The sequence below is a fragment of the Mobula birostris genome, unplaced genomic scaffold, assembly GCF_030028105.1.
Source record: "Mobula birostris isolate sMobBir1 unplaced genomic scaffold, sMobBir1.hap1 scaffold_2665, whole genome shotgun sequence".
In the NCBI taxonomy this organism is placed as follows: domain Eukaryota; kingdom Metazoa; phylum Chordata; class Chondrichthyes; order Myliobatiformes; family Myliobatidae; genus Mobula; species Mobula birostris.
Window position 1 is genome coordinate 1 of NW_027275716.1, and position 52,244 is coordinate 52,244.

Below are 52,244 nucleotides of genomic sequence, written 5' to 3' on the forward strand. Positions count from 1 at the left end.
TCCCGGCCCTAACTCTGTACCCCGAAACCAAATCCCGATACCCCCATTTGGACAGAGAGCCAGCGCAGTCGCGGGTAAATATTCACTTGGATCGCTCGATCCCCCAACTTTCCCCAACCCTCCATCCCTCCTCCCCTCTGCCCTTACCGTCTCCCTAACCCCTCCTCCCTCCCCCCCACCCCTTCCCCATTCCCCCCCTCCTCACCCCCTCCCCCTCACCCCACCCCTCTCCCTCATTCCCCTCCACCCCTCACTCCCCTCCCCCTCTCCACCCCACCCCTCCCCCCCACCCCACCCCTCACTCCCCTCCACCCCACCCCTCCCCATCACCCCACTCCCTCCCCCCCTCCGCCCTATTCCCCTCACCCCTCCTCCCTCCTCTCTATCCCCCCACCCCTTCCTCCCTATCCCCCTCACCCCCCCCTTCACCCCATCCCCCTCACCCCCCTTCGCCCCACCCTCCTCACCACCCCAACCCTCCCTTCTCACCTGTCACCTGCCAGCTGGTACTCCTTCCCCTTGACCCTTCTTATTCTGGCTTCTGCCTGAAACGTTGACTGTTTATTCATTTCCATAGATGCTGCCCAACCTGATGACTTCCTCTGGCATTTTGTGTGTTTTTGCTTTTGATTGCTTGATTAGAAAGAATGTCAGCCTGGTAGGATGTTTGCCCTGGCAGTTAAAAGTCGAAGACCAGGACATAGTTTGAGAATAGGTGGGTCTCTTAGGACTCAGATGAGAATGCCTGAGAGGGTGGTGATTCATTGGAATTCTCTACCTTCGATGTTCAAGCAGTAAAATTTGTTCAAACTAGATGGAGATTAAGGCAATCATTTGGTAGCAAAGTTGAAGAAGAAGATCGACATAAACACAAGAGACTTTCCAGATGCTGGAAAATCCAGAGAAACACACACAAAAATATTGGAGGTGATCGGTAGGTCAGGCAGCATCTGTGGAGGGGAATAAAATGCTCAATGCAAACTGAAGGACAGGTGGAACAGGGTCGAAGGATGAAATGGCCGGCCCCTGCACCTCGCTCTCATATTCCTGTGCAATGCTGCCTCGGTTTTGTACAGGGAGTATTGGCCAGGATTGTGGGTTTGTATCTCACTTCAGCTCTTTCTGTCTTGCGTTCTCCAGGTGCAGCCTGTTGCCCGGTGTTGATCCCAGGCCAGAATGCCATCGCTTGGCGCTCACCAGCTGTCCTTTGAGGAGCAGAAGCAGAGGGCAGCGGACATCGTGCGCCTCCTGTCCATGTACATCAACATCCTGGACTCGTATGTGATAGTGAGTCAACTTCAGAAGCTCTTTCAGATCCCTCATGAGTCTGCTAACAACTCCATGAATGTGCCCTTCAGGCCACCGTATCTATAGTAGATTAAACTAAATCTGTCTGCTGCACATGATCAGGTTTAATATCGCAGAGAGATGTCGTGAAATTTGCTGTTTTGCAGCAGCAGTACAGTGAGACTTTTGTTCCTCTCCACACCTTGTGGCGCAGTGGGAAGCAACCATGCTGCTTCTGTAGCATTTGTTGTTTTGTTTACAAGGCCATGTTGCTAGCTCAACACTCAATCCAGCACAGATGGAAGGTGTGCAAGGAGCCAGTTGGATTTGAACCCAGGACCATTCGCCTCAAAGGTCCAGAGTAGATGCCACAACACCACTGGCTGGCTAGTATGCTCCATATGTGATTAAAAAAAACAATAAATTATAGTAAGAAAATGTACAGAACTTGGTAAAAGTCTTAGGCACATATATACTGTATATAGTAGCTAAGGTGCCTAAGAATTTTTATCTAGTACTGTAGTAATTTTATGTATTGCACTGTACTGCTGCTGCAAAGTAAACACATTTCATGACATGTTTTAGTGATGATAAACCCGGTTCTGATATGGGTCTATTTTGTGGACTGAAAATAGGAAGGGGACATGGAGAGGGGAGGGAGCAGGAAGCACCAGAGAGACATTCTGTAGTGATCATTAAACCAATTGTATGGAATCAAATGACCTTGCCTGGTGTCTCAGAGCCGGGTGTGTCTCCACCCAGTCCCCACCCCTGGCACTCTTTCTCTGCCCCCTGTCCCACATACCTCCTGTGGCGCTCCACCCCTCACCATCCCCAACACGCTTTGCTCCCGTCAGATTTACAAACTATCTCTCCACTCCATGTTGATAAATACAGTACTGGGCAAAAGTCTTAGGCACCCTAGCTATATATATATGTGCCACAGACTTTTGCACAGTACTGTATATATAAAAAATTACATTAGTGCAGAAAGAAAAGAAAAAAAAAGTGAGGTAGTGTACATGGGTTAATGGTCCATTCAGAAATCTGGTGACAGAGGGGAAGAAGCTGTTCCTAAAACATTGAGTGAGGGTCTTCTGGCTCCTGAAGGTAGTAATGAGAAGAGGGTGATTGGGGGTCCTTAATGATCGATACATGTCCTCCTTTCCCGGTGCAACAGCCCTGAAACACCACTATTGTATCTGTGAGCACCACCGAGGTCTCGTCACTAGGACAGTAGGCTGTTCACTGTATTGTTTGCCTGCATTACTGTGCATTACTACATTTTGATTTCTACTTTAACAACTAACTAGTGGTAATATTTTGTTTTATGTGCCGTGTGTGATATACATAACAGTGTGCATTGTGTAGCACTGTTCCATCTAAGCTGTGCGGGTGCGGGTGAGCGGCCGCACATTAACTGAAATGCTCCCGCACACGTAACCTTTGTTGGCATGCAGCAAGAATTTCCTTTATATATAAAGTTTTATTGAAGTGCTGTGCAGTTTTCAATCTGTGTAAAAAGGAGCAATGGTAGGTCTGCAGAGCTGTAAAAAAAAACTTAGAGGGAGCATTGATTGTGTGAGCACCATGGTTTCATTTGGTTGTACGTACGCACAGTCCGATGACAATAACCTTGAGCTTGAACTCTATGAGGAGATTTATCCTCATAGGGCACATTCTCGATTAGAGAACGTGTCTTATGAGGATACAGTAGTTCAAGCAAGCAAGCGCTTTCCTCTTTGGAGCAAAGGAGCATGCAAGGTGACTTGATAGAGCTGTAGAAGATGATGAGGCATAGACAGAGTGGACAGCCAGAGACTTTTCCCCTGGGCGGAAATGGATAATGTGATGGGCAGTAACACTTAGGTGACAGGGGGGATGTCAGAGGTAGGTCTTTAGACAGCGTAAAGTGGTGGAACTGCTGCGGATGGTGTTAGACGCAGATACATCAGGGATATTTAGGAGACCCTTAGATAGGCACGTGGATGATAGAAAATGGAGGGCTATGTGGGAGGGAAGGGTTAGATTGATCTTAATTTAGGTTAAAAGGTCAGCACGACATCGTGGGATGAAGGGGTTTGTACCGTACTGTACAGAGGAAAAATGTAAGTCAAACCTTTCCAACCTGTCCTTGTAGCTCACGTCCTCTAATCCAGGCAGCAACCTCAACCCTCTCCAAAGCCTCCACATCTTTCCTACAATGGGGGCGACCAGAAGTGACTGCAGTACTCCAGATGCAGCCTGGCCAAATTTTTATAAAGCAGTAACGTAACTTTCTGACTCCTGAACTCAGTGCCCTGACTGATAAAGAGGCATACGGCATGTTTGTCTTTATGACTTTTATGGCCACTTTCGTGGACCCCAAGATCCCTCTGTACATCAGCACTGTGAGGGATCCTGCCATTAACTGTGCACTTTCAATTAGCCAAGATCTTCCTGAAAGTTGAACAGGCCAAGCAGTTGAGTGGCTTTCCCCTGCTGTTGTGTTGCCCAGGTACAACCTGTTCAGTTCAGTGGGCAGCGTAGGACCAGAGGTCACAGCCTCAGAATAGAAGGACATCCCTTTAGAATAGAGATGAGGAGGAATTTCGTTAGTCAGAGGGTGGTGAATCTGGAATTTGTTGCTGCAGAGGCCAAGTTATTGGGTACATTTAAAGTGGACGCTGATAGCTTTTCTTTATTAGAAAAGGTATCAAAGGTTACTAGGAGAAGGCAGGAGATTGGGGTTGAGAGGGATGATAAATCAGACATCATCACTCCACTTTCAGGGAGTTTTGGACTGGCATCCCAGATCCCTCTGCATCAGCAGTCCTGAGGCTCCTGCCATTTACTCTTTATGTCCCGGCACCCACAGGAAGGTCCTTCAACATGCAGGAGAAGGCCACTCAGTCACTTGCACAGGAGATTCTGCAGACGCTGGAAATCCAGAGCAACGCTCAGCAGGTCAGGCAGTTTCTATTGGGGGGGGGGCGGGTGGAAGGAGTAAACAGTGAAAGTTTTGGGCTGAGACCCTTCATCACTCAATCATTTATCCCTCTTCAATTACACAATATGATTGTGGCATATTGAGAGAACATAGCTAATGCAGGGCCATTAGTGTGATGGTGGCTGAGGGCGGTGAATACTGTATATGGAATGAGTTGCCAGAGGAAGTAACTGAGGCAGGTACAACAGTGTTGTTTACAAAACTCTTGGGTAGGTACGTGAAGAGACGGAGCCTTGAGGGATCTGGGCTGACCACAGGAAATTGGGCCAAAGGACCTTTATCCGTGCTATTTTGCTTGATGATTTTATGACCCTTAATAACATTGATGGGCACACTTTGACAAATACAGATTAATATATTCCTCTCCTTTTTTTATACAGTCGTCTTTTCAACCCTCTTCCTTCAACCTTGCCTCGTAGGAATTCTTCAGTGAAAACTTGTGGGAGAAAGTGCCCCGCTCCTGGCGGCCGACACTCTCCGCTTTGACTGCCCCACAGTTGGCATCGCTGCTGCTGGAGAACAGATCTTCTGCTGGGTGAGAAACGGTTTATAAATGCATTTATGTAGCCCCTACTCTCAAGTTTTAAAGAAAAACACGGGGTTGTGATCAAACGAAGAATAGCTTGACTTGTGTCAAGTCAAATCAGCAAAGGTTGTGCTGGGCAGCCCACAAGTCTCACGATTTTCGACACCACCTTCTTGAGCTGAAGGTATATTCTGTAGCCTGCAGACCACTATAAGGTTAGTTAAAAGATTAAAGACGAGCTTCATTGTCATATGTACATCAAAACATACAGTGTTGTTTGCATCAACCAACAGTCAGGGGATGTATAGGAGGCAGCCCTCCACGCTTCCAGCACCAACATTGCATGCCCACAACTTATTATCCCGCACAGCTTTGGAATGTGGGAGGAAGCCCATGCGGCCGCAAGGAGTACGTACAAACTCCTTAGAGACAGTGGGGGGAATTGAACCCGGATCCTTGGTACCGTCACCATCTACATTATTGTGCCTGCCCTGTTTTTGCTGTGGTGGTTTTACGTTAATTATTCTGTTGCCGTGGGTCACTCTCACCTCCATGTGATCAGCTTGCTGGTTATCGTCAGTAGATACCAACTATTTACCCAGTCCAAGAGGCAGGGTCTGAGAGTTTACCCTGATGCAGTGAACTCTGAACTCCAATAATCCCGTCGGAACTCTGCCACCTCCACTTACACCAGCAGATGGCAGTGATTCACCTGGACCAGGGTTGTCGAGCTCAGGGTTTACAGCATTATAAACATTACATCTTAAAGCAATGGCTTGAGGTTCAGCATGCTGATCACTTCTTTGGGGAGGTTGAAGTAACAGGAACCTCATGTATTCTTACTGCTTCTCCCCCTTTATATCCATTGACCTCACCCTCTCTGCCCCCCCCTTTCTCCACTAGCCAGGAGTCAGTTTGGCCTCTCTCCCTGCTGGCATTCAGGGCGGCCGCCCATGGCCTGGCCCTGCCACGCCAGCCCCGGGGTGTCTCCCCACCGCGTGAAGCCATCCCTGGGAGCAGCAGGGAGCCTGAGGAGTTCCAGGCCAACAAAAGCCAGAGCTCACGGCTGGGACACCTCTTCCGCAAGCACGTCCGGCCCAAGAAACAGCACGAGATCCGCAGGCTGGCTGGGGTGAGAGTGGCAGTGGCAGGGGTGGGGTGGAGGGAGTAGGTGGGAGGGGGCAGAGGATGGAATGGGGTGGGCGGGACAGGAGGCAGAGGAATGAAAAAAGGGCTCTGGGAGAGAGTGCGGATGGGATGTTTGGGGGGGAGCCTGGGGTCGTGGTGGATGGAAGCAAGAGGGTGGGGCGGATGGGAAAGGAGAAAAGCGTGAGTGTGTGTGGATGGGTGTCGGGGGGTAGGATTAGGGCAGGAGAATGTAGTGCAGAAAGAAAAATAGGGGCAGGAGCTGTGGCGGATGTATAATCTATCATCAGCCTTGACATTGCCTTCCAGCACTCTCTGTGTAAATAAACTTACCTTCACCCCCCCCACCTTAAATGCACACCCTCTGGTTTAGACATTTCAACCCTGGGGAAACAGATACTATCTGCTCTATCTATGCCTCTCATAATCTTATATTCCCCTATCAGATCTCCCTTCAGCCTCTGCCACTCCAGAGAAAACCCGGATATTGATAAAGTTTTTTTTATTTAGAGGTAGAGAGTGGTCGCAGGCCCTTCCAGCCCAATGAGTCCATGCCGCCCAATTACACCAGTGTGACCACTTAACCTTCTAACTTTTCAGAATGTGAAAGGAACTGAGGAGAATGTATCATCCAACCTCATGCTCTCAAAGCCAGACAGCATCCTGGTGAGAGGGAGCAGGGTGGGACAAACCCAGCCAGTGTCAGTCTGCAGAGGTCGGGGCCCCCTCCCACACTGGGAGGGTAGCTGATGGTGCCTCATCGTGCTGACCTATGAATCCTCCGTCCTACCGCAGCTCTCCAGCCCTGACCCCAGTAAACCCCTCCATTGGTTGGGGTCGACCGTGAATGTTGCGTCCTAGCAATCTACGCGAGCCAAGGCAGGACGATATGCAGAGCAAGCTGTCGGCCATTGCAGCAGGCCCCCCCTCTGCATGCAGCTGATGAACCCGAAGGAACAGCAGAGACCAATACAGTTTGGCACCAGCTTCATCGCAGGAGTGGCCAGTCAGTGTTAAACCCAATGTAGGACTGCCTTAGGGACTCCAAGTCTGGATTCCGGATCCGGGTGGCGGGGGGGGGGGGGAGTGTAGTGGGGATAAGCTCCAATTTTCTGTTAAATGCTCCCAATGGCGTGCATCTCAAATAGCTTCTCACAACCAAGTCCTGCTCCTGGCCTTCACGTGTGGCTTAGCTACCACACCAGGCAGAACCGTTCCTAATGTCAGGAGAAGGAACAAAGGCAGGTAACAGGTGCCTTAAAACCAGCCGCTCTGGGCAAATGGAACTCGTCAGCTAATCTAGGAGGAGAACTATACCCACTCACAGGGAAGGTTTTGGGAGTAAGCCGCAAGCAGTCAGGTCACAGCTTGTGTACACTGGAGGTTACTGCTGACAGCCAACATCTAATGGCTCTTTCTTCTGTCCAACAGCTGGTGAAGAAGTTGTGCAATGCTACAGGCTGTGAGCACGTGGTAGATATGGGATCAGGCCAGGTACAGTCGAATACACCGTCACTTCTAGGACAGCTGTGAGCTCGTGTTCTTGGGGACGAGGTGTAGCATGTCGATATTTGCCGTGTCATTGAATTTAGTAGAAAACCAAACTCTGCAGAAGATGCGGAGAGTCTGTAGTTGGATATGTACCCTGGCCACTTTACCTAATAAAGTGGCAACTGGTTGTATGTTCATGAGCTTCTGCTACTATGGCCCATCCACTTCCAGTTTCAACGTGTTGTGTGTTCAGAGATGCTCTTCTGCACACCAAGGTTGTAACGCTTGGTTATTTGAGCTATTGTTGCCATCCTGTCAACATGAACTAGTCTGGCCACTTTCCTCTGAACTCTCTCATTAACAGGGTGTTTTCCCTGCCGCAATGCTTTTTGTTTATCACACCATTCTCCGTAAACTCTAGAGACTTGTGTATGAAAATCCCAGGAGATCAGCAGCCTCTCAGATACTGAAACTAGTCCATCTTCGGTGGAGCAGGCTGAATAGGCCCAATGGCTAACCCGATTCAAGTTGTTATATTTAAACAGCTACTCTGCCCAACTAGTCCAGTGTAACTATAGTCCGAATCAGGTTTATTATCAGTGACTTAGATGACATGAAGTGTGTCGTTCAGTGGGAGCAGTACCGTGTACAAACAATGTTTCAGGATCAGCTTCTTCCCCTCTGCCATCAGTTTTCTGAATACATAATGAACCAAGGTATGCTAACTCACTTCTTAATTCATCTATATTTTTCCTATTGTAATTGTAATTTATAATTTTGATTACCATGCTACCACAAAACATCAGATGTCATGACATACGCCAGTGATATTAAACCTGATTCTGATTCCCTCACCCGTTAGTCTGCCCCCTGCTCTGAGCTCCCTCCCCGCCACACCCGATTCTGACCAATAAAATCACCATGAGCTACAAAAATTAAAAATAAAGTACAATAAGTAATAATGAAGCCACATTCATGGACCCTTCAGAAATCTGATGGCCAAGGGAAAGAAGCTGTTCCTGAAATGGTGAGTGTGGGTTTTCAGGCAGCTGTACACCCTCCTTGCTGGTAGTAATGAGAAGAGGGCTGCTTCGGATTTTGTGGCTCCTTAATGATGGATGCCACCTTGTTGATAACCTCGATGGTGGGGAGGGTTGTTCCTGTGCTGAGTCTACAACCCTCTACAGCCTTTCACGATCCTCCATACCGGGGGGGAGGGGATGGATTTCACTCACCCCAAGGAGGTGCCACACCCCCTCAGATCCCATTCGCCCACCCTTTTTGTGCCTCGTTTTCTGTGGAGATGCCAGGAGGAAGGACAGTTGTGTGACAGCGGCTGGCAGCTCCTCCAAACTTGGCTCCTCCAGGCGGGGGAAGGGGAACCTGGGCTGCCCCCGCACTGTGAGTCAGCCGCTGTCCTCTGCTCTCCCATCCTCCCCTCCCACAGGGTCACTTGTCGCGATACCTCGCCTTCCACCACGGCCTACAGCTGACTGGGCTGGAGGCATCCGAGGAGCTGGTCACGGCCGCCAGGCGCTTCGACAGGGAGCTGCTCCTCGGCCTAGAGAAGGAGACACGCCGGGAGACTGAGGTCTGTCCCTGGGGAGGTGGGGCAGGGGGTGGTGCGGGCTCATTCCGTGCTGTGATCCTGCTGGTGCTGTTTTGATCTCATGGCACCTGGGTGGTGGATGCACAAGTTGAGCGGGGGGGGGGGGGAGTGGGGTGTTGCTGTAGAGGCAAGAAAGGCAGGGTGGGGGTGGAGAGGGAGGTGGAAACTGACGAGGTAGAGGGGAGAGGAAGGTGGGGAAGGGAGATGTGGAGGGGGCAAGGAAAGAGAGGAAGAGGTGGAGGGAGAGGTAAGGGGCGATTTCGGGGAAAGGGCAGAACAGGGATAGCAGGAGGCAGTGGGAAGGTAATGCTGGGTTAAGTGCACAGACCAATCACCCAGCGCGCGCGCGCACACACACACACACTCACTCACCAGTCTCTCTCTCTCTCCCCCACCCCCCGCCATTGTCCACAGGGCGTCAGGGAGCTGTCACTGCATAGCCTGGACCCTCCTCGGCACCTGGTGCACCAGGTACTCTCTGAGGAGGAGGGGAAGCTGCTGGAGGAGCTGGGGCAGGGGCAGGGGAGTCCACCCCTGGTGCTGGCGGCTCTCCACGCCTGTGGGGACCTGGGACCAGCCGCCCTGCGCCTCTTCGCCCAGTGCCCCGGCGCACGGGGACTGGCTCTGGTCTCCTGCTGCTACATGAAGGCCAGCGAGGAGGGCGGCTACCCCATGAGCGCCTGGGTCCGCTCCCTGCCTGCCCACCAACTGCCCTACAAACTGCGGGAGACGGCCTGCCACGCGGTGGAGGACTTTGCACAGCGCCTGCGGGGACAGAGTCCGGCGCTACGCTCGCACTGCTACCGGGCTGCACTCGAGGTCATCATCCGGCACCTACACCCTCACCTGCGGCGTCCACCGCTACACGCAGGCGGCAAGGCTCACCTCCTCCCCTTCCCAGAGTGAGTACTCCACCTCGGAGGGTGGGTGTTACCAAGGGACGGTCTGTTCCAAAGGCAATGGAAAACCTTCAGCCCAGTTAGATTGTTCAGGACCGGAGTCTGGTATTTCCGGGGGTATATATCTGGGCTGGGGGTAGGTGGATGATGAATTATGGAAAACAGGCCAGAGCGCTAGACCTCGTCCGGTGAAGGTCAGAAATGGTGGAGGTTTGACGTTCACACTGAGCCCTCTCCCACCCCTCACCCCGGTAACACCCTATTCCTGTGTCCATAGTTACGCCCGGGAAGGGCTACGGAAGCTGGGCCTGCACTCGGGAATGTCATGGGACGTGGCCCAGGTCGAGGCCCTGTTGGAACAGGGGAACAAGGTGCTGGCCTACTTCTGTCTCACCCTGAGCCTGGCTCCCGTCATCGAAACTCTCATCCTCCTCGACAGAGTCATCTACCTCCAGGAGCAAGGTAATGTCCAGGCTGGGGTATCAGTGCTCAGGAAGGGGAGAGGAGAAATGGGTTCAATAGAACACTAAATGAGAACAGGCCCTTCAGCCCGCATTACTGTGCTGAGATAATTAACTTAATGATGCCTAATTAAAGGAATTCCTTCTGCCTGCATATCATTCATATCCCTCTGTTCTCCCCATATACGCTTGTTGTATCTGCTCCTAGCACCTCCCCAGGCAGCACGTTCCAGGTAACCATAATCCTGTGTAAATCCCTTGAACCTCCGCCCCCTGTATTAAACATTTGCACCTGGGGAGAAAGGTACCTGCTGACTACTCTCTCTCTCTCTCAATTTTATAAACTTTGCTCAATTCTCCCCTCAACCTCTGACACTCCAGAGACACCCCAGCTCAGAATTGGACTGAGAAGTGGCAGATGGAGTGCAACCTGGAAAAGTGTGAAGTGATTCACTTTGGAAGGTCGATCTTGAAGGCAGAGTACTATAAGACTTAGGAGCAGAATTCGGCCACTCAGTCCAAAAAGCCTGCTCCATCATTCCAGGGTTAATGGCAGGATTCTTGGCAATGTGGAGAAACAGGGCGCTCTTGGGGCCCAAATGCATAGATCCCTCAAAGTTGAAATGCAAGTTGGTAGGGTGGTTAAGAAGGTATATGGATTGTTGGCTTTCGTTAGTCAGGGGACTGTGTTGAAGAGCCATGAGGTGATGTTACAGCTCTGTACTCTCATATTGTGTTCAGTTCTGGTCTCATTATAGGAAGGATGAGGAAGCATTGGAACGGTTGCTGAGGAGATTTACCAAGATGTTGCCTGGATCAGAGGGCATGTGTTATGAAGAGAGGTTGAGCAGGCTAGGGGTTTTCTCTTTGGAGGACAAGAGACCACTTGATAGAGCTGCATGGATTATGAGAGACATAGAGAACAGCCAGAGACTTTTCCCCCCACAGAGTGGCAATGTGCAGTACCAGCGGACACCATTTTAAGACGATAAGATGAAAGGTTACTGGGGGGGTGGGGGATGTCAGAGGTAGATTATCTTTACACAGTGAGCGTTGGGTGTGTGGATCGTGCTGCCAAGGGTGGTGGTAGAGGCAGATACAATAGGGACTTTTTGAGATTTATGTTCGCACAAGGAAGTAACAGAAATGGAGGGTAACAGGCTGTCATATTGCATGCCATCTTGGTCAATGTCACCCATCCACTACGTGGGCACAGGAGTGCATTCAGCCAGAGACTCATTCCACCGAGATGCAGCACAGAGCGTCATAGGAAGTCATTCCTGCCTGTGGCCATCAAACTTTACAACTCCTCCCTTGGAGGGTCAGACACCTTGAGCCAATAGGCTGGTCCTGGACTTATTTCATAATTTACTGGCATAATTTACATATTACTACTTAACTATTTATGGTTCTATTACTATTTATTATTTATGGTGCAACTGTAACGAAAACCAGTTTCCCCCAGGATCAATAAAGTATGACTATGACTATGTGTGTTTAGGAGGGAAGGTTTAGATTCATCGTGGAGTAGGTATATATAGGTCAGCACAGCACTGTGGGCTGAAAGGCCTACACTGAATTGTACTGTTCTACTTTTGACAAAAACAGGTTTGTCCACCTCAATAGCACACGCCTTGTAATCCAGGCAGCATCCCAGTAAACCTCTTTCCATCTGTCTCCGAAGCTTCAACATTCTCTTTATAATGAGGCGACCAGAACTGAATGCAATAGTCCAGATGCCGCCTGGCCAGAGCTCAATAAAGCTGCAACATAACTTTCTAACGTTTGAACTCAATGTCTCAACTAATAAAGGCATACATACCATATGTTTTATTAACCACCCTATCAACCAATGTAGCCACTTTCAGAGCGTTGTAGACTTGGACCTCTGAACATCAACATCTGTCCGGGATGCTGGCATTAACTGCGTACTGTCCTGTACAATTGATCGCCAGAAGTGCAACACCTCACACTTGTCTGAATTAAACTGGTTTAGGAAAAGATTGGAGAGTGAAAGAGCAGGAGAGAAGCAGTCAATTGGTGGGGGGGAGGGGTAATTGGGGAATTGATAAAACAATGGGGTAGGAAATCATAAATACGAGATTCAGCAGATGCTGGCAACACACACAAAATGCTGGAGGAACTCAGCAGGCCAGGCAGCTTCTATGGAAAGGATCTCGGCGTTTCAGGCCAAGATCCTTCATCGGGAAGGGGGTAGAATCCAGAATAAGAAGGTGGGGGAAGGGGAAGTAGTTCAAGCCAGCAGGTGACAGGTGAGGAAGAATGTGGATGGGTGGCGGAAGGGAAGATGAAGTGAGAAGCTAGGAGGGAATAGGTGGAAAAAGTAAAGGACTGAGGAAGAAGGAATCTGACAGGAGAGGGGAGTGGACCATGGGAGAAAGGGAAGGAGGAGGGGACCCAGAGGGAGGTGATTGGGTAAGGGCGGGAGAAGGTTGGCAGGTCAGGGAACGAGGAGGAGGGAACAGTACAATGGGGAGACAGGGGACTGCTCTGTTAAAGATCCTTTGATCAGTTAAACATCCATTCTCTCTGCAGGCTTTCATTGCCAGCTACTGCCCTTGTTTGAGCCGAGGTTCTCCCCCCGCAACTTCGTGCTGCTGGCTGCCAAGCTCAGTGGTCAGCTCAGTCAGCTTCTCTGCCCGGCAGATGGGGCTAGCTGCCCCAAGTGAACTTCCGTACACAAACGACATTGGATGCTGACGTCGGTCAGCTCAGTCACACTCTCTGCCCGACAGAAGGGTCTGCCTGCACCAAGAGAGGTTCCACACACTTCTGACATTCAATGCTGCCTGCCCACAGGATGACAAGGCAGAGGAGAGGGCAGCCAGCAGAGCCACCTCCAACTCCCAGCCGATGTGCTTTGTGAACCCCAGCTCAGAATGTAGACAGGACAGTGCAGTGTGACTGTGCCTACTACGAGGCACCTATCACAGCTTAAACCTCACTCATGCTCTACCAAAGCCCGCACATCCTGCAATAGCACCGTCAGCTGCAGACACACCTCGAGTCAGCGTGGCCCTCCAGCGTCGCAGCAGGAGATGATCCTACACAAAACAACATGCCTAAATGACTTTTGGTCAGATTCGGGACATTGGTGGTGAGGGGAAGAGTTCCACCACAGGAAAAGATCATGGACGGGACGGGGTCCCACCATATGAGGGGGTCACTGATGAGGGGAGTGCCCCAGCACGGGGGTGGGGGGGGGGGTCAGTGACAGGGGCATGTCCCACCACAGGAGGAAGATTCCTTGTGCCTCCTCAGGTGCAGGAACACAGTGCAGCGTGCGGTCTTGCTCTGGCCGAGTTGAGGCAGGGCAGACCGTCTCCATCAGCAAGTGGTCACCTCCCTCCTGCCATATATGTCAACGGTGACCCACTGTGAAGTCTGTCAGCTGTGGGGGAAGTGGTGACAGTGAGGGCTCACTCTCTCCCTTCATTGCAGTGATCTTGGGATGTTCCCACCTTCCATCTTCAGCCACGGGACGTGCCCATAGAGACCATGGCCCTCCGTCTCCCCACCCAGGCTCTCCTGTGTCCCTCAGCTGATATCCTTGCTGAAGATCACCAGACAACAAGGTTGGCACAAATACTCCCGCACTCACTCAATGGAAAGGAATGGTTTAATTTAATAAAAGTCTGCAACTTCCATTCAAGCCAGTGATCAGTACCAGAAGGACTTGCGGTGCCGGGCAGTCTCAACGACGCCCATCTTCTCCATGATGTCTTCCTCGAAGGTTTTCAGGGCAGGAGTGTAGGAGGTGGACAATGCATCCTCAACGCTGGTGTCCTTCGGCCCATCTAAACACAGCAACAGAGAAGCCAGTGTCAGGGATCCCACATGACACGCTGACAATACTTTCCTTCTGGCCACCTGAGCCAGCCCCATCTGGCCATATTTGGCCCATATCCCTCTCAATCCTTCCTAATTACATACTTATCCAAATGAGAGGTAGATGGAATCCCTTCCTCGGGCCCCTACACCCCTTCCCATCTCTGTGATGCTTTGCAGCCTTTACGTCCCTCCCAGTCTCTGTGACCCCCTCCATGTCTGCTTCCTGTCCCCTCCCCACGAGGAATCAAGAAGGTTCCCTGGTCTGGGTGGTTTATTCTGTAAGGGTGGCGAGAGACGGACTCACCCTTCCACTGCTCGGGCACGATCCCATCCTTCCTCTGGAATACGGGTTTGGGAATGATGCGTCCGGACCGTGTGGAGACTCGAACCTTCTCCCCCTCCTCTGTGAACTTCCATTCAATGGCAGTTGGTTTCCTGTGGGAGGAAGGGTGGTGGAATCGTTAGGCCGAGGGACCGGTGCTCTCCGAGAGACAGTCACAGCACTGGGGGTGTGGCGTTGAGGGGAAACCTACCGGTCACTGGGGTCGACAAGAGCCACATCAGTCACCAGCAGCGGTGCCTCGCTGGCGATATATGTCCCCCTGTACTCGCCCGTCCGTCCAATGTAACGGTAGTGCTGTGGGGCAAGACAGGGGAAAGAGTGAAAGCTTAATGCAATGGGTCACATCTACCCATAGCCTTCCATCTCAGTGTCACACCCTGCTAAACCCTCGCCCGTATTCTGTCACCCTGTCCCCTACGTCTCACCCTCGTCCTCGTGCTTACCCCTGAAACCTCCTCATTCTCCGCCTACCCTCCACCCACCCCTTCTACTCCTACATCACCACCTCCAGTAGCACATCCAGGTATCCACCACTCAGTATACAAAAAAAGATACTGTCTGTCCACACTTCTCAAAGTCTTATGAATCTGTCAGGTCTCCCCGCAGCCTCCTCCGCTCCAGGGAAAGCACTAAACTTGGGTTGCTTTCCCGGCAAATATGACAAATAAACTCTTTTTGGACTTCCATCCAGGTACAGCTGTGAAGATGGTGGAATTTGTCATTGAAACGTCAGTTACAATCGATAACTGTACCCGGCTGGAAGCCAGAGAAGAGTTTATTTAACCCAAGTTTGTCCCACATCATCAGTACTCCCAGCCTACCTGTCATCTCCCTCTCCTGACCACCGCCTCTCCCTGCCCCACCAGTTGAGTGACCTCCACCCCCCCCACCAAACCCCAAGTGACCGCCTCTCCCTGCCCCACCTCCAAGTGACCTCTGTCCCGAAGCCCAGAGTGAGCAACGCCTCTCAAACTTACCGTGTTCAGCCCCTCCAGAATCACCCAGTTGCGAGCTCGGATGACCTGGCTCACCTTTCCCTGCTTGCCAGCATCTTTCCCTTTGAGGATTTCCACCTGTCCAAAGAATGGAAAGGAAAAGGTCAGGATCTACTGGGACCCACCTGGCATCTGTCCCATCACAGCTGTGCACCTTTAACAGCAACACTCTGGATTGAGACCATCTCCACCCAACATCCCAAACCTCCCTCCATGCTCACAGCCAAACCAGACCCAAACCACCACCACCTCATTCCACGACCGTGGCCTCTGGTGTCATGCTCACCAGCCAGGGGGAACACAACCTGTCTGTCAGCACAGTTTTTTGCCAAAAGTAGAATGACATAAGATACTGAGCAAGCAAGGTCTTTTCTCTTGGGAGTGAAGGAGGATGAGAAGTGATTTGACAGAGGTGTAGATCGAGTGACTAGCCAGAGACATTTTCCCTGGGCTAATATGAGGGGCCAGCATTTAATGTGATTGAAGGAAAGTACAGGGATGGTGGTAGAGACAGATACATTAGGGACATTTAAGAGACTCTTAAATAGGTATATGTATGATAGGAAATTGGAGGGCCATGTGAGAAGGAAGGGTTAGAACTTACAGTAGGGAAAAAGGTTGGTACAACATTTTGGGCTGAAGGTCTGTACTGTTCTACATTAACACAGACACAGTCGATCCATTCCCTCATACTACAGCAAAGTCACCCTCCCAGAATCTGTCCGGTGACTTATGCGCTACTCCCTCTCAGACAAGCACATGCAACATTTTCCTTGGAATCTAAACAGTCCATCGCAGGTGGCATCCAGCTGAATTCATCGTGCAGTTTGTCACCACAACTCGCACGTCTCCAGCTAAGCCCCACCCTCGTTCAACTTCTCTGCCCTTTGCCGAGTTCCACAATGTTCCCAACTCTCAGGCCCCGTCACTCACAATAGCTCTATAAGCCACACCTTTGATGTTAGTAAGACCATAAGAAGCAGAATTAGGCCATTTGTCCATCAACTCTATCATGGCTGATTTAATACTCCTCTCAACCCCATTTTCCTACCTTCTCCCTGTAACCTTTGACTCCCTTACTAATCAAGAACCTAGCAACCTCAGCTTTAGATATATCCAAAGACTTGGCCTCCACAGCCATCTTCTGCACTCTCTCCAAACTCACCGTGTCTCCCCGGAATACAGTCCACTCCTGGATGGGCTCCACAAACACCTTCCTGCGCTGTCTGCCAGGAGGGTTCATCCTTTGTGCTGCCGTCGTCCAGGGGCGGTTGGTACCATACCGGTAGCCCCTCGGTACCTTGGCCGCAGCGGCTAGCAAGGCTGCAAGACGCATCGCCTGTGGGTGGGGAGACACGTGGGACCAGGTCAATAAATTCGCAACCTACCAATTCACCCACAACCCAGGAGGAAGCAGAGGTTACACAGCGTTTCAACCCAAAACATAGACAATCCCTCTGTCTAACCCCACAGATGTTGCTCGACCCACTGTGTTTCCTAAGCAGATTGATTTACAGTGTTCAGTTCTGGTCATCTCGTTACAGGAAGGACGTGGAGACTTTAGAGAGGATGCAGAGGAGATTTACTAGGATGCTGTCTGATCATCGTCATTATCTGCCATGTTGTATGATGTGGGTATCATGGTCTATGATCATGCTTGTCCTTGGCAATTTTTTCTACAGAAGTGGTTTTCCATTGCCTTCTTCTGGGCAGTATCTTCATAATATGCTGACTCCAGCTATTATCAATAAATCCTCTTCAGAAATTATCTGCTTGGCATAAGTGGTCACATAACCAGGGCTTGTGATGTACACCAGGTGCTCATACCGCCATCCAGCACCTGCTCCCATGGCTTCACAGGACCCTGACTGGGGGGCTAAGCAGATGCTGCACCTCCCCCAAGGGTGACCGGCAGGCTACCTTACACCTCCTTTGTCTCCACCCTGTCACTCATGGATTAGACAGCACATCTTATAGATTGTGTGGGCTTTTCTGTTTGGAGTGAAGGAGGATGAGATGATTTGATAGATGTGTACGAGATATTAAGAGGCATAGATCGATGGATAGCCAGAGACTTTTCCCCTGGGTGGAAATGGCCAGTGCAAAAGGCATAATTTTAATGTGATTGTACAGGGGCGGGGTGGGGAGAATGTCACAAGTAGGTTTTTTTTCCACCATGAGTGGTGGGTGTGTGGAACACCCCGCCAGAGGTGATGGTAGAGACAGATATATTAGGGACATTTAAAAAACCTCTTAAATGGGCATATAGATGTTAGAAAAATGAAGGGCTATGTGGGAGGGAAGGGTTAAATTGATCTCAGGGTAGTTCAGAAGGTCAGCACAACCTCGTGGGCCGATGGGCCTGTACTATGTTGTAATGCATGTTATCTGCTACAGATAAACACCTTTGGCAATAGCAAACCATTTCTGTGGAACAACTTCCAAAGAATAATTATGGTATCCTGGTCACCATGATCACCTACAACTCTGGGGAAAAGACCGTCACCGTCCACCTTATCAATACACCTCCTAACTTTACAAACTTCTTTGCGGTCACCCTCATTCTCCTGCACTCAGGGAATAAAAATCCAGTGTGGCCAACCTCTCCCCATAACTCAAGCCCTCTGGTCCAGGCAGCATCCTCGAGAATCTCTTCTGCACCCTCTCCGATTGACAGTGTTCTCCCTTTAACAGGATGACCAAAGTTGTACACAATACTCCCAAGCGCAGTCTCATTAATGACTTGTATAACTATAGCATAACATAATATCCCTATTCTAAACCCAGTGCCACAACCGATGAAGGCCAGCAGGTTAAATGCCTTCTTCACCAACCTGTCGTCTTACATGGCTATTTTCATCAAACTGTGCACTTGGACTCCAGGCCCGTCTGGTCCACAACACTTCCAAGCTCTACCGTTCACTGTGCAAGTCCTGCTCTGGTTTGGTTGTCCAGAATGCACCACCTCACACTTATCCAAGTTGAAATCCATTTGCCACTCCTCAGCCAATCTGATTAAGATCTCGTTGTAGTTTATTGTAACCTCTTTCACTATCAACAAGACCCCTTACTTTTGTACCATCGGCAAACTCACTAATTGTGTCATGTACCTTTACATAAATAATGAATAATAGACGTTCCAACAGTGACCCCTGGGGTACACCACTAGTCACAAGCCTCTTGTCCTTCAACCCTCACCCTCTGCTTCCTATCATCAAACCAATTCTGAAACCATCTTGCTAGCTCCCCCTGAATCCCCTGCGGCCTAACCTTCCAGAACAGCCTGCCATGTGGGACCTTGTCAAAGGCCTTACTAAGTCCATATAGACTATTCCCTGCCTACTTTCATTTGCCCCTTTAGTTATTTCTTTGAAAAAACTCCATAAGATTCATCAGGCGTGACCAGTAGCTCACAAAGCGATGCTGACTATCCAAGTGATGGCAGCCCTCCAGTAATGTCCCTCCACAACTGAAGTCAGATTCACCAGCCTGTAGTTCCCTGGCCTGGCCTTGTTGTCCTTCCCGAACAATAGAACATTTAACACATTCTGGAACTTCGCTAGTAGCTAAAGACATAGCAAATTGTTTGGCCACTGAGTCAGGCCCTGGGGATCAGCCCACGTTTATTATTTCAAGGCTTGCAAATACCCCCTTCTTCAAACTGCCTATGTTGCAAAAGCTCCTATTTTTGTCTGGCACCAAGGGGAGATAGATAATAAAAATCTCACCACCTCCTGCGGCTCCGTGTGCAAGCAGCCCTGATGGTTTCTCCCAGATCACCTTTTTACTGTTAATATAACTGAGAACCTCTTGGGATTAACGTCTGTAACCCTGTCTGCCAATTCCACCTCATAGTTTTTTGCCTTCCTCATTTCCCTCTTAAACTTTTTATACTCAGAGGGATTCATTTGTATCCAGCTGCCTAAACGATGTATACTTCCTTTTCCTTGACCAGAACCCCAAGATCTGTCATCACTCAGGGTTCCCTGAAATTACAATATCTACCTTTCACCCTAACAGAAACATGCTTCCCCGGATTCTTGTTATGATCCTTCCTAAAAGGTTCCCACACAAAGATAAAGATTAGTTTTAATTGTCACATGTACAGAACTGTGCAAATGTCTCAGGCACATGTCTAATAGCTCGGGTGCCCAAGACTTTTGCACAGTACTGTACTAATTTTGTTCTTCACTGTTCTACTGCCACACAAAAAAAAATCATGACAAATGTGAGTGATGATAAACCTGATTCTGATGTGGGTCTCTAGCAGGGAGAGGGAACCACAAGAGACATTCAATAATGAGCAATAAACCAATTGTTTGGAATCAAATGACATTGTCTGGTGATTCAGGGCTAGGTGTGTCTGCACCCCGTTTCCACTCCTGACACTCTTTCTCTGCCACCTGTTTCACACCCCTCGTACAGCACTCCACACTCACCATTCTCAATATCCTTTGCTCCCATCAGATTTACAAATTCTCTCTCCGCTCCACATTGACAAATACAATGTACATGCACCAAAGAGTTTTGCTCAATACTGTATATCGAAACATCAAAACATACAGTTGCTAAATGACCACAGTCCAAGAGTGTGCTGGGGGCAGCCCGCAAGTATCACCATGCTTCTGGTGCCAATATAACATGCCCACCACTCACTGACCCAACCCATATGTCTTTGAAACACGTGTAACGCCCTGAGAAAAGTTTCACTGCTAATGTAATGGTTTCTCTGTAGCAGCAGTGTGTTTGGGTTATGACTCGAGATAACGGGGGCTTTGGAATGTGCGGCATCCAATGGGGGGAGTGGTTTTCTTTCTTGTGTGCCTAAGAGCGAGGAATTCGCGGGCTTTTGTTCGGGAGAAGATGGAGAGAGAAGATGCCAGAACGGAGAGAGGCTTGACTGTAGGACAGAGTGAACCTGGAATGGGGTTGGGTGTCAACGATGCCGGGGGGGGGGGGGAATCGATGGAGAATGAACAGACGGGAGAGCAGTGAGCTCCAACATGCGCATTAGACTGTTTCATTAAAATGGGCCCTTTTTGTTTTCTTTACCAACCCGAGAGTCAAATGAAGACTTATAAAGGTCAATTGTTTAATTGCATATTGTGTACTGTTTGTTATTTCGTGTAATGGGGAACACATCACGCAGCATCACAAGATTTCTCAAGTTTGGCTGTCTTCCCCTAGACTAACACCACTGGTGGACCTGAGAGTTACACGTGGGAGGGAAAAGCAGCACTTGGAGGAAACCCACATGGTCATGAGGAAAACGTACTAATTCTTTATACCGAGGACCTCACTTGGTCTATGCATACCGGCTGTGTGCTGAACAAAGCACAACAGCGCCTTTTTTCACCTCAGACAGTTGAAGAAGTTCGGCAGGAGTCCCCGGATCCTGAGGAGTTTCTAAGAGGCACTGTTGAGAGTACCCTGATTGGCTATATCACTGCCTGGTATGGGAACTGTACCTCCCTCAATCACAGGACTCTGCAGAGAGTGGTGCGGACAGCCCAGCACATCTGTAGATGTGAACTTCCCACTATTCAGGATACTTACGAAGACAGGTGTGTAAAAAGGGCTTGAAGGATCATTGGGGACCTGAGTCACCCCAACCACAAACTGTTCCAGTTGCTACCAGTTGCAACGTAGGCAGGAAACGGTACCGTAGCATAAAAGCCAGGACCAACAGGCTCCGGGACAGCTTCTACCATCAGGCCATCACACTGATTAATTCACACTGACACAATTATTTTTAAACTATATTGACTGCTCTGTTGTACATCTTACTGTACATACTATTTATTACAAATTACTATAATTTGCACATTGCACATTCAGACGGAAACGTTTAACATAAAGATTTTTACTCCACATGCATGTAAAGAATGTAATAAATAAAGTCAACTCAATTCAGACAGTAGTGGGAATTGAACTCCAATGGGCTGTAAAGCATTACGCTAACCTCCATGGTACCATGTAGAGTCGACCAATAGTCGTCCAGTCAGTCCCAGCTTGATCCTGCCTAATGCCCTCAGAGTTGGCCCTGCTCTAGTCTGTCCAGGTACCATATCCGATGCGGACTTTGGTGACCATGGTTTTCCATATAGATCTATCCTTCATTTTTTGGATGACTTCCATTTCCTCGATCTGTAACCACCTGGCTAGGCTTTTGATGTACATAAAGGACATTAATTTGTGGGCATGTTCTATCTTTTTCCATAATCATTTAAAAACTAATAGAATTGTGGTCACTGGACTCAAAGTACACCACAACTCTCACTGGAGTTACTTGGCCCTTTTCTTTCCCTAGAGGAGATCCAGTACTGCTTCCTGAGTAGGTTCCTCTTTATATTTTGTGTAGAAGTTGTCTTAATGACATGCTGCACAAATTCTGTCCCGTCCCATCCCAGCCCTTAGCACTCTGGGTGAGAGTGTATGTCAGTTTGCAAATGATACCAACATTGGTGACGTAGTGGACAGTGAAGAAGACTGTGTAAGATTCTGCAGTCCTGCTGAAGGGTCTCGGCCCAAAACACCAGCTGCTTATTCTCCACCAGAGATGCTGCTGACCTGCCAAGTCCCTCCAGCACTTTTTGTTTTATCTACTATTACAACAGGATCAACCTGGAAAGTTGGTAAAGGAATGGCACTTAAAATTTAACTCAGACCCAAGTGTAAAGTAATGCCTTTTGGGAAGTTAAACCAGAGCAGGATTTACACAGTGAATGGCAGGGTCCTAGGAAGAACAGAGAGGCATGAAATACAGGTACATCATACCCTGTAAGTGGTGACACGGGTAGACAGGGTAATGGCAAAAGAGTTTGGCACGCTGGCCTCCATCAGATGGGCCACTGAGTACAAGTAACAGTTCTACAAGGCATTAGAGAGTCTGCATTCTGAGTATTGTGTGCAGGTCTGGTTACCTTGCTCCAAGAAGAATGTGACTTAAGTTACAGAAAGTGGGAAAAGATTCACTTGGATGTTATTGGGACTGGAGGGATTGAGTTATAATGAGATACCGGACAAGTTGGGGCTGTTTTTCTCGGCAAGGATGCAACTGAGGGGTGACCTTATAGAGGTTTATAAAATCATAGTAAGGTCTTTTCCCCAGGGTAGTGGAGTCTAAAACTGGAGGATGTAGGTTTAAAATGAGAGGAGAGAGATTTATAGGGAGTTTGAGGGGCAACCTTTTCAAACAGAGGATGGTCGGTACATGGAACAAGCTACCAGAGGAAGTGTGAGGAAGGTGCATGGATAGGAAAGGTTTAGAAGGATATAGACAAATGGGATTAGTTTTGATGGGGCATCTTGGATGACATGGATCAGTCTGTTTTCATGCTGTACAACTGTTAGTGTGGGGACAGGAGGCCACTCTGTCCCTCCGAACTATCTTACACAAGGAAAGCAGGAGGTACTACTCTGTCGTTCAATGCTTTCCCACGCGTGGGGAGCAAGGTGAGGCCATTCCGTCCCTCCATACTATCCCACGCATGGAAAACAGGTGAGGCCTCTCTGTCCCTTCATGCTATCCCATGCGTGCGGAGCAGAGCGAGGCAGCTCCGTACCTCCGTCCTATCCCAGGGAAGAGGCGGGGAAGCAAAGAAACACCGTTCCGCCTCTCCGAGGCCCGGACTTCACAACGTAGGCAGCACCGGTGGAGCTGAAACCGCTCTGTGTACGAGGAGACGGTTCGGCCCGTGTGGCAGCTCATCCGACCTCGGTCCCCCCTCTATCCCTACGTGCCAAACATCCCCATGCTCTCACCTCCGCCAACGGGACGGGAATCCTCTCACTTTCAGCGCTCCTCTGTGTCGAGCCTTGCCGCCGATTGAGGACTCCGACGGACTACAACTCACATGGTGCCCACTGGAGCTACCGCCTTCTACGCATGGCTGAAGTTCGAGGTCACCACCGGAAGCTTGTAGTAACAAAAGACTACAACTCCCATGACGCACTATGGGTGTATCGCCTGTTGTCTGCTGGGAGTTGGCTATTTTTGACTTCATTTCCCAGGCTTCCGTGCGTGTAGCAGAGGGTACACATGCGTAGTAGTTGTCCACCATCTTATGGAGATGAGGCGCCATATTAGGGCGTACATTGAGCAGCGTGGGAACAGAGCCATCAATATCCTAAACACAATTATTTTAGATATTGTAGTACGTGTTGTTTAATCCCATTGGATCTTAACGCTGCTAATGAAGGAAGGCGGCTCACTTAGGTACTACGGTGGGCTCCCCACCATGTCACAGTTACTATGACAAAGTACATAGTATATATGTCAATGTACACAGTTACTTTGGGCCCAAAACGTCGACTGTACCTCTTCCTATAGATGCTGCGTTCACCAGCAATTTTTATGTGTGTTGCTTGAAATTAAAGCATCTGCGTTCACCAGCAATTTTTATGTGTGTTGCTTGAAATTAAAGCATCTGCAGATTTCCTCTTGTCACTGTTATTATGATGGTCCAAAACCCAGTGTTCTACCTGTCCTTCAATGGACGGTTGCGAAGTAAAAGAATTTCAGGATTTCTCTGACATTAAATTTACCTTTGAAACCTTTTCTCTTTATCTTCAACCCCAAAGCTCCACCAGCCCTTTGTCCGAAACTTCTCCATTCCCTCTACTCCACCGACACCAGCTTGTTCTCTGTCCCAACATAATGTCACTGCCTCCCTCCCTGTCCCTCAAACACGATACACCCTTACTCCCCAAGAGCCCCCCTTCCTACCTCTGAAGCCTGCCTCTCACCCACGTATTCCTCAGCCTTAGGCTGCTGTGGATAAAGAACTCTGGTGTTATGTCAGAGTACATCTTTAATCAATCTAATTCTGATCTCCCCTTCCCTCCACTCTCCCCCCTGCCCCCCTGCTTTGCCTTGTCCATCATGCCTGTCATGAGGAGAAACTGTCCAATGCTCCCATTCAGAATGGCATGGTCCAGTTGGGCCGAAGGACATGTTTCTATGTTTTACATCTCACCGCAGACAACCCTTCAGTCTTGAGTTCCTGTCAATTGCTTTCATTCTGTCAGCTCTGAGCAGAACCCCAGGTCCCATAGAAACATTTCATCGAACAGTACAGACCCTTTGATCCATGATATTGTCCCAGCCTTTTAATCTAATCCAGATTGGAACCTGAAGATCAATTGAAAATTCACACCTCAAAATCTGATGGTTAAATTGTGTGGACAGGAGGCCCGGAAGCCTGCTTGGAGTTGGATGGTCCTGATAAAGGGTGTCGGCCTGAAACATCGACAGTTTATTCATTTCCATAAATGCTGCCAGACCAACTGAGTTCTTCCAGCATTTTGTGTGTGTTGCTCTGGAAATGGAGGACTGTCCGCATACACGTGGGGGAGAGAAAGGAGGAATGGGTCATGCTTTGCTGTTGTTCTATGTATCATGGGCATGCTGTGTTGGCGCTGGAATGTGTAGTCACATCTGTAGGGTGCCCCCAGCACATCCTTGGGTTTTGTTGGTGTCAATCAAGCAGAGAGGACTTCTAAACCTCAGCACCTTTACAACTTTGAAACATACCACCTTCGTGAAACACCTTCAGATGTGTGAAAACCCGGCAGCCAACCTTGGGCAAAGCAAACTCCCACAGTGAGGTCCACAACCTTGTTATGGTTTGGAGGCTTGCGTATCTCAATGACCCAGAGAGCGGTTGGCTGGAGTCAGGGCTTTATGCTTTGGCTCTTAGTAGGGTCACCCATGCCAAACAGGTCAGAGGGTAGAGGCGAGGCTAAGAGTGGCCCAGCAGTCCTCCAGGTTTGGGGGGAGGTGGGTGTTCAGCTCAGGGCTAACAACCCCGTCTGGTCAAACAAAATTGTTACAGAAACAGCAATGAAGAATCCTTATACATCTGAAGACAGAGAGATGGAGGACCTTCAGTGCTGTCCTATACACCAGCAGGTGTAACGGGCAGTACGTAAGTACTTTGCACTTTTGGATATGAAGCAACACGGGCTGGTGAAGGGGACTGATGCTGAAGACCAGCAACAATGGTGGATAGCAATGCAGGGGACTCAGGGGGCAGAAGGCTGACTCCTCTCCAGTCTGCTATCTGCACGGTGATGGTGAGACAACCTGGCAAGAGCTCCAACAGAGGTGCCATGAGAGTGACTACCTCCCGCCCCATGGCAAGACGTAAAGGGAAGACATCTTCTCCAATAGCCGCAGAGCACGGGTAGGATGGGAAGGCTGAGCTTTGCTTCCACAGTAAGTGGGAGGGGAGGGAGCTGCAAACTCTGTGGTGAGAGAGCTGGTAATTAGCTAAGGGCCAGCATCAGCTGGAGGATTTGTCTGTCATCAGTAAAAAAATCTCTGCTCATGTCCCAGAGAAAGAGGCAGGCTGGATGGGACCCAAGTGGGTTTGGGAAAGCTGCTAACATCTCAGACTGAGGCTGGACATAGTGAGTCTGGAACGTCAACACCGTCAGGGACACCAGAGATTCTGCAGATGCTGTAAATCTGGAGTAACATAGCAAAGGCACTAGAGGAACTCAGCAGATCATAAGACATATTATCAGAATCACACCATTCAGCCCATCAACTCTGTTCCGCCATTCTGTCATGCCTGATTTACTTTCCTACTTAACCCCATTCTCCCCCCATAAACTGACCGACTCCCTTAGTAAACACGAACCTATCAACCTCCACTTTAAATATACCCAATGACAGCTCCTCAGCCTCCTATGGAAACGAATTCCACAGATTCACTACCCTCTGGCTAAAGAAATTCCTCCTAATCTGTTCTAAAGGAACATTCTTGTACCTTGAGGCTCTGCCCACTGTTCCAAGACTCACCCACTATAGAAATCATCCTCTGTCAAGCCCTTTCAATATTTGGTAGGTTTCAAATAGATCCCCCTTCATTCTTCTAAATTCCTGTGAGTACAGATCTAGAGCCACCAAACACTCCTCATACGTTAACCCAGGTGACACCTACAAAGGGAGATGGCCAGTCCACATTTTGGGTTGAGACCTTTCATCAGGTCTGGTCATTAACCAGAGGGGAATGTTTCGAGTACTGTACTGTGGGATCGTAGCATTTGCTTCAGGTGAAGACTCTCAGCTTGAATCATTGACTGTCCACACAGGTGTTGGCTGGCTTGCTGACTTCCTCCAGCACCCGTGCATGTTGCTCCTCCTGAACTTTCCAGCTCTGGTTTGAAGGCTTATCCACCCCATTCCCTGAGAGTGGAAAAATTGTCATTTGAAAACCCTCTGTCCCACTGCCCTCACCAAGTTTGGCAATGGGGATGCCCCTTGGATGACCCGCAGAGCTGCAGATTACAGAGGAAGCAATGAACCGTTGACATAATTGCAACAGATGCACCATGACAAACCGTGAAGCAGGATTTTTATTTTATTACCATAAAAGTGAGCTCAAGCTCGACATGGGTGTAAAAAGCCACAATCAGCACAAACAAATCGTTCCTGTGAAATCTAAAACAAACGGCCCATATTCCGAGGGTTCAGCGTCTGCAAAAAAGCCTGGTCCAGCAAATCGGCTTCATGCTTTAAACAGGAGCAGCCTCAGCCTGTCGGGAAGAGTGGGGAAGAGGCGTGGGAGGGGAAGGGGAGGGAAGGAAGGGGATGGGTGGGAAGGAGGGGGGAGGGTAGGAAGGGGGAGGGAGATGGGAAGGGGAAGAGGGGTATGGGGAGAAGGGGTGGATGGGGGTGAGACAGAAAGAGAGGAAGGGAGAGACAAAAAGAGACATGGTTAACATTCTCAATAATGACCAACACGCCCAGTGGAATCTGAAGCTGCAGGGCTGTGCACAGGGAAGCAGTGCAAAGGAACATCTATCAGACTGTGACCACCCACCACTTGAGAGGACAAAGGGAACAGTGTGCAGCAACTCTGCAGCCAGATGTGAGGCTGGGCTAGAGGGGAAATTTGACTTGAGAGCATCAGAGACTCTAAAAGCAGGAAATTCAAGAGATTAGCAGCCGTCTGGTGGGAAGCGTGCGACAGCTGGAATGATGGGAGACAATGAGAGATGTGGAGGCTGTGAGGGAAGGGGCATCAGAGAGGGAGAGGGGTGTAGGGGTCAGAGGATGTCACAGAGATGAGGAAGAGGTACAGAGTCTGGAAGAGGGGGTCAGAGGGATGGGAAGGGGGAATTCACAGAGATGGGGAGGGGTGCAGCGTCTGAAGGGGGAGATCACACTGGGAGGGCTGCAGGGGGTCAAGGACATGGGGGTCGATGTAGGATACTGCAGAGGGGGTGCCACACAGTGAGGAACATAAGGGACGGTGGGGGTTACAGAGACAGGGGCATGTGCGGGAGCATGAGGGGGTCACAGAGACAAGGAGTGGTGTCGGATCCTGGGGGGGTGGGGCTGGGGGAGGAGGTCACGGATACGGGGAGGGAGGTTCGGCTGGAGTCACAGAGGCTGAGATGGGTGTAATGGCCGGAGAGGATCATAGAGTCATCGAGATGGGGAGAGGTGTAGGTGTTGGGGGGGGTGGTGGTCACACAGACAGTGAGGGGTAGAAGGGCCAGAAGGTGTCACGGAGATGAGTGTCATAATGATGGAGAGTAGTGTAGGGTCCAGAGGGGGTCATAGAGACAGGGAGGGGTGTAGGAACTGGTGAGGGTTACAAAGATGGGGAGGGATGTAGGGGTATGGTGGGGGAGTGGTTCAGTACACACAGCAGATATCCTGCCCATTCTGCCTGGATGATCCATCCCTCCTGATCTGCTCCAGTCCCTCCACTCGAACTCTCCATCTGCCCACCACCAAACCCCCACCCCCGAATCAAACCGCTTTGACTGTAAATGTGCATGGAGGCCGGTGACCAGTGGTGTGCCTCAGGGGTCTGTTCTGGGACCCCTAACTTTGTGATTTTTATAAATGACCTGGATGAGGAACTGGAGGGATGGGTTAGTAAATTTGTTGATAACACAAAGATTAGAGATGTTGTGGAGGGCTGTCAGAGGTTACAGCAGGACATTGGTAGGATGCAAAACTGGGCTGAGAAGTGGCAGATGGAGTTCAACCCAGATAAGTGTAAAGTGGTTCATTTTGGTAGGTGAAATATGATGGCAGAATATAGTATTAATGGTAAGACTCTTGGCAGTGTGGAGGATCAGAGGGATCTTGGGGTCCGAGTCCATAGGACATTCAAAGCTGCTACGCAGGTTAACTCTGTGGTTAAGAAGGCATATGGTGTATTGGTCTTCATCAATCATGGGATTGAGTTTAGCAGCCGAGAGGTAATGTTGCAGCCATATAGGACCCTGGTCAGACCCCACTTGGAGTACTGTGCTCAGTTCTGGTTGCCTCACTACAGGAAGGACGTGGAAACCACAGAAAGGGTGCAGAGGAGATTTACAAGGATGTTGCCTGGATTGGGGAGCATGCCTTATGAGAATAAGTTGAGTGAACTCAGCCTTTTCTCCTTGGAGTGATGGAGGATGAGAGGTGACCTGATAGAGGTGTACAAGATAATAAGAGGCATTAATCGTGTGGATAGTCAGAGGCTTTTCCCCAGGGCTGAAATGGCTAGCATGAGAGAGCATAGTTTTAAGGTGCTTGGAAGTAGGTACAGAGGAGATGTCAGGGGTAAGTTTTTTATGCAGAGAGTGGTGAGTGCGTGGAATGGGCTGCCGGCGGCGGTGGAGGCGGAAACGATAGGGTCTTTTAAGAGACTCCTGGATGGCTACATGGAGCTTAGAAAAACAGAGGGCTATGGGCAAAGCCTAGGTAGTTCTAAGGTAAGGACATGTTCAGCACAGCTTTGTGGGCTGAAGGGCCTGTATTGTGCTGTAGGTTTTCTATGCTTCTATGTGAAGCCTCCCCCCGCCCCATCCCGCACACTAGTAGAGTGGAATGGGAGGGTTGAGGTGTCTGGGGAAGGAGGGAGGCTCCCTTACCCCCTCGTGCACTTTCTGCGGCTCCGTGGCATTGGCCACCTCGCTCTCCTTCTTCTCGAGGGGCGCCAGGCTGCCCTTGTTCTCCTTCTCCTCCTCCGCGTGCTCCTCTCCCTCGGCTGGGGGGCTGCGGCCGCCCTCCTCCTCCACCCCCTTGCCCCCTTCTTCTGCCTCCCCCTCCTCCTCCTTGGAATCGCAGGGCCGCTTCGGGGAGACCTGAGCAGAGGGAAGGAAGTGATGAGGTCAGTCAGAGGTGGATTCCTGCTGGGGTAATACCTCTCAATCCCAATAACCACATTATACCCACCGGAGTGGGGAACTGGTCCTTTGGCTCAGTGAGTCTATGCCAATATTGGCCATGCACGTACGCTACTACCAATCTGTCCTCCCACATTCCCATTATCTGGATTTATTTATTTATAGATAGAGCACAGAACAGGCCCCTCTGGCCCTTCACGCTGTGCTGCCCAGCAACCCACCTACTTAATTCCAGCCTAATCATGGGTCAATTTACAATGACCAATTAACACACTAATCAATACTTCTCTGGACTGTGGGAGGAAGCCCACACGGTCACGGGAAGTAACTCACAGAGGATGCAGAAATTGAACTCCAACACTCCAAGCTGTCTCGCTAACCGCTACGCTACTGTGGTATCCCATCACGGCTTGGTATGATGACTGCTCTTGCCTACATTGAGGCACCATGGACACAGCTCAGCACATTGCAGGAACCAGCCTCCCCTCCTCAGACACCGCCTGCATTTCCCACTGCCTTGGTAAATCAGCCAGTATAATCAAAGACCCTACCCACTCCAGACATACATTCTTCTCTGCCCCTTCCCATCGGTGAGAAGATGCAAAAGCTTTTGAACATGTACCACTAGGCTCAGGGACAGCTTCTAACCTGGTGTTAACAGACTGAACAGTGACGTGTTATGAGCCCGTTAGTCTCACAATTTGTAGCCCTTGCACCTTGTTTGTCTGCCTACACTGCACTCTGTGTAACTGCAACTCCGCATTATAGAATCACGGGTCCCACACTACCAGTCTTAGTAATGGCCACTTCCATTCAACCATTTGGTTCCTGCACTAACCAGCACCACAGTTTAGCAACACTACAACCATTTCACACTAAAATGGACATATTCTGTTGTGGTTTTGTTCTTTCCTGTAAAAATTGTGAATAATTGATGTTTAATTTGTATTCCTTGTGAATGCTGCTCATCTGAATCGTTTTTGTTTTATAATCCTGTTCGAGCTCTCAGGTCATCTTCCACTGGTCTCAAATTTAAGCAATCTCCCTCAAAGGACACGTCAGCTTTTTGTGAACCATGCTCCTAAAACTATGAGGGTGCAGATTCAGTTGATACTTTTAAATGCCAGCTCAACACCTTTTTACTTAACTTTTCTTTGAACTGACATTTTTTGTTTCTTATTTTCATGTTTATTTTTAAATTGTATTTATTTAGAGATGTAGCGCAGAATCTGCCCTTCTGGCCCTTCAAAACGTGCCGCCCAGCAGCCTCAGCCTAATCATGGTACAATGGACAATGACCAATTAACCAATTAGTCGGTACGTCTTTAGACTGGGAGGAAATTCGAGCATCCAAAGAAAACATACACACTCAGGGGAGGAACATACAAACTACCTGCATGAGACATTGGAACTGAACTCCAAACATCTCCTGTGGTATTGTACAACTCTCCCCATACAATACCACAGGACATAAATGACAAAGTTTTAGGACTATTGCAAACTTGCTACCCGTGACTGTTACTCAGGTGGATGTGGTAGTCACTGAGACTGAGTTTAAAAGTAGGGGAGGGCTACGAAAGGCTGCACTTGGAGTATGGCATATAGTACTGGTTGCCACACCTCAGGAAGGGAGTGCAAGCAATTGAGAGAGTGCAAAAGAGATTCACCAGGGGGCTTCAAGTTCGAGTTTAACTGCAAATCAGTTTGAACTACATCATCTGTATGAAAAGTGCTCTATAAATAGTTACTATCTGATGCTCTGAGCCTGTGATGCCACTGCAAGTAGATTTCTCATTGTACCTGCATGCACATATTCTTGTGCATCTAACACAGGCCCTTCAGCCCATCGAGTCCATGCCAATCATTTATACTAACCCTCTATATTTCCCACATTCCTCAACTTACTTTGGTAACATTACAGACAACTTTTAGTAGCCATTTAATATAGCAACCAGCACATCGCTGGGTTGTGGGAAGGAACCAGAGCACTTAGGGGAAACCCACACGGTTACAGGGAGAACGTGCAAACTCCACACTGACAGCACCTGAATCCCGGACTTGGGAGCTGGGAGCTGCATCAGACAGTTGGGAGGTTGAAGTGGCAGAACCCACAAACCACCCGGATGCCACACTGTCCTGGTGTGGAGCACACACAGCCTCTGACCAGGAAGGGAGGCAATCCATCCTCCGGCAAGATCCTGGAGCTGTGGACCCAGGAATTCACGGTGATTGGCTCCAGCCCGATCCTGCTCCACTTTCAGATGCACTCCATCCCCAACCTTGGCCAAGCAGCCTCCAACAGTTCATCTCGCCGATCTGCCTGAACTGGGTATGATGTACCCAAATATATTCCGTATACTGTCTGCATTCAAATATACCACCTGCAGTCCAGTATTCATCACCCTTTTCGATTTTGCCCCCACATTACACTTCAACTCATTTTTGCCCTATCACCTACCTGTCTTTCCTCAGTCTCACTACAACACTGCATCAACTTGTTTAGCAATTGGGTCCCACCTCTGGCCCACATTCCACCTGTCACACCAATAATGATTTACCAGGAAAGAAGAAAGAAAATTGCCTTTTAAACTCACGGGAAGAATAGGCTGTCAAATTTTTGCTATTGATGTTTCTGTAGCAGGCAATTTCTTTTTTACGAGGTCAAGTTGCTAGCTCTACGCTCAACCCAGCACGGATGGAAAGCATGCCAGGGGAACCGGCTCGGTTCGAACTGGGGAGCCTTTGCTCCGATGTCCGGCACTGATGCCACTACGCCACCAGCCGGCTTAATGATTTACCAGTCAGTAGGTTAATTGGTCAGTGTGATCAGGCTAGGGTTAAATTGGTGGGTTGCAAGAGTGATCTTGCTCTCTCTCCCTCCCTCCCCCTCACTGGTGAGAGAGAGCCTGTCCAAGATAACAAAGTGCTGTAGTTTTGATGGACTGTAGATCAAGGTCTGTTTGGGAGCTTTTGCTATTGCTTGGATGGTAGGGAGGAGGGGAAGGGGGGGATTGGTGCTTCTGGCACAAGTGGGTGGGACGGGGAGGGTCAATATTTCTGTTGCCGCTTTTGTGATGGGGTGGGGGGGGGCTTTGGGGTTCCGATGTTTCCATTATTCATTCTATGGGTTTTTTGTTTCATGGATGTCTGTGACAAGTAAGATTTTCAACTTGTATACTGCAGGCATTCTCTGATATTAACCTGAACTATTTGAAACATTTGCCGGGTGATGTAGCTCGTTGGGTCGGAGGGGCCTATTCCACACTGTGTCTCTAAATAAACTAAAATAAATATTACCTGTGCTCAGGTGGCCAATGCTAAACAAAGGCTGCTCGGTTGTCTTTTCGCTTGTTTGAAACCTAGGCTCTCATCACAACACCTTTTTAGCACTAATATAAGTGTCTACGTTACTGAGTCCACACAATAGGTCAGGCCCTACTTACAGTGTCCCATCACTGGAGGTGTATGCAGGGGCAATTATGAAGTGTAAGATATTGACCACAGAGAAGGCCAATATGAGAGGCCAATATGGAGCAAGTGAGACTGATGATTAAGCAATGGATATAAACCTCTCTTCAGCCCTTCTCAGCCCCACACTCCCCCAACTGCCCCTCTCTTCTCCCTTCTTGCTAGCTCTCTCTCCCTCTCGTTTCTACCTCTTCTCCTCCCTATCCTGCCTCTTGCTCTCTCTCTCATCCCTTTCTTCACCCAGTCTCAGTCCCCTACTTCACTCCTCTTCCCACCACTCTCACTGTACCTCTTGCACTCCCCTCCATCCCATCCGCACTCCACAGTCCCTGTCTTGCACCATTTTCTCTCTCCTCCTCTCTCCACTCATGCTCCCTCTCTACTCCCTTCCCCTATCTCCCTATCACCCTCCCACCCCTTACTCAGCCTCGTCTCTCACTCCTCCCTCCCCATTCTCTCACTCACACCACTTTCCCACTCTGCCCCTTCTTGAATCCCCCCCTCAATCCGCCTTGCTCTCCTCTTTTCTTGTCCTCCTCCGTATTCCCTCTCCCCTTCTTGATCTTGACCTTCACTCCCCCTTTTCACCCTCCTTCTCCTTCTCCGTGTTCCTTCTCTCCCCTTGTCAATATCCTCCCTCTTCACTCCCCTCACCCACTCTCCACTTTTCCTCCGCCCCACTGCTCTCTCCCCTTGCCACACTCCTCGGAGGGAACGAGCTGAGCAGTGGGTCTGTGGGAGGTGTGGACATGTCGTGGTGCGGCTGAAGTCCACACCACCCTCACCTTTGTTTCCCACTGCTCGCTTTCCCTCTCCCTGACCTTCAGTGGAAATGGGCTGAGCTGCTTCTGTACTGGGGGAGGTGTGGGTGAAATCCACGCTGCCTTCATCTGTGCTGCCCCACTGCTCGCTCCCCCTCTGACTGCTCCGAGACCCTCAGAGGGAGCAAGCTGTGCAGTTTCCTCACTGGGGAGGTGTGGACAAATCAGAGAGTAGGAGAAGTCCATCTTGCCCTCACCTTTGCTGGAGTGGCCAGCTTGCGCTTGGACCCGGCTTTCTCCCTGTCCTTAGCTGGCTCGTCGATCACCAGCTTCCCCTCCTCATCGCTGCTACCTTCCTGGCTCTCCTTCTTCTCTCCGTCCCCTTCACCTTCCGATGAGCTCTGGTGGGGCGGAGGTTCCTGCTCACAGAGAAAAGGGGTCAGCACATCCCAGAAACAGAGTGCCCAGTGGGGTGAGGAGGAGGGGGTTGTGACCAGCAGCCCAGGACATCCACACTTGGCACACTCCCCAGGCAGAGCTGTGGGTTCAAGCCCCACACTCCTGATATACGGACATCTAGTGCAGAAAGGAGGTGGATTGCACAAAGGATCTATTGGTGGACTTACTCCTGGGCCTGGCCAAGATGGCTGTTCATGGGTCCAGGCAGCGGGCTGTCAAGGATTCTGCTCAGCTGACTGCCTGCCCCACTTCCAAAGATATGTTTGTGTCCAGGTGTCCTTGGAGAGGGAGCATGCAGTCATGATGGGAATGGTGGGACAGCCAGATAATTGACTGTTTTATAGGAAGTAATAATCATATCTTAATTTTACTTTGTTTACTGTCTTGTAAATAGTTGTTTATATTTTGTGTACATTTGTGTGAAAAAACTTCCGTAGTTTTGGGAAAAAATGGGTCAGTGATGAGGGAGGGTCAGTGGGGGAGGAGGGTCAGTGAGGGAGGAGGGAGCAGCACAGCCGGAAGTCTGAGTTTCCACTGTAACACTTACCTGGTATCCCGACTTCTTGACGGTTGGATTGTGCTCGATTTCCCACAATCCCTCACTGAATCCTTTCCGTTTGTTCGGCTTGCCCAACTTTTCCTTGGTCTCCTCGTAGGGGAACAGGTCCTTTGGTCCCAGGAAGGCACTATGGGAGAGGACAGGCACAGACGGAATCACGAGGGGCAGTGGACAGATCACTCACACTGAGTACGTTAACAGAGAAGGGGAAGTCAGAAGGAGGGGAACGAGAGCAGGAGGCTTTGGGGAGGTGTGGAGTAGAGGGTGAAGAACAGGAGGTGCAGGAAGGGTACTAGTTTCACTGAGGACTGGGGCTGCTGTCACTGTGGGATTAAGGCATCGAAGGAGATCCTCAGCGAAATGTTCAACATTCTGACAGCTCCAGCCGAACTGGATACTGAGAGGGAGAGAGGAAGTGGGGAGGGGGGGTGGTGGTGGAGAAGTTCAGAACAGAGGGAAGGAATAAGGAGAGGGAGCGATGTGCAAGGGGGTAGGAAGAAAAAAAATGAAGGGAGAGAGGCAGAAGTGGAGGGGAGGGTGTGTGTAAGAATGAGAAGGAAAGGGAGGTGAACGGAGGGGGGGAGGGAGGTGGAGAGGGGGAGGGAGGCGAAGAGAAGGGGGAGGGAGGCGAACAGAGGGGGGAGGGAGGCGAACGGGGGGAGGGAGGCGAACAGAGGGGGGAGGGAGGCGAAGGGGAGGGGGAGGGAGGCAAACAGAGGGGGAGGGAGGCGAACAGAGGGAGAGGGAAGCAAACGGGGGGGAGGCAAATGGGAGGGAGAGGGAGGCGAACGGAGAGTGGGGGAGGGAGGTCAAATGGCAGGGGGAGTGGGATGTAGGGGAACAGCAAGGGAGGAAGGGATGGGGAGAAGTCAAGTGGGGGGAAGGGGTGAAGTTGGGCAGAGAAAGAGTGAGAAGGGGTGCAGAGAAAGAAGAGGGAGAAGGGGATGGAGGGTGAAGTCAAAGGAGAAGGGAAGGGGTGAGGGTGAGTGTTGTGATGGAGGGAAGGAGAAAGAGGGGAGAAGTTGAGGGAGAAGAGGAGGGTGCGTAGGAGAACCACACAGGCGATCACTTACGTCTCGTGGGTGCCGAAGAAGAAGATGGGGTATTTATTTGATGGTGATTTGACAGCTCCTTCTGGCAGTTCGTCAATCTGTGAATTCAAATCAAGACACCATGAGCAGAGGACAGTTCCATGCATGTCCTCTCACTGCGCTCCCTCCCCTAGCACGGGGGCGGGGGGGGGGGTCAGGTTTTCACCACTCCAAAGGATCTCCTGGCCCAGTTCTGCTGCTCTTGGGTAATCTCGGAGGCAGCAAGACCAATGGATGTGACACTTCTGAGTGCCGGCATGGACAGAGGACACAGATCTCAATCTAAAATTACCTCCTTAAAGTTCTCAACCTTCCAACAATGAACTCCAGTGGAGGATTCCTGCTCCCATCCCCTCTGTGGGCCATCTTCCTGAGGGGTAGTTGGGAATGATCTTTCTGAAATACCCATGTGTCCTGAATGGATGGAGACAGGAGAGGCGGAGAACACATTCAGGGGGAGGGATCTTACGTGTGGGGTGAACCCCCACAAGTCCATGAGCTCCACTGGGTGAGAACTGAGGCATTCCTGCTTCAGTGTGAATCCTCCTGCTCTTGAATATTTGTTGGCCATAAAACTGGGGGTGGGGGTGGTGAGACATGCCCCTCCGTCCAGTAGGAGACAATTCAATGCCATGGGCTCTAGCGGTCACTGGATCCTGCCACAACAAACACTGTCAGAAGAACTCAGTAGCTTGGGCAATTGACCATTCCAGTCAAGACCCTTCCTCGGGACTCAGATGAGCCCTCTGTTTGTTCTTAGTCTCCTGTGTCACCAGATCCTACTAACCCCACCTCACTCACACAGTCCCTTCAGAGGCTCAACACATTGCTGCCCTGGAGCCACCCTGGTCTGTCTCATGCTGCGGACATACTGTTATTCTGAAAGGCCAACCTGCAACTCCTCCCCTGTAGCCCACGATCCAACCCTTGCCTCTGGCCATAAGCCACTCATACAGTATGAAACAGGCCCTTCGGCCCAAACATACTAAATAACATGCCCACCTGAGACAGATCCATGCATCTGAAACTGGCCCATATCCCTCTAAACCTTTCTGATCCACATATCTATCCAACTGTATTTTAAACATTGTTACTGTACCTTCCAAGGGCAGCTCATTCCACGTACCGATCCTCCTTCTGGTGAGGAAGTTGTCCTCAAGGTCCCCTCATCTATGATTCTCTTTCCCTCTCCATTCACCCTATCATTGCCCCTCACGATTTTAGACATTTCTGTAAGGAAATTCCTCAGTTCTCCAACACTCCAAGGAATAAAGTCCCAGCCTGTCCATTCTTACTCTTTAGGCCCTTGAGTCCTGTCAACATTCTCACAAATCTCTGCACTCTTTTCAGCCTAATGACATCTTTCCTACAACAGAGTGACCCAAAACTATATACAGTACTCCATTAACACACACAAAATGCTGGTGGAATGCAACAGGCCAGGTAGCATCAATAGGAAGAGGTACAGTAGACGTTTCGGGCCGAGACCCTTCGTCAGGACTAACTGAAAGAAGAGATAGTCAGAGATTTGAAAGTGGGAGGGGGAGGGGGAGATCCGAAATGATAGGAGAAGACAGGAGGGGGAGGGATGGAGCCAAGAGCTGGACAGTTGATTGGCAAAAGGGATACAAGGCTGGAGAAGGGAGAGGATCATGGGATGGGAAGCCTAGGGAGAAAGGGGGAGGGAGCACCAGGGGAAGATGGAGACGGGCAAGGAGTTATTGTGAGAGAGACAGAGGAAGAAAAAAGAGATAAAAGAGAGGGGGGGGGAGTGAGAGAGAGAGAGAGAGAGAGAGAGAGAGAGAGAGAGAGAGAAATAAATAAATAAATAAACAAATACTACTCCAGTAGTGGCCTCTCCAAAGTCTTGTACAACTAGAAAACAGTGCCAGCCCATGCTTTGTACAGTGCAGGGCTCACCCAGCTAAAGCAGCCCCAAGGTGGGGCAGAAGCAAGGCAGATACAGGGCTCACATGCACAAGCGCGTCCAAGCTTGAGATTATAGTCTTTGATCAGTCGCACATAGTGCTGAGAGGCCCCTGTTGGTCGAGGTCATCCACGGAGGTTGCATCCTAGCTGTCTACGCATACGCAAACAAGGGCGGTACAATATGGAGGCAAAGCTGTTGCCCATGCAGCAGGCTCCCCCTCTGCATGCAGCTGATGAATCCAAAGGAATTGCAGAGACCAATACAGTTTGGCATCAGTGGCACCATAGGAGTTGCCAGTCAGTGTTGAATTCAACGTAGGACTTCCTTAGGGATCAAGCTCTTGATTTTTCCTCAGGGTTTACTCCCAAAACTTTCCCCGTGAGTGGGTTAGCTCCAAGACAGCGCATGTTTGAGATCAGAGTTTTTCTTCTCCGAGATGAGCTGCCAACCATAGCTGATGAGCCCCATCTGCCTAGGGCAACTGATTTTAAGCTGCCAGTAATCCGATTTTGCCTCTTCTCCTGTCCATAGAGATGCTTCCACCAGGCTTAGTACCTAAGTCACACGTGAAGGCACAGTACTGGAAACAGAAAATCACAGCCAGCTTAGAATGCTGGCAGGGCAGCAGTTCCGAGCATGCACACAAGGATTGAGAGGAGATTTACTGCAGCACGGGCAAGTGATTTTATCTCTGCAGAGAGACCGAAGGAGGTAGTATTGTTTTGCAAGCAGGGAAAGTATAATGCAGGCATTGAAAGTTAGAAGGGCTCTGTCACGGTAACTCACAGGAAGCGGTTTCCAAGGCAGGGAGGGTGTGGGCTTCAGAATGCCTGGCAAAGGTCCACAGTGGAGTAGAGAGTTTTTAACCACATGGAGAGTTCATGGGTTATGAAAGGGTTTACTTTTTAATACCAGTTACCTCCTCTTTCTTTCTCTGTCCAGACTGGGGGGGGGGGGGGGGGGGGAGGGTGTTGAACTGAGACATCGACTGTTCTGTGTTCCTGCGTGAACAGTCTGCAGGTCGGGATGGGTGAGTACTAGCAGTGGTGGTGATGGTTAGGTAGCTGGTAGGGAGGGGAAGAATGGAGCTAACTGGAGTGCCATTTCAAAGGGGTACCACTAGCATTATGGGCCAAATGGCAACCACTGTTGAATGTAAGCTCTGGTGAGCGCAGAGGTCTCTGGTTAAGTCTGCATCACTGTGGCCTGGGTAAGAGGCATCTCCTGGCAGTACAGTCGAGATTGTTTAAATATGCACATACAGACACACACACACATACAGCTCTCTAACTCTTGGCAAAGTAGGAGGGGGGATTGTGGGAGAGGGGTTCAGCAGCAGGGAATGAGAGGTATTGTGGGAGCTGGGTACAGCAGCAAGAAATATGAGAGGGGGAGAGGGAGGGGAAGGCGGGAAGATAGAGGTGAGAAGATTGTGGGAGAGTGAGGACAGCAGCAGGAAATTAGAGAGAGATGACAGGATTGTGGGAGGAGATGTGGGTGGAGATCTGGAGAGAAAAGAGGTAGAAGCAGGGAATTGAAGGAGGGGTAGAGTTTTAAGAACAACTTCTTCCTCTCTGCCATCAGGTTTCTGAACAGCTCATGAACACTACTTAGCCTTTTTGCACTTTTTTTCATTTCTTCTGATGGCTCAATAGTATTATTTACATAATGCACTGAGCTGTTTCTACAAAACAAATGGCAGTGATAATAAACCTGATTTTGATATCCATTAAGCTGAAGATCCCTCAACTCAGACTACACTCCTCCAGAATGGTCTACCAGAGTAACAATCTACTGCAAGCTCAAAAGACCATAAGACATAGGAATAGAATGAGGCCATTGAGTCCATCAAGTCTGCTCCGCCTAACCCCACATCACATTCAACCAGATACATCTACCTTCTTGACATATCCCTTGATGCCCCGACCAATCAGGAACCTATCAACTTCCACTTTGAATAAACCCATGGACTTGGCCTCAACCACAGTCTCTGGCAGAGCATTCCACAGATTCACCATTCTTTGGCTAAAAAAATAATTCCTCCTGTTCTAAAAGGTCACCCCTAAATTTTGAGGCTGTGCCTTCTAGTTCTGGAAACCCCCACCAGAGGAAACATCCTCTCCACATCCACCTTATCTAGTTCTTTCAGCATTTGGTAGGTTTCAATGAGATCCCCATGCATTCTTCTAAATTCCAGGGAGTATAGGTCTAAAGCTGCCAAATGTTCCTCATATGTTAACACCTTCATTCCTGAAATCACACTTGTGAATCTCCTCTGGAATCTCTCCAATGACAATACATCCTTTCTGAGATAAGGGGCCCAAAACTGTTGACAATACTCCAAGTATGGCCTGACTAACATCTTATAAAGCTTCTGCATTATCTCGTTTTTATAGTCTATTCCCCATGAAATAAATGCCAACATTATTGTTGCCAACAACAATAAATGCCTTCTTTACCATAGACTCAATCCGTGAATTAACCTTCTGGGAGTCTTGCACAAGAACTTCTAAGTCCCTTTGCACCTCTGATGTTTGAATTTTCTCTCCATTTAGATAACAGTCTGCACATTTGTTCCTTTTACCAAAATGCATTATCATACATTTCCCAACACTGTATCCCATCTGCCACTATTTTGCCCATTCTTCCAATTTGTCTAAGTCCTGCTGCAATCGCATTGCTTCCTCAGCACTACCAGCCCCTCCATCGATCTTCATATCATCTGCAAACTTTGCCACAAAGCCATCAATTTCACTATCTAAATCACTTTCAAACAATGTGAAAAGTAGCAGTCCCAATACTAACCCTGAGGAACACCATTAGTCACTGGCAACCAACCAGAAAAGGCCCCCTTTATTTCCACTCGCTGCCTCCTACCTGTCAGCCATTCCTCTATCCATGCGAGTATGTTTCCTGTAACACCATAGGATTTTAGCTTGTTAAGTAGCCTCAAGTGAGCCACCTTATCAAATGCCTTCTGAAAATCTAAGTAAATGACATCCATTGCCTCTCCTTTGTCCACCCTGCTTGTTACTTCCTCAAAGGATTCTAACAGATTTGTTAGGGAAAATTTCTCTTTACGGAAACCATGCTGACTTTGACTTAATTTATCATTCGTCTCCAAGTACCCCGAAAACTCGCCCTTAATAAAGTACTCCAACACTTTCCCAACCACTGAGGTTAGAATAACTGGCCTATAATTTCCATTCTTTTGTCTTCCTCCCTTCTTAAGGAGTGGAGTGACATTTGCAATTTTCCAGTCCTCCAGGATCATGCCAGAATCAAGTGATTATTAAAAGATCAAGACCAACGCATCTGTTATCTCTTCAGTAACCTCTTTCAGGTCTCTGGGATGTAGTCCATCTGGTCCAGGTGACTTATCCACCTGAAGACCTTTCAGTTTGCCTCGCACTTTTTCCTTTGTAATAGCAATGGCACACTGCTAGTGTCTTCCACAGTGAAGACTGAAGCAAAGCACTTCCTAAGTTCATCTGCCATTTCTTTGTCCCCATTACTACCTCACCAGCAACTCTTTCCTGTGGTTCAATATCAACTCCCACCTCCCTTTCTATTCTTTATATAGCTGAAAAAACTTTTAGTATCCTGCTTTATATTATCAGCTGGTTTGCCCTCATATTTCATCTTTTCCCTTCTTATAGCCTTTATACTTGCCTTTTGTTGGATTTTAAAAGCTTCCAAATCATCCAACTTCCCAGTCACCTTTGTTACCTTATATGCCCTTTTGTTGGCTTTTATGCAGTCCTTAACTTCCCTTGTCAGCCATGATTGTCCAGCCCTGCTGCTTGAGAATTTATTCTTCTGTGGGACACATCTATCCTGCGCCCTGTGGACTATTCCCAGAAACTTCAGCCACCTCTGTTTTGCTGTCATCCCTGCCAGTATCCCCCTCCAATCCACCTGGGCAAACTTCTCTCTCACAAATTGCAGTATGAATTCAATCATATTATGATCACTGGCTCCTAAGGGTTCATTTATGTTATGCAGACTAATAAAATCCGGGTTATTACACAACACCCAATCTAAAATAGCTTTTCTCCTAGTAGGCTCAAGCACAAACTGCTCTAAAAAGCCATCTCGTAGGCATTCAAGAAATTCCCTCTCTTGCAATCCAACACCAATCTGATTTTCCCAATCCCCTTGCATATTGAAGTTCCCCCATTACAATTGTGACATTACCCTTGTTACATGCCCTTTCCAGCTCCCTTTGCAATCTCAACCCCACATCTTGGCTACTCTTTGGAGGTCTATATATGATTCCCATTATGTATTATTTTACCCTTACAGTTTCTTAACTCCACCCACAAAGATTATTCATTCTCTGACCTTATGTGACCCCTTTTCTAAAGACGTAATTCCATCTCTTACCAATAGAGCCACACCATCGCCTATGCCTTCCTGCTTGTCCTTTCGATGTTAAACTCCCAACTATGACCTTCTTTCAGCCACGACTCAGTGATTCACGACAGGCAGCCCTGCTGCTTCGGCACAGCGCTCGCTCAGCACTGCACTTCCGTCTGTACAGCTCTCTCAGTAGCTCATGTACCCTCATATTGCCCCTCCCACAGTGTGACCCTCCCTTTTTAAAACAAAACTATAAAACTTTGTTTACACAACAAATACAGAAAGTACAAACATTCAGTATTTACAAGACAGTGAATAAATTCAAATTAAACTATGATTATTACCATCTATAAAACAGTCAATTCCCCAGGGGGCTCACTGCTCCCAGAAATCCCCCGTTGTGACCGCATGCTCCCTCACCAAGGATAGCCTGGCAGGAATTTATCCTCGGGGAAAAGGGGCAAGCAGTCAGCCCGGGCAGCGCCCTCCACTTTCCGTCTCGACCTGTGAATGCCATCTTGGTCAGGCCAAAGAGCAAGCCCACCAGGAGATCCTCCTCATGACCCGCCCCCTTCCAGACTGGGTGCCCGTATATGAGGAGTACAGTGCTAAAATGCAGCCAGAACATGAGCAGCAACCCCTTCGGAAACTCAATACAGGGGCTGCAACCTCTCACATTCCGTGTAAGTATAGTACACTGACTCCTCCCGCCCACAGAATGGACAGGTGGTTGGAGTGTCAGTGAACCTGTTGTATGGTACTGCCAGATGCAACACCTTCCACCCCTGGTCCCCAATATACAGGGGAAGGGCCCCTGTAGAAAGAGATTTCCACTGGGGACCTCTTCCACCACCAGATGGTAACACAAATTGCCAAGGTGAGTCCAGTCGGCAACGAAGTGAAAGGTGTACCAGAGCAGCCCGTAAAGGAAGTGCTTTGGAGCATCACGGAAGAGCACGGTGGGCAACCCCGCGAGACGGCTCACTCACATTCAGTACCATCCTGCCACCGTGTGGCCCTCCCTCAGTACCACCCTTCCCACAGTGAGACCTTTCCTCAGTACCTCCCTTCTCACAGTGACCCTCCCTCAGTACCTCCCCTCCCAGTGTGACCCTCCCTCAGCACCACCCCTCCCAGTGTGACCCTCCCTCAGTACCACCCTTCCCACAGTGAGACCTTTCCTCAGTACCTCCCTTCTCACAGTGACCCTCCCTCAGTACCATCCCTCCCAGTGTGACCCTCCCTCAGTACCTCCCCTCCCAGTGTGACCCTCCCTCAGTACCTCCCCTCCCAGTGTGACCCTCCCTCAGCACCACCCCTCCCAAAGTGAGACCCTCCCTCAGTACCACCCCTCCCACAGTGAGACCCTCCCTCAGTACCACCCCTCCCACAGTGAGACCTTTCCTCAGTACCTCCCTTCTCACAGTGACCCTCCCTCAGTACCATCCCTCCCAGTGTGACCCTCCCTCAGTACCACCCTTCCCACAGTGAGACCTTTCCTCAGTACCTCCCTTCTCACAGTGACCCTCCCTCAGTACCATCCCTCCCAGTGTGACCCTCCCTCAGTACCATCCCTCCCAGTGAGACCCTCCCTCAGCACCACCCCTCCCAGTGTGACCCTCCCTCAGTACCACCCCTCCCAGTGTGACCCTCCCTCAGTACCATCCCTCCCAGTGAGACCCTCCCTCAGTGCCACCCCTCCCACAGTGAGACCCTCCCTCAGTACCACCCCTCCCACAGTGAGACCTTCCCTCAGTGCCACCCCTCCCACAGTGAGACCCTCCCACAGTGCCACCCCTTCCACAGTGAGACCCTCCCTCAGTACCACCCCTCCCACAGTGAGATCCTCCCTCAGTACCACCCCTCCCAGTGTGACCCTCCCTCAGTACCACCTCTCCCACAGTGAGACCCTCCCTCAGTACCATCCCTCCCAGTGTGACCCTCCCTCAGCACCTCCCCTCCCAGTGTGACCCTCCCTCAGCACCAACCCTCCCAGTGTGACCCTCCCTCAGTACCACCTCTCCCACAGTGAGACCCTCCCTCAGTACCATCCCTCCCAGTGTGACCCTCCCTCAGCACCTCCCCTCCCAGTGTGACCCTCCCTCAGCACCAACCCTCCCAGTGTGACCCTCCCTCAGTACCACCCCTCCCAAAGTGAGACCCTCCCTCAGTGCCACCCCTCCCACAGTGAGACCCTCCCTCAGTACCACCCCTCCCACAGTGAGACCTTCCCTCAGTGCCACCCCTCCCACAGTGAGACCCTCCCACAGTGCCACCCCTTCCACAGTGAGACCCTCCCTCAGTACCACCCCTCCCAGTGTGACCCTCCCTCAGTACCACCCCTCCCACAGTGAGACCCTCCCTCAGTACCACCTCTCCCACAGTGAGACCTTCCCTCAGTGCCACCCCTCCCACAGTGAGACCCTCCCTCAGTACCACCTCTCCCACAGTGTGACCCTCCATCAGTACCACCATTCCCAAAGTATGGCCCTCCCTCTGTCTAGCCCCTCTGACAGTTTGACCTTTGCTTAATTCTACCCTCCAAGAGTATAACACTCCCCTCCTCCATGCCTGTTCTGCTTCCTTGCCACTGCCCCCCCCATAGTGTAGGAGTCCGTATCACCCCTCCCACAGTGGGAATGCTTCCTCAGCACCGGCCTACAGTGCCAAGCTCTCTGGGGAAAAGCTTGAATGCACAGTCTGTGACTCAAACCACTACCACCCAGTTGTAACACACACTCAGGACATGAGGGTCCTCAGAAAATAAAACACCAGGTAGTATTATTTGGCTGTAGTTACTGTGGGCTAGGTTTGCAAAAAGCAGCTTCCTCGCAGGCCCTGCCGCTGGAGAACGAAGCAGCTGTGTGCAGCTTTACTGAGCATGCAGTAAGTGGGGCTCGACAGTGAGAAACAGGCTCAAAGTTCAATTTTATTATCAAAGTACATATGTCACTATACACTATCCAGAGATTTGTCTTTTTGAGGTAATTGATAGTAAATAAAATTTTTCCCTCTTTTTGCATTAAATAATTTTCTTCTTTTTATATTTCTTGTTGTAAGTTATAGTTTTTATTATGTATTGCTGCGTTATGTATTGTAATATATTATTATGTACTGCTGCAAAACAAATTTCGCGACGTAGGTCAATGATATTAAGCCTAATTCTGATTCTGAGAATCAATGTAAAACTGCACCAGACAGAGACGGACAAACAACCAATGCACAAAAGACAACAAAGCGCACAAATGCAAATAGAAAGTAATAATAATAGTAAATATCAAAACCCCAGTTGTAAAGTCCTACACAGTTGAGGGGCTGGAGATTCCCACCGCAGACAAGGACTCAATTCACCAAGAGAGAGTTAATCATCTGGAGCAGACACACATTCCGACAGCAGGACACACCCAACCTACAACACCATAGCAACAGGCCACCAGGCACCTCTCTGATTGCATGGTTAAAGTCTCATTTGGTTGTCCATACAGCAAAAAAACTTCTTTAATGTGTGATTTTAAAAGATAAACAGCATGCAGACCTTAATCATTAAAAAACTGAAGTGTTAGCCAGGGCTGAGTTACACACACCCTGGAGTCAGAGGTTGCTGCCTCTCTCCAGAGCCCTCAGTCTAGACTCAGTTCAGTATGGAGGGGCAGGAAGAACAGAGGGGAATGAATGAGGTGGAATACCGAGGGAGGGAGAACTCCCTCTGCTTAAACTGTGGGAGGGAGAACTCTGAGGAACAGAGATTACTAAAGGGAGGGAGAATACCAAGGGCTGGAGATTATTAAGGTAGTCACAAATGGAGGTGCGGGACTGAGGGAGGATCACACTGTGCGAGTGGTAGTATTGAGGGAGAGTCACACTGTGGGAGGGGCAGTACTGTGGGAATGTCACACCATGCGACATGCCAGTTCCTGGATTCCAGGTTAAACTGCCTCATCCACTATTGGGGGGGGGGGGGGGGGGGGGGGGCGAAGCCGATGGTAACCTCCCAACCTGCAACACTAATCACTGAAAATTCAACTCTCAGTGCACTCCAGTGGGTAGAATCTTACAAAGCAAAGACATCCACGACAAGGATGTCAAATCTCCTGGACGGCAAGCAGAACATGCCAAAGGAATGGGCTGTGAGGTGCTCTGTGGAAATGCATGCCCTTCCAAAGGGAACTCTGCCCTCAGTCTGCCTGCCTGCTTTGAGCATTTAGGACACCACAAACCAAGACGGGCATTACTTGTCCAGCACTAACTGGCAATGTGGTGTGCCCATTCTACTCCTTCTGGTGAGCTTGTCCACGTGAAACTAGCCGGTTTTGGACCCGATGAAGATGTACCTGTCGGGGAAGGGGGAGCTGCACGAAGGGGAACTACACCCCCTGTGCCTGCTGTCCTTGCTCCTAGCAGACATTAAGAGTGGAGGTGAGTAGGTAGAGCTGGGATGGTGGGTGTAATGGCAATTCAAAGCATTGCCCCAACTACTGCTGCAGTTGCATTGCATTTACCCAGACAAGTGAAGGGCATCCCATGATGAAGTCCTGCTGAAGATTATTGGCCGTAAATGTTAATTGTTTATTCCTCTCCACAGATGCTGCCTGACCTGCTGAGTTCCTCCAGCATTTTGTATGCGTTGCTCTGAATTTCCAGCATCAGCAGAATCTCGATTCCATCACATCCCTCCCTTGTGCTTTAGTGAAAAGCTGGTGGGCCACTAACCCCATTAATGTGTCGTGACAGTTTTTATGTCACTCGTCCGGTTCCACCTTTGGTAATGGTGACCCTTGGTGACCAAGGTGGGATCTTGGTGACAGCAATGGGAAACTGATTACTCTCTCCTGCTGGGAGATGTCACTGCCAAGCATATTCTGTGGGCCAAGGATTAGCTATCAGCCCCTACCTGGAAGTTATCCAAGTCTTGCAGAATGCAGCCTAGTCTGCTGCGCTTACAGAGGGGTTAGGGATTAAACTGTGCCTTGCAGTTACCACCAAACACCCTCATTTCTAAAGGAACACAAGGTGGTGAACAAGACTGTAAGGTATATTGGCATTTTGATAGCCACATGGAGGCAGGAGCTTGGAGGGTTATGGGCCAAATGTGGTAAACTGGGACTAGCAGGGAGGATGCCAGCTGGGCAGAAGGGCCTGTTTCCATGTTGCTTACTCTATGACTAAGATTATAGGAGCAGAACCAGGGCATTCGGCCCATTGAATTTGTTCTACTGTTCAATCACACTGATATCTTTCTGAATCTCACCTCGCACCCTCTCTCCATAACCCTTAATCTCGTCATATAGAACACAGAACAGTACAGACTCTTCAGCCCACAATATTGTGCAGACCTTTTAATCTACTCTAACATCAATCTAACCCCTTCTTCCCAAATAACTCACATTTTTCCACCATCCATGTGTCTATCTAACAGTCTCTTAAATGCGTTCCACATACCCATTACTCCTTGTGTAAAAAAAAACTACCTCTGACAACCCCTCCCCCACACTTTCCTCCATTGACCTTAAAATTATGGCTCCACCCTGGGTAAAGTTACTGGCTATCCTCTCGATCTATTGCGGTTATCATCTTGTACCCCTCTATCGAGTCACCTCTCATCCTGCTTATCAAAAGAGAAATGGCTTAGTTCACTCAACCTTTCTTCTTAAGGCACTGCTGTCTGATCCAGCTAAATCTCTTCTGTACCCTCCTCTAACGAGGCGACCAGAACCGAACACAATATTCTATGTGGTTTAAGTGGTATAACCAGAGCTTTACAGAGCTGCAAAATTCCCTTGCAGCTCTTGAACTCAATCCCTTGACTAATGAAGGCCAACATACCATACACATTCTTAACCACCCTATCAACTTGCACAGCAACTTTGAGGGATCTATGGGCGTGGACCCCAAGATCCCTCTGTTCCTCCACGCCGATAAGAATCTTGCCATTAACGCTGTAGTCTACCTTCAAGTTCAACTTTTCACTTCACATTGCCCCAGATAGACCTCCATCTGATCAGTAGCACTAACAACCTAGAACCTGTCGATCGCTGCCTTGAGTACACCTAATGACTTGTCCTCCACAGCCCTCCATAGCAATGAATTCCACAGGAACTGCCATTGGGCTAAAACACCTGAAGATGGCGAGTCCGAGGACAGTGAGGTCTTAGGGGCTGAGATAATTGACCCCCAACATCGACAAGCACTTTTCTCGTGCGAGTAAGGGCTTCCACCCTGATACCCACTGACATCAGATCACCTGCCAGTGCCAGTACGGCTGTGCTCCTGTAATGGGAAAGGATACAAACACAGTGTGGACATTGAACTTTGTGCAAATGCAAATTATTTATAATACAAACAGATGAGCCTCTGCACTAATTTCATAAACAATCTAGCTAGTTATCCTTTTATTGACACTGGGTATGCAGCCACATACTGTACAGATTTCCATACCTTAGGGCAGCAGCCATGCTCCAGAATTTCACTGGCTGATGTCACCTGTCCAAGTGTCTTTGAAGTGTTGCTACCTCCCTCAACCACGTCCACTGGCAGCTCGTTCTATATACTCACCACCCTCTGGGTGAAGAAGTCATCCAGGCTCCTTCTAAATCTTTTTCCTCTCACCTTATACCAAGCCTTCTAGCTTTTGATTTCCCGGTGCCAGGAAAAAGACTGTGCCCAATCCCTTATCAATGTCACTCATGATTTTCTTCACCTCTACAAGTTTCCTCAGTCTTTTATGCTCCAAGGAATAAAGACCTCAGTCGATAAATCAGTCTCTCAAGTCGTAGAATCAGAGAAAACTACAGCAGAGAAATAGCCCCTTTGGCCCATCTAGTCTGTGCTCAACCATTTAGACTGCCTAGTCCCATCCCATCCACCTCCATATCGCTCCCATGCATGCACCAATCCAAACTTCTCTTAAACATTCCACCACCTGCGCTGGCAGCTCGTTTCACATTTTCACCATCCTCTGAGTGAAGAATTTCCCCCTCATGGTCCCCTTTAACATTTCACCTTTCACAATTAACCCATGACCTCTAGTTGTAAGCCTCAAGACCTGGCAACATTCTCAGAAATCTCTTCTGCATCTTTCCTATAATGACATGTATCCTACAGCAGATTAACGAAAACTGAACACATATCCAAGTCATAAACTCAGGAGATTTTGCAGATGCTGGAAATTCAGAGCAACACAAACAAAATGCTGGAGGAACTCAGCAAGTCAGGCAGCATCTATGGAGAGGAATAAAAAGTCGACATTTCAGGCCAAGACTCCAAATGCAGCCTCACTAATGCCAATGTTTTGTACATCTGCTACGTACCACATATCCCACATTCAATGCCCTGATTGAAAGCCAGTGTACCAAACAGCTTCTTCACAATCTTGTCTACCTGTGTTGCACTTATGCAGAACTATAGCACTCTACAACACCCCCAGGGCCCTAAGCTCCATGTGAAAGCCCTGCCCATTTTGTTCATGAATGCAGCCATTCCATTCAAAGAGATTCAGATTGAGGAAAACAAGAACAAGGTGTAGCAATTAAGTGGTGCTACAGCATTGACCCTTCTATGTGAGTTTGCTCACCCTCTCCACCACTGCAGTTTCCTCACACTTCCCAAAGATGTGCTGGAAAGTTAACTAGCCACTGTTAAGTGCAGTTAAGTGGCAAAAGGACATAAGTAGAAGAAAAGAGTTGATTTACCAAATGCTTTACAATGAAAACCACAGAGAGTAGTGGACACAGCTCAGCACATCACAGAAGCAGCATCCCCGCCATGGACTCTGTCTACACTTCCCATTGCCTCAGTATCACAGCCAATCAAAGACCCCACTCACCCCAGACAATCTCTTTTCAGCCCTCTCCCATCAGAAGATACAAAAGCCAGGAAGCATGTACCACCAGGCTCAAGAACATCTTCTATCCAGCTGTAATAACACCAATCATAACAACAGTAATCATCATCACAAAGTAACCCATAAAAGACACCATACCTCACTATAAATACAAGCCTGATCCAGTTTTACAGTCAGAGTCTTACAAATTATATTATGACTGATGCATTATTACAGATAGGACAACCCCCAATAACCATCTGGATATAATGACATAAGAAACAGGAGGAGTAGGCCATCTGGCCCATCAAGCCTGCCCTGCCATTCGATAAGGTCATAGCTGATCTGGCCATGGGTTCATCTCTACCTACCTGCCTTTTCCCCATAACTCTTAATTCTCCTGCGATGCAAAAATCTATCCAACCTGGTCTTAAATATATTTACTGAGGCAGCCTCCACTGCTTCAGGGAATTGGGCAGAGAATTCCACAGATTCACCACTCTTTGGGAAAAGCAGTTCGTCTCATCTCCATCCTAAACTTATTCCCCTGAACTTTGAGGCTATCTCCCCTAGATCTAGTCTCTTGAATCCTGCAATAATACAGGATAAGCAAGGAAGAACAACTTCATAGATATAGCCATACCAAACACACACAACATACAGAAATCAGTGAGTGAAACGCATCAGAAATATGCCGAATTAGAAGAGGAAATTGAACAGGGTATACATTGTCCTGGTAGTAATATCTACACCTGGTATCATCCCAAAGTCACTACACAATAGCATTAAACAATTTGGGCTACACAGCAATATTTATGTAAATCTCCAGAAAGCCTCAATACTAAACACCACTAGAATAGTCCAAAAGTTCCTTGCAAATGACAAATGAGCATGCTTGGCTACGTCCGTACTTCAGGTTTTACCAGCTTGAGCTGAGAAAAAATAAAGCTATAAAAATAATAAGATTCTGTAATTATAAATCAAACCTGGTGGAATAACAGAAATCTTTCATGTTGTTATATTGACTACCAAAAAGCATTTGATTATGTCTCGCATTCATGGTAATTGGAGATCTTAACACATATATAAATTACATCTAAATCTTGACAAATTCCTACAACACCTGATGAAGCATTGGCGTACTATAATCACCCTATCCATTAACAACCAAAAGTTTGACTTCCAGGGTGACTCTCTCAGCCCACAACAGTTTTGTCTAACTTGAAACCCGCTCTCTAATTTACTGAATTGGATGAAATCAAATCGGAAACAACCAAACAAATTATACTTTGACGAGGCTTCTACACATGGACAATTTGAAATTATACGCTCCGTCCATCTATAAACCTAAAGCAATTAATTCAAATAGTAGAACTATTCTCCAAAGATATAAACATGAACTTTGGACTAGGTAAGTGCTAAACATTAAACATAAAGAAAGGTGGAATTAGAGCTAGCAGAATATAAAACAGAGCAACAGGATACAGTACAACTGCTGGATGAATATGAAACATACAAGTACCAGGGATTTTAACAACCAAAGAAAATAGATCATAGTGCAATAAAGGGAAAATTTTCAACAGAATTTTAAGCTTAAGAAAATCTGCCAAACAGAGCTCAACAGTAAAAATATAACAAAGCCAATAAACACTTTTGTATTATACTCATTCTTTTGCTACAATATCTTGGTCTGAAACTGATCTGGAAAATTTACAATGAAAAATAAGAACTGATATGACAAATTTAGAAAATATTATGTACACTGGAACACACTTAGATTAACACTACCTCGGACAGAAGGAGGAAGAGGATTAACAGACAAAAAATTTACACAACAGTCAGATAAAACTTCTAAGGATATACTTTCATCAACAAAAACAGGATTTAGCACACCACATGAACATATGCAATTCTGATAAGAAGTATATAGCACTAAACTTAAATGAAAGCATAACCCAGAAAAATGAAGAAAAAGTTAACCACTGGAAGAGCATGGCCCTCCATGGAAGACATTGCCACAATCTGAGCACACCAGATGCCAACGAGGAAGCGTCG

General features: G+C 48.9%; 3 protein-coding genes across 6 annotated transcripts; 1 reads left to right on the forward strand and 2 right to left on the reverse strand.

Moving 5' to 3' along the window:
* Positions 1-21,889, forward strand: mettl25b (methyltransferase like 25B). 4 transcript variants are annotated; one of them, XM_072250270.1, is made up of 9 exons: positions 1-74; positions 1,141-1,287; positions 4,696-4,811; positions 5,706-5,934; positions 7,380-7,442; positions 8,887-9,030; positions 9,463-9,950; positions 10,225-10,409; positions 20,786-21,889. In XM_072250270.1, the coding sequence occupies exons 2-9, from the start codon at positions 1,177-1,179 to the stop codon at positions 20,788-20,790; spliced, it is 1,341 nt and encodes a 446-aa protein (XP_072106371.1). In that variant the 5' UTR covers positions 1-74; positions 1,141-1,176; the 3' UTR covers positions 20,791-21,889. The 4 variants fall into 4 exon arrangements, with proteins under 4 accessions (XP_072106371.1, XP_072106370.1, XP_072106369.1 ...); XM_072250269.1 differs by lacking the exon at positions 20,786-21,889 and adding an exon at positions 17,143-20,666; XM_072250268.1 differs by lacking the exon at positions 20,786-21,889 and adding an exon at positions 12,965-13,621.
* On the reverse strand, positions 14,035-23,513 carry mrpl24 (mitochondrial ribosomal protein L24). Its single transcript, XM_072250274.1, has 6 exons — positions 23,363-23,513; positions 16,764-16,937; positions 15,581-15,676; positions 14,794-14,897; positions 14,565-14,695; positions 14,035-14,226 (listed from the first exon to the last, which is right to left on the reverse strand). The coding sequence occupies exons 2-6, from the start codon at positions 16,932-16,934 to the stop codon at positions 14,090-14,092; spliced, it is 639 nt and encodes a 212-aa protein (XP_072106375.1). The 5' UTR covers positions 16,935-16,937; positions 23,363-23,513; the 3' UTR covers positions 14,035-14,089.
* Positions 23,514-26,944: 3,431 nt separating this feature from the next.
* LOC140192793 (hepatoma-derived growth factor-like) lies at positions 26,945-37,210 on the reverse strand. The gene is made up of 6 exons (XM_072250267.1): positions 37,178-37,210; positions 36,061-36,137; positions 34,976-35,114; positions 34,227-34,388; positions 29,486-29,698; positions 26,945-27,142 (listed from the first exon to the last, which is right to left on the reverse strand). The coding sequence occupies exons 1-6, from the start codon at positions 37,193-37,195 to the stop codon at positions 27,122-27,124; spliced, it is 630 nt and encodes a 209-aa protein (XP_072106368.1). The 5' UTR covers positions 37,196-37,210; the 3' UTR covers positions 26,945-27,121.
* Between the last annotated feature and the right edge of the window lie 15,034 nt (positions 37,211-52,244).

Excerpts from the sequence above, each read along its gene's own strand:
- mettl25b (XM_072250268.1), top strand. The coding sequence starts at position 1,177 with ATGCCATCGCTTGGCGCTCACCAGCTGTCCTTTGAGGAGCAGAAGCAG. Across the intron at positions 9,031-9,462 it reads AGACACGCCGGGAGACTGAG|GGCGTCAGGGAGCTGTCACT; the intron begins GTCTGTCCCTGG and ends CATTGTCCACAG. Across the intron at positions 9,951-10,224 it reads CACCTCCTCCCCTTCCCAGA|TTACGCCCGGGAAGGGCTAC; the intron begins GTGAGTACTCCA and ends CTGTGTCCATAG.
- mrpl24 (XM_072250274.1), bottom strand. The coding sequence starts at position 16,934 with ATGCGTCTTGCAGCCTTGCTAGCCGCTGCGGCCAAGGTACCGAGGGGC. Across the intron at positions 14,898-15,580 it reads TTCTGGAGGGGCTGAACACG|CACTACCGTTACATTGGACG; the intron begins GTAAGTTTGAGA and ends CTTGCCCCACAG. Across the intron at positions 14,227-14,564 it reads CGTGCCCGAGCAGTGGAAGG|ATGGGCCGAAGGACACCAGC; the intron begins GTGAGTCCGTCT and ends TGCTGTGTTTAG.
- LOC140192793 (XM_072250267.1), bottom strand. Across the intron at positions 29,699-34,226 it reads AGCTGGCCACTCCAGCAAAG|GTCTCCCCGAAGCGGCCCTG; the intron begins GTGAGGGCAAGA and ends CCCTCTGCTCAG. Across the intron at positions 27,143-29,485 it reads CGCAGAAAGTGCACGAGGGG|GCTGAGGCTGCTCCTGTTTA; the intron begins GTAAGGGAGCCT and ends TCTTCCCGACAG.